At 45.3% G+C, this 72,089-nt stretch overlaps 1 protein-coding gene, 1 non-coding gene and 1 pseudogene across 2 annotated transcripts; all 3 read left to right on the top strand.

Annotated features, from left to right (window-relative positions):
- The first annotated feature begins 20,228 nt into the window (after positions 1-20,228).
- Positions 20,229-32,544, top strand: Crhbp (corticotropin releasing hormone binding protein). The gene is given in 7 exon segments (NM_139183.2): positions 20,229-20,427; positions 20,765-20,858; positions 21,138-21,295; positions 22,701-22,911; positions 24,784-24,932; positions 28,377-28,494; positions 31,835-32,544. Coding segments are annotated over 7 exon segments (969 nt in total). The 5' UTR covers positions 20,229-20,346; the 3' UTR covers positions 31,993-32,544.
- Positions 32,545-39,912: 7,368 nt separating this feature from the next.
- Positions 39,913-39,978, top strand: Snord78 (small nucleolar RNA, C/D box 78). Its single transcript, XR_015679554.1, has one exon. It is a non-coding gene; the product is annotated as a small nucleolar RNA SNORD78 (small nucleolar RNA).
- Positions 39,979-41,990: 2,012 nt separating this feature from the next.
- Positions 41,991-42,535, top strand: LOC147995995 (large ribosomal subunit protein eL29 pseudogene; annotated as a pseudogene).
- The last annotated feature ends 29,554 nt before the right edge of the window (positions 42,536-72,089 follow it).

Below are 72,089 nucleotides of genomic sequence, written 5' to 3'. Positions count from 1 at the left end.
TCAGCAAGACTCCCTTTAGATGAGGTTAGCCAGAATGACCCATCCTGCTGGAGACTTCTCATCTACTAATAATACCCCATTCTTCTGCACTCAAGGACCCCATTTTCCCGTGGGCTATCCTGGGCTATATAGACCTCTGTTGTTCTTGGCTGTGTTCAGAGACGAGCTTAGACTTGAGGTCTCCTTACTCCAACACACTGTTCTCACCGAGTAAAGTCTCCTTCAACTGCTTTAGTAAGACTCATGGATAATAATCTTTTGATGAACAAGCCCAAAACTCTTTATAACACATTTGGTCTCATTTACATGGAAAGAAACATGAACCTCATTATGTGAGTTTAGGGGCCACGGCACCTTAGGGTCAGCTGCTGGGGAAGATGCTCGTGGGACCAATCTGTCCTGTTAAAACAGGCTGTGACTGGAAGTTCTTTATAAGCCTTGTGCCAGGTTGAGACACCAGTGTCCAAGTCTGAAATCCCTATTAGTTGGTCACCTGGGGCTATTTCACCTTTAGCTCATGGTTCTGTTTAATGCCACGGAGCCTTTTCTATTGATCTCTGGCTATGACTCAGTGCTGGTGTTTTGGAGAAACAGACCATCATGTCTGAAGTGTAGAATAAAGAAGAGTTCAGGGTGTTGATTATCCTGTGACTTCCTCTCCTATCACCCATCTGGGAGACGGTTTGAGAACCCAGTGGAGGAAGCATTTTTAAAATACAGCCCATCTGACTTTTTGGGGGAAATTGACAAGAAATCAGCTGGAGAGTATCCCAGGAGAGTTAGAACTGCTCATTCTCTGAGGAAGACCAGAGGCAGAAGGGTTGGGGACGTGTCTGTATACTTACAGAACTGCCGAAAAATAAGGAAACCTGGTGGCCAGCTTAAGGGGACTCATCTGGGACTCTCAAGTGATCCTTTTCCATCTATTACAGAGAAACAGCCATAGAGCCAATCCTGTTAATGTGTTTTCTGATTACCATATTCATTTAAGGGGGAGGCACTCATTCATTGTTTTAAAAATAAACACACTTTAAAAAATTATTCTAAATAGAGTCACGATAGAGTGGGTAATTAAACTGCTGTTGGTTTTGTTTTTGCAGTCTTATTTTTTTGACACACAGACCTATCTTTGCACGTACGATCAGGTGTTGCTAACGATGGGATATTCTGAGAAATGTGTTATGAGAGGACGTCCACCCTCGTGTGAACATCACACGATCTGCTTGCACGAACAGACCTTGCACTCCGAGGCATCTGTGTAGGCTTGTGGGAACTCCACTGCTCAGACCTCAGCTTGGTCCATTTGTAACGGGGCTCACAGCTCTGTTTTTTTGCATAGATATGCATTTGTGGCTTGGGGATAAGGTAAGGGGGTATTTTGAAGTCTGGGTTTTATTTTGCTTGCAAATTCTAGGGATCGAATCTAAGTCTTTGCGCTTGCTAGGTAAATACTCTAGCCACTGAGCTAAACCTTTCACTTCAGAATATTGAACCTTTTGGATTTGAAGCCTGTGGTCTGAGTAGCAGCATGAACAGAAACAGGACGACCACCAGCCCCCAGTGTTACTTCTCGCAGAGACAATGATAGTGTGGAGCAGCGGTGAGGGATGTCAGAAAACCTTCCAAACCACACGGATGGCCCTAACTCAGACGAAGCCCTTCGTTCCCTGTTTTGAATAGATGTGTGCTCTTTGGCAATTTGATTATGTCTTACAGGGAAGGCAGGCTTAAGTTAATTTACATTGGTCCTGTCTCTATAGACAGAGACTGGGCTAGTGTCTGTATAATTCTGTTTTATACTTAGTAGATAGTCTCTCACTTAACCGTCGCAACAGCTAAAAAAAAAAAGAAAAGAAAAGAAAAGAAAAAAGGAAGTAAATGTTACTCTCATCTTGTAAAGTATCCCCCAGTACATGTTGTTATGTGACCTTACCCTGACGGAACAACATCAGTAAAAGGGGTCTTAGTCAACCATTACCTCCTGTACTGGAAGGCTGTAGCTAGATTTCTGAGGCAACAGACCAGGAGCAGAGCTGCTATTTCTCCCAGCTCTCGAGGTGTGCAAGACCAAGATGAAGGTGCCTTCTCATTTAATTACTGGTGTGGGCTCTGTTCCTGACCTGTAGACAGAAGCCTTTACTCTCTCTCTCTCTCTCTCTCTCTCTCTCTCTCTCTCTCTCACTGTGTGTGTGTGTGTGTGTGTGTGTGTGTGTGTGTGTGTGTGAGAGAGAGAGAGAGAGAGAGAGAGAGAAAGAGAGAGAGAAGTGGGGTGGTGAAGCACACACACACACACACACACACACACACAGACTGAGAGGGGGCACAAAGACAGAGGGAGACAGAAAGACACAGACACATACACCACACATGCACAGAAAGAAACTGCAAAGCAGACGAGGCTGCTCTGGTCTCTTTCTCTTCTTATAGAGCATGCCATGGTTGAAATCTGGGGGAGATGCAGTGCTATAGAAAGAACCAGATAGGTAAGGAATCCGAGGACAACGGAGTTAAGGCGTTCTGGAGGATGATGGAAGCTAGAACATCCAGAGAAAGGTCTTAAGAACAAGGTGGGTGCACCTCTGTGGGTGTGGCCGAGTGTGTTCAGCCTGCTTGTGGCCAGGAGGGGAATTCTCAGAATAGCAGACCAAGCAAGACAAGATGATAAGATGAAGTCATCTTATGGGAAGGGGCATTTTTCTCCCGCTATCCTTCCTCACTTCCTCCCTCCCTCTCTCCCTTCCTCCCTTCCTTCCTCCCAGCCTGCCTTCTTTCTTTCTTCCTTCCTTTCTTCCTTCCTTTCTTTCTTTCTTTCTTTCTTTCTTTCTTTCTTTCTTTCTTTCTTTCTTTCGTTCTTTCGTTCTTTCTATCTTGATCCTCAATGTACAGCCCACCCTGGCCTCGAACTCAGTATCCTATTGCCTCTTCTTCCTGAGTGCTGAAATGTTACTCCCTGCACCTCTTGCCTGTTAGCTAAGCCAGAGAATATTAACTGTGACACATTGTACATCCAGACACAGACACGGATGAAAAGAGATACAGTTTGTCAAGGAGTCAGTCACTTGTAATTGTCAATCATGTTGTGTCTCCATTTTCAAGGCAATAAACTGTAAATTCGAACATTTACTGTTAACTCCCCTTGTTTGGCTCTCCACGAAAACAATCTGAGGTTCACCACTGATTTCTACACAGAAGCGAGGTTAGTAAATCCTTCCAAGGACACAGTCTAAGATGAGGTGGTTAATTTGAAAGGTAAGTACGTTACCAAGCTTCCCCTGGCACTGAAACACGTGGTGGTTTTTATGCTCTTATAGCAACAAGGCAGAAGAAAGAATAGCTGCTAGTTGTGGTGGTTCACACCTCAAATTCCAACACTGGGGAGCCTGGGGCAGGATGATTACCCTAAGTTCAAGTCCAGCCTGGGCAACAGCCTAAGACCAGTGTAAAATAGCCAACCAAAAGAAGCAGAAAATCCTATGGAACTCCAGCAAAGGAACTGCTGTCCAGGGCTCTTCCCCAGCCACGGGTGGAAGGGTCCACCATCCCCCTTCCCAAGGAAAAGCTATCTGTGCGATCATCCGATCATCCGCCATTCAAAAAATACAAACAAATGAAACCAGACTTACAGGGGCTTTTTTTTTTTTTCCTGCTTGACTTTGGGGAGGAAGATTAAAGACAGGAAACCAAGAGGAGAAAAGCTTCTACTAAGCCCTTGTAACATTTAAAACTAAACAAAGGAGCTCAGCACCGGTGGGAGCCGAAAGTAATTAGAAACTAAAATAAGGCTGACTTTATCAATTCAGAAATAAATCCCATGGAAAACAGAGGACGACTTTTGTAATTAAATTTAATTGAGTGGAATAATGTTTGACCTTGCTTTTTTGCAACTGTGGCTTCCTTCCTTCCTTCCTTCCTTCCTTCCTTCCTTCCTTCCTTCCTCTTTTTTAAAATAAAGGTTGTTTAAGGATATACTTGCATAAAAGTAGGTACCATGCTAAGCTCTGTGTACAGTTGCAATGACTCAGAGAAGCGGGTGACAGGACTATTGCAGGGCTGCCGAGAAGCCCTGCCTGGCTGCATCCCCAGGGTGAGGCTGCCCACTCCTGTTCGTTATTACAATGTTGCTAGGTGAAATTCAGCCTGGGGCATTCTCTTGAGTGGGGTCTCCAGTGATGTGAGGAGCTGTAGAGCACTGGAGAAACCTAAAAAATAAGACAGGTTTGCTTGTTTGTCGTTGTCATTGTTTTGTTTTTTTTTTTAATAAAAGCAGTTGTAGAATTGGGTAGGATGGGTGGGGAGCAGAGGGTAAATGCTCCTTTCTGAAGTCTCTAGCTGGGTATGGTGGCTCATGGCTTTAGTCCCAGCACTCTGGAGTGGGAGGCAGACAGATGTCTATGAGTTTGAGGCTCACTTAGTCTACCTAATGAGTTCCAGGACAGCCAGGGCTATAGATAGATAGATAGATAGATAGATAGATAGATAGATAGATAGATAGATAGATAGATAGATAGATAGATAGATAGAGATAGACAGACAGACAGATGATAGGTGGGTGGGTGGGTGGATGGATGGATGGACAGACGGATGGAGATCCTGTCTCAAAATACAAAAAAAAAAAAAAAAAAAAAAAAAAGCAAAAGAAAAAGTCTTACTCTGGTCACAGTCTGGCCTGGTCAGGCTGATAGTCACCCATTTTCTAAGATTGCCTGGGAAAAGGTCTTCCTTGGGAAGATTGTCACAGTTCTCGGGTGGGAGCTAATGGCCACTGAATGTTTAATCCTTACAGGCTAAGCCCAGCCTTTTAAATTTGTCTTATTTTTTATTTCTATCTTTTAGTTAGCATATAGTGACAAAATCGGTTTCATTGTGACATTTTTAAACACAGGCTCAATGCACTTCAGTCAGGTTCAACACATGGCCAGTCACTTTCACTCTCGCTCATTCCCTTCTCTTCTCAGTACTCATGTCTCTTTCTCCCTCCCCCTCCCTCCTCCCCCTCCTCCTCATGATCCAGGAAGTTTCATTAAGGGCTGCTACGAGATCATAGAGTAAGGGGTTGTTTTCAGGATACCATGCCAGTGGCTAGACTACGGAAGGAAATGTCTCTCCTTCCCCCATCAACCTTTTACTGCAGATGAATCCTCAGGGAAGGGTGAGGCCTCACAAAGCACCCTCCCTTGCATGACAGGGTGTCGACATATCCCGTCTTGTGCAGATCGTGTGCAGACAGCCACCGCTTTTGTGCTTTCAGAAGTCTGACAGCCTTGTCATGCCTGAAAATCATCATTCCATACTGAATCGCTCCTCTCACTCCCTTCAGCTCTCGCGGTCTTCCTGCTGGTGCTTCTGTGATGTTTGCTGAGCTGTGGAAAGGGAGATATAGGCGTCCCAGCTATGCCTGGACACCCAGCAGTCAGAGACATTCATTCTTAGTGCTCTGAGCAGGTATAAGTCTGCAGTCACCACGGATCACGTGAAAATAGATGTTTTTGAACAAGGCGGACAGTAGCACTGTCTATAGACACAAACATTGGTATCTAGAAGGGAAGTTGATGGGCACACCATATACGTTATTAGCAGATAAGCCCAGTGGCTTTCCCAGTAGAACCTATGTCCTTCCCACCCATGGGTCTCTGGCCAGGTTTATAGCACCAGATGTGAGTTCCTTCGTGTGAAATAGGCATCAAATTCAAGCAGAAAGCAGTTGGTTACCGCTATAACAGATTTGCCATTATTGCATTAGTGGACACATCTTGCTTGGTCTCAAGGCCCTATTTTACTTTCCAGGTTATCTTGTTCAATGTCTACCAGAACCTTAGGAACAGAAATATTAAGTGTATTAAAAACGAGATTTATTCTCAGTTTTATGCCTATATCTTTCTCTTTATTCTGGTAAAATAAACACAACTCTATTTGCTGAGTGTACAACTTAGTGGTAGTAAATGTATGCACAGCGTTGTGCAGCCCCCACTGCTCATTTCCAGGACCTTTTCATCATTAAAACCTCCATTAAACCCAGGGAGCCACTGTCCAGCCATCCTATTCTAGGTTCCAAAGGAACTCAGGGGTTTGTCAGCAAAATGTTTTCAAGGTTCATTTATGCTGTGGGATTTCCATTTTATGGAAATAAATAAACTTCAGAAAGCTGGGCTTACAGTAAACAACATGCTTGGAGCCCTAAGTAGTGGAATCCAAGGTCCTGCTGTTAGGCAATTCTTCCCCAAGCACTTCTCCTAATATAGACCATAGATCACTGGTTAAAAATGTCTAGAATGTCTGGGAAATGCAGGTTTCTGGGTCCTACTCCAGTCCTGGTATGTGTCAACCTTTTCACCTTTAACAAATTCCCCAGACGATTGATTCTATCTATATTTATTTAAAAATATAATTTTTTTGATATATTTTTTGAGTCACGGTCTTACCGTGTGTCCTTTGCCATCTTGGAACTTGTTGTGTAAGTCAGGCTGGCCTTGAACTCACAGAGATCTGCCTGCCTCTGCCTCCCACCCTAGTGTTTGGATTAAAGACACGTGCCGCCATGCCTGGCCCAGTTGAATGATTCTTAAGTTCAAGCTTAAGAATCATTTCATTATTCTATTGGAAATACAGCTAAGGAAAGGTTAAAGAGCAGTGTGCTGGATAGTTTTATGTTAATGTGACATAAACTAAACTCATCTGAGAGGAGGAAGCCTCAGTCGAGAGGATGCCTCCACAAGATCTGGGTCTAGGCAGCCCTGTGCAGGCATTTTCTTAATTATTGACTGAGTTAAGTTGAGGAAATCTTAATTAGAGATGTGGAGAGGGTGTAGCCCATTGTGGGTGGTGTCATCCCCTGGGCTGGTTGTCCTGGGTTCTATCAGAAAGCAGGCTGAGCAAGTCATGATGAGCAAGCCAGTAAGCAGCACCCCTCCATGGACTCTGAATCAGTTCCTGCCTCTAGGTTCCTGCCCTCTTTTTTTTTTTTTTTTTTTTGGTTCTTTTTTTCAGAGCTGGGGACCGAACCCAGGGCCTTGCGCTTCCTAGGCAAGCGCTCTACCACTGAGCTAAATCCCCAACCCCGTTTCCTGCCCTCTTGAGGTTCTGTCCTGACTTCCTTCTGTGGTGGACTACAATGTGGAAGCCTAAGTTCAACAACAGTCCCCACACACCAACTTACATGCTTTCGTCCCAGTGATAGCTATCCTAACTAGAACAGGAGACGATAAAGTCATCATAGCAGCCTAAAGGTTCTCCCAAAGATCTCACTAAAGTAAAATATAATACGTACTATGGTTTAAATGAAGACGTCTTCTTCAAGATTTGCCTAGAAACTTCGTCCCAATGCAAGAATATGAAGAGACGGGTCCTCGGAAGTGAGTAAGTCATGAAGGCTACATCCCCAGGAAGAAGACCATTCATGAGGGCTTGCCTTCCTTTCCTTCTATCATATGGCATCATAGCATTTGTCTTTTAACAAGATACAGCATCAAGGTATTGTATTGGGAGCAGAGGGTAGCCCTAAGCAGACAGAAACCCACTGGCCCCTTGATCTTCAGCTTCCCAGTTTCCAGAATTCCGAGGAGAAGCAAACTTCTTGTTTATAAATCATCCAGCCTGTGGTGTCTTGTAATAGCAGCTCAAATGGACTAAGACATAACTCTGGGCATTACCAAAGCTTAAGCATCCTACTTAGGCCTCCTAGAATGATTTCTGATGGGCCTACTTTACTTGTCCTTTGTAGCTGTGTGAGTCAGCCGTTTAAGAAAGGAAAAGATATATCTCTCGTGGTTAGTCCATAGTTTCCATTCCCGTTTTTATAGTTCATGTCAATAGGTATTATGAATGAAAAACAAGCTAGCTTATTGTACAGTGAACCAACGTGTAGCCTTCCAATGGGGGCGGGGCATAAGAGAAGGACAGAAAGGGTGAGTGAGATGCTGGCAGATCACTGTACTAGGCCATGTCACATTTCGTGTGGAACTGAAGCTCACCTTCAGTAAGACCTTCACCGTCAGGGCTTGTAACATGTGGAACAGATGTTTTAATTAACCAAGAATCATTTGCATAATCAATCCTACACTTGGCGTATCAAACCTGCCAAAGAGCAGGTGACAATGTGGAATTGATATGATTACTAATTTGACACATCATTGAGGTTAATTTGACTTTTCTCATCTCATCACACCTAGAGGTCTGTACATGTGGGAGCAGTGTGCTATGAAATGCCATATGCGGCCATCTAGACCCCTCTCAGCATCCTAAATGAAGCAGCCACCTTCCTCAGTCTGACCTCAGGGTTCAGCTCCTTCCTTTTCAAAGTCTAAATTGAAAGGAAGGCATTGGGTCGAGGAAGGCACTGGGTGTATATTGGGGTTGTGCATCTGACTCAGTGTCCATGACTTTATGAAAGGTCACTGGCCTGCACCCCCTTCTATCCTATGTACGTGAATGCATGTTGTCCTTCTGGCCGCTCGATTTTCCTATGACCCAGTCACAAGGAGAGACCACAGTTAAGAATCAGGCTAAGTGTTTACTTTCAACTCTAGAGAATTAAATTAAGAATTTTTTTTTTTCGGAGCTGGGTACCGAACCCAGGGCCTTGCGCTTGCTAGGCAAGCACTCTACCACTGAGCTAAATCCCCAACCCCTAAAATAAAGAATTTAATTATAGGGCTGGAGAGATGGCTCAGCAGTTAAGAGCACTGGCTGCTCTTCCAGAGGTCCTGAGTTCAATTCCCAGTGACCACATGGTGGCTCACAACCATCTGTAATGGGATTTGATGCCCCTCTTCTGGTGTGTCTGAAGACAGCTACAATGTATCCTATACCTGAAATAAATAAATAATTCTTTTAAAAAAGAATTTAATTATATAACTTGGACAGCAAAAGTAAATTATTTGAAACAGTGGATGTGTTCTTCCATAGAAGGTTGGTTAAATGAGGTGTTTTGTGCTGATGAAATGCTATGCAGTCATTTGGATAATGTAAAGTACTTACACAGATGTTTTTGTGACTTGAAATGAAAGAGCTACTTTGTAAACATGTGAACTCATTCCTGTAAAGAAAATCTCACATGTATAGTCTCTAGAAAAGAAAAATGCCACATTAACTGTGGTTATATAAGCAAGATAGGATTAAAGGGGCTTTACAAGTTTTTCTTTTATCTATATTTTAAGGTTTTTTTTTAAAAAAATACTTCAGCCATGAGCATGTTTTTGTTGTTGTTATGGTGGTTTTTATGATACAAAAAACCAGTATGTCTCTAAAATCCTGGCAAGGCATTGAACTCAATACCACTTTTACTCTCCGCAAACACCATTCACATTTCTACTAACAGATTTCTCTCTTTTAGCCAGGAGGCAACACCAAGAGTAACTTGTGGGTTTCTCTCCTCCTATTGTATACACAGGTTGTAGGGACTGAACTCAGGTCTTCAAGCTTGGTGGCAAGCTCCTTAACCCGCTGAGCCATCTTGGTAGTCCAAGAGACAATTTACAAAATCCTATTTTTAGATGTAGTCTTTGATAATCTCATACACGTACACAGTGGATTTTGATCACAGTCTTCTCTCCCTCCAATACCTCCAGATCCCTTACTCACGTGTTCCTGTCACTTCCATGTCTTTAAAAAGAATCCATTGAGTTCAGTTAGTGCGGTAGTGAATGCACGAGTATGGGCCATGCGCCGTAGTATGGTCAACCTACGGGGGGGGGGGGGGGCGCACATCACTGACGAAAACCAGCTCTCTGGCAGCCATCAACTTCCAACAGCTCCTTGAATGGGGGTATGGGGCCTCATGAGCCCTCCCCGCTTCCTGTTGGAGTGCTGACTGGCTTTATCTAGTCCAGGTCTTATATAGGTGACCACAGCTGCTGTAAGTTCATCAGTATCTGTCCCTGTCAAGTCCAGAGGACGCGGCTTCGCAGAAGTCCTTCCCATGCTCTGAATCGTACAATCTGTCCTATCATAAGATCAAACATTCTGCGATGTTCCCTGAACCTTGAGAGGAGGACATGTTCTACGGTGGTCCTAGTTATGACTGAACAGCGTACAGACGATCATTCTATGCACCATGACCAGTTTTGAGTTGCCGGAACCCTTCCCAAGAATGGGTCACGCGAGGAGAATTCCGAGTGCTTGCGAGAGAACGCCAAGAAAACAAAACAAGAGTCTTGTGGCAGTTTTCTTTTCCAAAGCACAGGCTTGTTTTTTAGAATGTGTATTTATGCTCCTCCCGGGTGTGGTGGGTAGGAGTGAGCTTACTTTAGCTTACTATTGCTTGCTGATGCTACTCAATTCAATAGTATCCTTCATGTGCCTCTAGGAAGAGCGCTTTGGCCGCGTGTGGCTTGTCCCTACAATTGTGTATCACTTGAACTCGTGACTTTTTTTTTTTTTTTCCGGAGCTGGGGACCGAACCCAGGGCCTTGCGCTTCCTAGGTAAGCGCTCTACCACTGAGCTAAATCCCCAGCCCCTCGTGACTTCTTTTAAACACTCAGAGTCTAAAGTGTCTGACGCTCTGAATAAAGTTGGCTACTGCGTGAGACTTTAGTCCGCTTCATTGATCCGCTCTGTTCCCCCTCCCAGGTCCCAGAAGCTCTCTATTAGCCATCGTCCACTTTGCATAAAGAAGCTTCTTTGACGAGGACCGAGAGCTGGGACAAACCATGGGCATACAGAGAAGCATTTAGAAGGTAGTTTTGTATCATGTCCAGTTAGCGAACTAATCACAGCAAGTTCTCCCTTAGGGACTAGGAACTCCCCAGCCATGGGTCCTGGGCCAGATTTACACTGCCAGGCATGGGAGTTGGTCTTACATCTAACCAGAAATGTATTAGTTACTCCCATAACACTTACACCACCTTGCACTCATGGGAATATGGGACCATCTCACCAGGCTGGTCATCCTGTGGCTAGTGGGGTTTACCACGGTGTAAGACCCTTGATGACTTCCCCCTCCAGCAACCTGCATAGCACCCTTCTCTCAATATGAACGTTAGCTGGCAGGGAGGAAACCTCCAGGTAAGAGCTACCTTGATTTCTTCATGTCTTGAGATCAAATAGGGACTTACTGTTGTTTTAGAAAACAAAATTGCAAATGTTTGATTTTACCAATGATGCTCAGGAGCCAGATGCTGGGGTGAAAACCTGCTCAGAGAGGCAGAGAAAGCACCCAGCTGACCTTCCTATTCCACTGACCTCCCAGAAGAAAAGGGTCCTTCTTCTCCACACTGTCTTAAATATCAAAGACCCCCCCCTTTCTTTTTTTTTTTTTTTTTGGTTCTTTTTTTCAGAGCTGGGGACTGAACCCAGGGCCTTGCGCTTCCTAGGTAAGCGCTCTACCACTGAGCTAAATCCCCAGCCCGAGACCCCCCCCCCCTTTCTCTTTCCTGGGTCTCCTTTCGCTCACTCTCTGTCAACTGATTGCCTGTTCCACCCCTTGACCTATCCTTGACTTTATTTAGCTCTTGTTTACAGAAAGCTCTTGGGTTAAAGGTGTGTGCTAGGGCTGAGCTACACCATAACAAGAAAAGGGCTTTCCAGTTCACAATCTCAAGTTTCACAACGTAGTCAAACATCTTACCATCATGGCACCTTCTCTCAGTATGAACGTTAGCAGGCAGGGAGGAAACCTCCAGGTGAGAGCTACCTTGCTTTCTTCATGTCTTGAGATCAAAGTGTGCAGTGTCCTCAGCAATAGATGCTTACCGTAGTTTTAAAAAACAAAGGTGGGAAAGCAAGAGCAATGGCGTCAGCCTGTATTGATTTAGCGGTGGGTCTCTGGTGCTCCCTCACACAAGCAACTCAAAGGAAGGAATCCTACATTCAGCACTGGGCTTTTTTTTTTTTTTTTTTTTTTTTTTTTGGACAAACAATGGTGTTGGGTGACTTCACTTAAACTCTTTGTGATAAAATATGGATAGATTTTGGAAGCTTTTAAAATAATAGGTTTATATAGTTTCTCCTCCTAATACCCTTAGTATGAATTATCCCTCCCCAACTTCACATCTATCCTCCTCTCCCCACTTATAGCTCCCCCCATTATTCTCCTTTTTTGTTTATACCACTTGTGTCGTATTAAACCCCTCCGTCAAATCGTTCTCCCACTCCTTAGTGGCCTCTTTCCAGCTTCCTGGCTTCGTTAACTCCAAGTTAAATACACACAGTCTAAACTCCGAAGCAAGGGTCCGTATATAAGAGAAAACATGAAACATTTGTCTTTACAGGTCCCCTACAGTACAGGCTATAGGACCAATAATTGACAAATGGGGCCCCACCAAACTAAAAAGCTTCTGTATAGCAGAACAGACAAACCCCACCCAACTCATTTCAGCTTCCACTCTGGTTTCTTTAGCTTTTCCTGATGCTCTTTTTTCTGTTCCAGGGTCCCATCTAGGGTCTGCTTTTATGCTTGTGTCTTCTTAGGCTGCTTCTGGATGTGACAGCTTCTCAGATTCTTTGTGAGGTCGGCAGTTTTGAGGAGCCCTGCTTAGGTATAGTTCAGAATGCCTTGTTGGGCTCTATTGGACCCCATCTCATGCTTTAATCATGATTAGACTGAGTTATGAGGCTTTGGAAGAGGACGATTTCAGAGGTAAAACGTGCCTTTTTTGTCATGTTATATCAAGGGTTATATCTCAGTGCGATTTCTGATTACTGATACTAACTGCGATCCAGGTGAGACAGTGGTTTGTTTTGGGGGGGGGGGGTTCTTACTGTTAATGTTACCCTTAGCTAACCCTTTCTGCACTTTTGAGAAGGAAATCACTAATTTAATACCCATAATTGAAGAATACCAACACGAATGCTTTTGGGATTATTGCATGTGAGAGACTTGGGATTATTCTGTGTCTTGTCTCTCCACTTAAAATTTATTCAACCATTCATCAACACTAGTAAGCCATGTGGAAGTTTATTCTACACACCAGGTTAAAGTCTAACATTACCTTATTTTGTTGTTCAAATTGGTCCAGTTTTAGACATTTTAGAGCCTTTCCATTGGATCTCGGTGTTTACTTTTTAACTGTAAAGTTCGCTAACATTCTAGTCTGTTTTGAAACCATGAGATACAAAAAGACCTACCTACCTATCTGTCTGTCTGTCTGTCTACAATATATACTATATGTAGTATCTGTAGATATACTGTATCTCTTTACATATACATATTAATATGTATACATATCTGTCTGTATATATGTGAATGAATATATCAGTATAGCCATTCTATTGTCTAAATTCTGATTCCACAACATGAGATAGCCTTTCTTCCCCAGGTGTCCTAGAGGAAATGGGCACAGCAGTGACAACCGGAAGCAAAAGTATCAGTGTAGAAAAGGGCAAAGGGCTTTGTGATGCCTTGGGGGTTCTAGCATCAGCTGCTAAGGGCCTGCTGGCCACAGTGCTGAGGTCTAGAGGCTACTGGCATCTATCCTTTAGCCACATTCTCTTTCCCCACAAGTCCAGCTAGGCACAGGGCATATTGTTTTTACAGATGTTGACTCAGCCTGGAAGTAGATGTCTTGGAAGAAGGCCATGCATGGATACAGGTGGTGGCTGAGTCAAGGGCTTTACAGACAAAAGCTGTCATATAGCTGGCAAACTTAGAGATTCCTCAAGGGAAAGCCAGGGAATGTGGATTAGAAGTGGAAGGGCCTGGATTAGCTCCTCTTTGAGTGACAGGTCTCTTCAAGCCTTAGTGACTCAAAAGGACAATAGTTGTTGTTTCTCTGGCTCCCAAGGTTGAGTGCAGGAAACATTCAGTATGGAGGTTCTGGTGTAGGGCTTTCTTGATGTCTGGAACTAGGGTCACCTCAGCCTAAAATTCTTGATGACACAGCATTGCGTTGAGCCACTCTGGACGCTGAGGCAATCGATATTGATGATGGTGTCTTATTTGTCTCTCTCTCTCTCTCTCTCTCTCTCTCTCTCTCTCTCTCTCTCTCTCTTTCTCACACACACACACATACACACACACACACACACACACACACACACACACACACACACACACACAATCCATTGGCGGAACAAGGAGATTCCACAGATAGTTAAGTGTTGCCTAGGGTGCGTCTTTTTCTGTTCTTGTCCTTTTCAAAAGCTCCCGTAAACCTCTGTCCTTTAGATCTATTCTAAGTTGTGCAGAAGAAGCACAAGTCTTTGAATATTATTTCTCTTCTGTCAGGGAAGAGGCAGATTCTGCAGGTGATGTCAAATCCCAGTGCGTGTCATCACTCAGTGACACACGCTGCTGCGTCTGAAGCTCCCTGTACCTCTCCCTGTGATGCAGGGAGCGAGGCGTATGAGATGGCATTTCATTGTAATCTCTGGACTGGGTGTTAGTCATGGAATATTTTAGAGGGAGCCTGAAGTGAGCTGAGACAATAATGTCACTCCAAAGTCAAGGGGACCTGCGCAAACATGAGCAATGTGCAGCCTCCTTGACAGCGACTAATCTGCCGCTTCTGGCACGAGGCTGTGCCATCTCACTTTTTTGTCGCTTGTCTAGTTATTTTTAAAGTCCCAAATTATTATTGATCTGACTCATTTCCCCCATGTCTTTGGAGAAGAATTCATCATCTCGCTGGATGCAGAGGCTTCTTTGGTGTGGGCTTGGCTTTCTGCTCACGGTGAGAATCCGTTTCCGGTCTTACCCTCTTTCCTTTCTTCCTCCCATCAGTGCCCATTCTTGCTAACCACACTCCCTTGGTCCTGACCATCTCTGTTTTGACACATGATCTCCCTCAGTGATGCTCGACCTGGGTCAAACGGCTTCCTCCTCAGCAGCTCCTGATTCGTTCCTCTTTCTGCTTTATAACATTCCTCCCATCCCTCCATCTTCTCGATTCTATTCCACTCTGAATCTCATCGTTCCTGTGAGGAGATCGGCTCCTCTCTGCTATGCACATCATCTTTAAGGGGGATGCATTCCTGGCTCATCTTATAAAAACGCAGTTCTGCAATTACACTCTAATCTAGACCTCTAATTTTCTAGCCGTGGCTTTTAAAGTCAGTTAATGTTTTAATATGAAGTCTTTCATTCTAATTCAATGATGATATGAAGCCATGTCCCATGTGTGCCTCTTACAAAACTATTATCATTAGTTCTGGTGATGAAGACATGGAATAGAACTGGTAATTTAACCTCAACCATTATTTACATCTATTCTGTCTGCATTACTTACACTATTTGGTACCAACAGTAATTTTTAGCATATACTCTACCATTTATAGATGGGGGAGTTTATGATCAAAGATCTCTTTGAACCCATGCGGGTTTTGTCTTGTTTTGCTTTTGTGTGGTTACTGAAATGTTATCACACAGCCCATTATCTAGAGATAGCAAAATACCCTAGAATATAAGACAAACACATGGTTCTTATGGCTCAACTCCTGCTGTAACTCCTGCAAGTTACCTATGGCTTTCATGGAAACTGCCTTCCCCGCTCTTCTCAAGGGAATGTTGTTATACCAGTATTTGGCCCTGTCCTTTGACCTCCACCTGCAGGTTTGTGGGTGAAGATTTTAAGAATGTAAGTTTGAGGTTGTTTTCAACTGTCTGATAGTGACGTGGAGATGTTGTTGACCTACGTGAAACCCCAGGATCTGCAGATCAGGAATGGCAACCCACAAACAGAGAGACCAGGAAGTGGCCATCCCGTACCTGCTTTCATTTTTCCTTTTCTTTCCCATGAATCCTGAAGACATCTTCTGTTGCAGGATCTGACCACATTGTGAGCCACGAGATTGTGTGAACTGGGGTTTTGTTTTGGTGTGGCTTAGCCCTGTCACACACCTTTAACCCAAAGAGCTTTCTGTAAACAGAAGCTAAATATAGTCAATGACATGTCAAGACGTGGAGCAAGCTACCATTTAACAGGGAGGGAACATGAGGAAGAAAGGAGGGTCTTTGAGTTGAAGGCTATTTAAGACAGTGTGGAGAAGGATGTTCCCTCTGGGACATCGGTGGAAGAGGAAGGTTATACTTATGTACTGGTTATACATCAGCCTGTTGTCATTTGTACTCCCTACCCCCCAAAGTTGTAGCTTCTCTTGACTGGAGATCTCCATGTGGGTTAAAAGTAGGGGACACGTGAGGGTGTCATCCAAAGTCTGATTCGCACCAGTTGCCCAAATCAGATTCACTTAGCTCCCTCTGATTTCGAATACCCCTGAAAAATAATCTTAATGATTGTAAATAGATATAAATAAAATGGTAAAATCTATTTTTGACAAAAATACAAAACAATTCTAAAATTAATATGGAACCTCAAACAAAACAAAACAAAACAAAAAAGACCCTGAGGGGGGAAACAAAAGCCAAAACAGGAGGCATGAGACTGCATTGAGTTCAAAATTCAGACCTGGAGGTGTCAACTGGAGTCCTGGCGTAAGGAGAGATACAGCTCCGTTAAGAAGAAACAGCAAGTCCAGAAATACATCCATGTGTTCAGGCAAACTGGACTTGAACAAGGACGCCAAGAATATACAACAAGGAAAGGACACATACGTTGAAGCTTGCTCCCTAGCATAGCTGTGGCCATTTTGTTCCCTGCCTGCCATCTATTTCACAATGTTGCAATATGCCTGTCAGTCATTGACAGAAAAATGACTTTACTCAGGGCAGGCCACGCTGATCACATGTCCTGCTATGTTCTGTATGTTATGAGGTTTCTTCATCTTAAGAAATTCCACAACTGCAAGCTTCCTGTAGACCCCATCAGATTAGAGGTCAGTATGAACTGTTATGTCTGAAATGGCTTGAGTCGGGGCTGACCATCAGGTAGTACTTCTGGTATCTGCGTATGAGCTCATTGTAATTTTTGCAGTTTTAGCCTTTATAAGCTGTCCCTGAGAGATGTCCAGTGAACAGCTTTGAGCCGTTGCCCTGGTTGATCAGTCTCTTGGTGTGTGTTCAGTACCATCCCTATTTAATTGAGATTCGTGCTTGTGTGGTTTGTGGTTGACTCTATGGCTCCCACACGAGGTACTCGTGATCCATGATACCAGGAAGACTAGATGTCCACATGCACAAGAATGAACATGAGGTCTTACGTTAGTTACGTCATTCACAAACGTAAACTCAAAAATGGATTAATGGCTTAAACAGAAGATAACTGTAAAACTACCAGAAAATGGGGAAAGACTTACGATATCGATCTTTACAATGATTTTATTGCCATGACAACAAAACCACAGGCAACCAAAGCAAAAATAAGCCATGGGTGCCCAATGCAAGTTAAAAGTTTCTGCACAGCAAGGGACTCAGTTAATGCTGGGAAATGGTAAACCATTGGATGCTACAAAATGCACAACTGTTCTTCTGGTAATGCATTAGTTATCACAATATATGAGGAATTCTACAAGGCAGAACAACCCAAAACCCTAGTAACTTTACTTAGGCTTGGGATTTTGTTGTGGTTATTTTTTGGGACAGGGTTTCCCTGTATGTTCCTTGCTGTCCTGAAACTTACCCCATGGATTAGGCTGGCCTTGAACCCAGAGATCGACTGCTTCATGCCTCCTGAGTTGTGGGATTAGAGGTATGCACATCCAGCTCAGATTTGGGATTTAAAGAGACATTTTCCCAAAGATTGGTATATCAATGACCGATAATTATAGGAAGAGATGATTGATTGATTATCACTGGAAGAGTAAGGAAAAGCAAATAAAAGACCCAGTGACCCTTGACTTCACACCTGTTGAGTGCCAAGATGGCTGTTCTGAGAGAGAGGGAAGGAAACCCCTTCACGTTCTAAATCTAGATATACCTCAATTGAAAGAAGTCGGTCATAGATGACACACACTGCAGGATTTCTGGTGGGTTCTTTGTTAATTTTGCTTTTGAGACAGGATCTCTCTACATAACTCTTGCTGTCCTGAAACTCACTCACTATGTAGACCAGGCTGGCCTCAGATTCACAGAGATCCCGTGTCTTCCTCTCAAGTGCTGGGATTAAAGGTACGTGCCACCACTGTCTGACTCCGTTCTTGCTGTGTATCCAAAACTGGTTGGAAACCCTTACGATCCCAACCTTCTTGAGGACTGAGGATTCTACTTATCTGAAGTATCTAAAATAGCCACCTTTTAGCAGCAGAAGGTAGAGGAATGGTTGCCAGAGGTTGAGTGGTGGGTGGAATTGTTCATCTACACCGGTATGTCAGGCCCATAAGCTCTAGAAACCATCTGGACAGCATCATCCCTACGATCTATATAGAGTCCTGTGCTGAAATGCCTGACAAGAGGTAGAACTCATGTCATTTTCTCACCACAAGAAATTAACTGCCAACTCAGGCAACAAGACTCAAAAAGCAAGTGGCAACAGTTTTATTGATTTTGACTAACTATGGTAAGTTTTATTCCATGGTCTTTCTCTTTCTCTTCTTCCTTCCTTCCCTCTTTCCTTCCTTCCTTTTCCCTTCCTTCCAACTTCCTTCCTTCCTTCCTTCCTTCCTTCCTTTTCCCTTCCTTCCAACTACCTTCCCATTTTTTGAGATAAGGTCTTGCTATGCAACCAGACTGGCCTAGAACTCACAATCCTCTCTCTCCCTCCTCAGTGCTGGGATCACAGTTGCCTGTCTCTATGGTTAACTTCATCTTTGTTCCTTTAAAAACTCTTTAAGATACCTATTTGTTTGTTTGCATGCAGAGAACACTGTCCGCTTGATGGGGGCGTGGCGGGGGCAGGGTGGGTAGGTATGTATATGAAGGGGTGGGTCAGAGGACAAGAATGTCTTGATAATGTTAATGAGTAGCTTGGAGCTGAGATGACACAGGTGCCAAACCCTCAAAGTGGGAAAGACAGTGTTGGGCTGGATGTAAGTGTTGGGGTGAGCCCTAGGTTGGCCAAAGCCTAGTCTGTGCTGGTGAGGGAGGAGGGTAGGTCATGGTATGCTGGGTGATTGTGCCTGAGGATCTCCCTAGTTGCAGATGGGATGGGAGAGGGCCCTAAAGAGGGCTGGGTGCCTTTATGACAGGCAGGCAATATTAAGTTATCAGGTTTTCTTTTCTTTCATTCCCCTCAGTATTCTGAATCTCTCTGAAATTTGGATACCCACTGTGGAGGATGCAGAGAAGGACATGGTGACAGTGCTTATAAACATCATGTGTTCTTTCTGCTCTGGGGTCCGGTCTAAGGGCTGTTTGCAGCATTAGACCGGGATAGGAAGACCTCCTGACACCAACCCTAAGACAACCTCTGCAGGGCTGTCTCAGATATGAAAAACTGCAAATTCTGATGTCCTGAGGAGATCCCAGTCACTCTAAAGTGCTTTAATCACAAATGTAATGATTTTCTTTCATTAAAACCTTACATCGTGGTCTTGAGTTCGATTTCTCTAGTAGTATTTACTGCCTATTTTAAAGGGGTAGGGAAAACTAGAGAGGACTGCCTCTACCACTGTCCCCAGCTCTGGACAGAAAGCAGAAGCCATGGTTCTGCCAATCTGCAAAATTAAACTCGCACACAAATCCTGTCTGGATCCCCCCCCACCCCATTCCACTGGACCTGTATATCAGTTACAGAAGCTCAGCGCGTCCCCCCCCCCCCGGGGAATCAAAGCAACCCGGGTGTTTGGAGGCACAGAGCAGGGTGACTTTCTCTCAGGGGTTCAGTGAGGCTGGAGTCCTGGCTACAGAGCACTGTCCAGGATCCAGTGCACGGGGAAACATGCAGATCAGGAACAACACTGCTAACATCCAGGAGTCCGTGGACACTTGCCCTTTATTAAGGGAATGCCCAGAAGAATGAGGATCAGAATAAGCAAGGGACAGGAAGCCTGGATTTCATTTCTGCAATATTCTATAAAATCAGGCTCTGTCAAAGTTGTGAAACTGAATCCACCTCGTATTTCTTATGGAGGAGCATGATAGCTACTCTCTGGCCATTCCCAGCAGGGTCCCATCCACAGTTATTTGACTAGGCCCCATGATGATGTCATATGTGTCTGACATTTGCTTTTACAAAACCAAAAATTTCCCCTGATATGCATACTAAATGTAATGTAATGTTTTACAGGCCAAACAGAATGCTTTCCCTGCTCTGCCTCATCCTTTCTCCTATAAGTTCAGGTCACTAGGTTCTATGACTGAAGCCACCCTTGATGAATAATGCGGGGCCAAGCTGAAATATTTGTGGCTGAGAGCTGGACCCTCGTCATCGCCACGCATTTTGTCACCGAGGCAGGGTAACCCATGGTAACTAAGCTCGGATCAGTTAAGGGGCAGACAGCCTCCCCTCTCCACTGCTCTATAAAAGAGACCCAGGAAAGGGACCCTAGCAGCTTCGAGTTCTCAGTGTGGGCGAAGGCGAGGGAAGAAACGCCTAAGATCTCCGCAGCCGAGCTCACCAGCTGCAGACACAAGGCCAGCCATGTCACCGAACTTCAAACTCCAATGCCACTTCACTCTGATCCTCCTGACAGCTCTAAGGGGAGAGAGCCGCTACCTAGAGGTGAGCCATCCTTTCTCGATTCTTTAACACCTTTCCCTTGAGTGTACAGCCAGGAACCGCAGACCAACTTTTGATCCTTTCTCTGCTGCATCCGTTCTCCCTGGTTCACCTAGACGTGCTTTCTCCTTGCCCGTGAGCGTCCAAACTGCCTGCCTTTCTCGGCCCTGGGTACCCTAACCTGATGGAAATAGTCTAAGACTCATGCATAGACCCTGGACTCAGAAGACCCTCCCCGCCCCCATTTACTTCTCTGAGCTGCAAGGAGGGTGCCCTGCTCCTGCTTCACTTTCTTTCCCTCCCCCTGAACTTTTGCGGACCGATCCACTTTCCTTGCTAGGTGCAAGAAGCCGCAGTCTACGACCCTTTCCTGCTTTTCAGCGCCAATTTGAAGCGGAACCTGGCAGAGGAGCAGCCCTACCGACGGGCTCTGCGTGAGTTGGGGCTGTCCTGCTCCAGTGTGTGGGTGCCCGGGAGGCGGGAGGCTAAGGCACTGCACCTAGGACACAGGCTTGCAGGATATCTGGCCGGGGACTGGCTGGGACCTCTCCGTTGCAGCATCAACGAGGCTCCTTCTTAGCCAGAGCGAGGAAACCAGTGCAACCTAAGCTGGGAGCGCCAGGTTGGGGCGCGCTGTGGAGCTGGGGAATGGGGCGTGCTGGGAGCAATCTCCCGAGGCAGCTGGGGACCCCGGGTTCCATGCTCTCTCCCAGGCTGCCTGGACATGCTGAGCCTCCCTGGCCAGTTCACCTTCACCGCTGACCAGCCGCAGCTGCACTGCGCCGCCTTCTTCATCGGCGAGCCGGAGGAGTTCATCACCATCCACTTTGACCTGGTCTCCATCGACTGCCAGGGTGGGGATTTCCTGAAGGTGAGGGGGTACCACTACTCGCGGCCCCAGTCCACATGCCCCTAAGCACGGCCATGTGGGGGACAACTGAACCTATGTGTGCTCGAGTCGCAGAAGCTCCCTAGGAGAGCCCAGGAGGCTGGATTCCCTAGAAGGGTCTATCGCCAAACGCGGCAGGTCTAGCGCCCCCGGACGCTGGTGGTTTAATTTCCCTTCTGTGCTCTCCCCAACTCCTGGGAACTCCTAGCACTTGAACTTGCAGTGTAAGACGCTATGATGCAATCAAGGGCACACAAAACGGCAAAAATAACTAGCGAGAGCTCTCGAGGAGGGTTCTCTTGCGATCTGAGATCTGAACCCATCTCGCCCTTCCAGAAGCCCGGGCTGTGATGGGAGTTTTGGAGTAGTGGGGCACTGACTGGGAGAGGGATGCTGAGAGGAGGTAGAGCTTGGGAGAAGCAAGAGGGGAAGGAGAATTCACCCTCCTCCACAGCACCCCACTTCAGTCCCCAGATTCACACAGGTCAGCAGCCGAGGGAGGGTGGATAGAGTTCTACTGCCCCAAGAAAACAATCACACTTTAGGCTTCCAAAACCATTTGGGAACCTGTCGAGCTTGCTAGAAATAATTTGCAATCGGGCTGTTGGTAATTGTGCTATGATGGACTCATTAAAATGGAGACCCGCGGTGATTTTTGAGAACAGGGTCAACTGACCTTAACCCTTTGTCCCAGGAAGCACAGAAACAGTCTTACATGGCTTACAAGCCAGCACTGCCTGACCGCAGCATTTAAAAATATTTTAAAAGCTAACTTGAGGTGATGATTCACACACACACACACACACACACACACACACACACACACACACACACTGCCCCTCACCCCATCACTTGGACACAATCACACTTTGTATCCCAAATTGGCTGCAAACTCACGATCACCCCCTCCCCCGCCCCCCAGCTTGGCTGTTGTTTCTTATTCTTTGAGATCTGTTGCTGTTGCCCACTTTTAACTGATTGGAGAAACGCAATAACCCAAGTGAAGTGGAATCTAGGCATCGCTCCTGTGGAGTTGACCTGAATGTGCAAAAGACAGAATAAAAACCAATGCTGTCTATAAGGAATTTCCTTTTACCAGACTAGTTGGTAAGGTCTAAAAGGGTGTGCTAACTTAGCAGCTTGAAGGCTTAAGCAGAAAAGTTGGTGCTTGCCACCGAACCACACAGTCTAAATAAGTAAGAATGAAAAGCAAGCCGGCTGTGAGTAGTGGCTGTGGGTTCCTCACTTACAATGGAAGGACTCATTGCTTGGTAACTTTCCCTCTTTACAACAGATTCTGATTTTAGAAGCTGGTAAAAGTGAAAATGTATATCTGTACTATTGTTGTTGTTGTTGTTGTTATTATTATTATTATTATCATTCGAAGGTATTTGATGGTTGGATCCTTAAGGGGGAGAAGTTCCCAAGTTCTCAGGATCACCCTCTGCCCACCAGGGAGAGGTACACAGATTTCTGTGAGAGCGGTCTCACCAGAAGGAGTGTTACATCTTCCCAGAATGTGGCCATGGTCTTCTTCCGGGTCCATGAACCAGGAAATGGATTCACGATAACCATAAAGACAGACCCCAACCTCTTCCGTAAGTAAGCACATGAGCAGGCAGGACTCAGGTGGGGAGGTGGTCACTGCTGCTTTGTAAAGACTGCATTACCGCACAGGCTTAAACCAAGGAATGGTATGGGCTCTTTATTCCTTGCTATGAAAACTAAGCCGCAGATTTGTTGTTTCCCAGGCTAGGTAGTGTCTAACATATGGTGCATCCTCCTCTATCTTTCCTGCAAAGCCCTGCCCTCCCAAGGCATTACAATGGGTTCAGCGACCAACTTTAATCTCCCAGGCCATCCTGCAGATGCGGGATAAGCTTGAAGGATCATTTGATGCCAGAGCTTTGTAAACAAAGCCTGAAAGGCTGTGCTTCTGAGACTGGTGGGCAGATGTCGACCCCTAAGGAGGGGAGTGAACCATGTCTCTGTGTCACCTCCTCCCATGCTATCTTCGACTACACAGCGACCATCCTCCCTCCGTTCATTTCTGTTAGAGACATACACAGATTAGGCTGTCCAACTGTACAGCCAACCGGAAAGACTGTGGTGTTGAGCAAAATGAGTTCATACATTGGCTTATTTCCTCATTAAGGGGAAAAAAAACCGCTGATACCTAGGGATATAGTTAAGTAATAAACTGTTTGTTTAAGGACCCTTGAAGTAAAACTTGGGTTCAAATTCTAACACTAGGAAGGGAAGAAGGGACGGAGAAGAGAGAGAGACAGGAAGGAGAGGGAGGAGGGAGGAAGAAAGGGAAGGGGAAAGGGGAGGGGGAGGGGAGGGGGAGGGGAGGGGGAGGGGAGGGGGAGGGGAGGGGGAGGGGAGGGGGAGGGGAACGAAGAGGTAGAGAAATACTGCCCTGAAAAGCTGAGGCTATCTGAGAAGCAGAATGTTGAGGGTTTGTTTCTCCTGGTGCTTTCTTGGTTAAAAAAAAAAAAAAAAATCAGAAGATGTCTTTTAAAATTGTCAGGGAACTTCACTTATTTCTGAAATTAAGAGTGATTAAAAATATAAAGATAGGTCAGCAGAAAGATAAATCCCATGCCTCTGTTTCATCAACAGAGGAAGAACTCAGTTGTAAGTTTAGACTTGAAATAAAAGGAAACAATTTCAGAAAATCTTAAGACTATCACGATTTAAAAATTAAAGCTGGGCATGGTGGACCACACGTCTAATCCTAGCACTTGTGGGCAAAGGCAGGCAGATCTCTGAGTTTGAGGCCAACCTGGTCTATAGAGCACGTTTCAGGACAGCCAAGGCTACAGAGAAATCCTGTCTCAAAGCAACAGCAACGACAATAAATATAAAATATAAGAACAGACCACTTAGTCAACTTTACATTATTTACCCAGTAAATATGTATTAGGTATAAAACTGTTGTCTGTTTTGTTCTTGCCTTCTTCTGTCAGAATCATGAAATCTTTAGAATAAAATTAGACATGGTTTTATTGTTTAACCATGGCTCCAGATTCTATGGGCGAGGTTCTGACTTCACGGTTGAGCCTTGCTCTCCCAGCTCAGCTCTAGAATCACTCAACAGAGGTGCTGCTGGTAACCCCAGACTAAGGTGAGAAGCCCCCTGTGGCTGGTGCTTCCCGACCGACAATAGTCACATGTCATTGAGCTCTATTCTCCTGCTCCTTCCTCTCCCCAGATTGTCTGGGTGATATATGTCCTCTTCTTGGGCACAACACCTAGCTAGAGAGGCCCGGCCCTTGGATGTTGGTAATCTACAAATATATTTAGCACCATTCAAAGCTATCCTGGGGCACGTGTGACCAGGGAGCCCTAGATTGGACATGCTTACTAGACCATGAACTGAAATCTAGAACAAAAATGTAATGAATTTGTATGAAACCGGGCACTCTAAATAATGTATTTGTATCTGTTTTTCCCCCCTCCTAAAGCTTGCAATATCATCTCTCAGACTCCGAGTGGAAGATTTACTTTGGTGGTTCCATACCAGCACCAAAACTGCAGCTTTTCCATCATTTATCCGGTGACCATCAAAATCTCTGACCTCGCCCTGGGACACCTGCATGGCCTTCAGTTGAAGGTCAGTGGCTTGCCTTCTCCTTGGCCATTCGGGAAGGCCGCTGGTTTGTTGTTGTTTGCTTTTTGGTCTTTTCGGTTTTGGTTTGTCTGTTAGTTGGTTGGTTAGTTTTCATCAGCAACAAAGCACTCCTCCTGTCAGGAAGTTGGCTTCCTGTGGCCCCTGGCTTTTAAGTGGTCTGCTGTGCTACCTTGGCTTCCTCAGCGTCTATTTCAGTCACACCGCAGGCAAACACTCAGGTGCCTTTTGACTACTCCAGGATTTTTCCTGTGACATAGGAAATGTTTCAGTTGGCGAAGCTGCAGCGTGTAATTACAATCGAACACTCTTGTGCTTTCCTCTTTTGCAAAAATCCTCTCCGAGCCGAGGCTCCTCTGAGTCATCGACGCAGCTGCTTTCCTGATTATTGGAATTTTCTTTTGATACGGAGGAAGTCACTCTCATTGACAGCGCTCGGCTGTGAGAGACTGCTGACGGTGGCGTAAAATACGAAATTGGATTTTTATAGTGCAAAAAGGAGTAAAGTTTTGAACAGCATGTTATATGACATCTTGCCTAATATATATGTACATACATATATGTACAGACATATATTTATATATGTGTGTATATATGTATATTAGCATATATATGTATATTAGCACACATATATAAATATGTATATAAGCACACATATATAAATATGTATATATATATATATTAGCTGTGAAATTCCTACCAACTTGCGTTCATATCTGCTTCTGTGTGTGCCTTACAATGAATGCTGGCTTCACTGCATCCCTTTGCAAAGACAGTGGCTGCTCCGTGAGACCCTCATTTCCTTTTCCTCGTTCACAGGCCTAAGCTAAGATAACACATGCATTTGGTGGTGTCAGAGGCAGCCGGTGTTCCCAAACATACAGACCTTTGTCAAAACTAATTAAGGGACAGGACTGAGGAAAAGAATGGATACCTAACTTCCTCCCGCCCCGACACCTACCTCTTCCTTGTTGTTCTTGGACTTTGAGGAGTGATCCTTTGATAAGAATGTTTGAATACTTTGGATCCAACCTGGTAGTGTTTGTAAGTCATGCCATTCTTGACGAATGATCTAGAATCTAGTGGGAGATGTGGTAACACATTAGGAGATCTGCGTTCTCTGTATTGAAGCTTTAAGAATAACTTTAGTATTCTTCTTAACATTTTTGTGCCTACTGTGTTCTAGGCATCTATTCCTTTAAAAACCTCCTTTTTGAGGCCTGGGGTATTGAAAGCTGGGTATGGTGGTTTATACTTGAAATCCCAGCACTGAGAGACTGAGATAGGAGAACTTCTGTGACAGGCAAGCAGTATGATCTTTTCTTTACTAGTAAATAATAATAATAATAATAATAATAATAATAATAATAATAATAATTTCCTTTGTGCAGGGACTATTCTACAGTTTATAAATAGTAATGAACAAGGCAGATCCTGCTCACAGGGGTCTATTTTGTAGTGGAATGACACAGGCAAAATTGTTACAGATTTCAAATCATGATAAGTCTATACAGAAAACGCAGCAGAGTGGTTTGATAGACAGGAGTTGGAAAGTGGGTAGACTCAACTGTCTGAGACAATGTGGTCAGGAAAGGGAACTAAATCAGCAGGAGCGGCAGCCATAGGAGGCAGGAGGAACAGATGGAATAGTGCTACCCAGGCAGAAATAGGCTTACTGGATCCTCGACACAGAAAGAAGCAAGCTCAAGAGGGAGATGGGCGGAACCACGTGTGCTGTCTGCCTGGAGAAAGTTGTGTGCAGCAGGAGTAATGGGAAGGCTGTTGGGGTCAGGTGGGAAAGGACCTGATGGGCGCTGCCCTGAAGGTCACTTTGGCTTCCACTGATGAAATGGGGTGGGGGACGTAATAGGACTTGGCTTCCAGTTCAACAAGCCTTTGGCACAGGGTTGTGATCTAGCCAGAGAGGGCAGGTACTTAAGGCTTCAACAAAGACATGTGGGAACGACTGCTGAGGCCCCGAACCCCAGATGGGTCCCTGTGCAGCTCACTTTCTGCCACTGTTTATAAGAACACCTGAGGGGATTCCAAAGAGGAGAGAGCTGTCATCACTCACCAAGTGGAAACTTCCGTCTATCTACTCATGGGAAAGGCAATTACGTTCTTTCGTTCCTAAATAGCTTGTTTGAATGTCTATTCACAAACTTGTGCACAGTGGGCCTAATTAAATCTTTATTTCATCATGTAATGAAATTATGTTTGACGTGCCTAAGCATATAGCCATGCTCATAGTAGGTTCTTTAGACACAAGCAGCCCCTGCTGTCTCCATTCCTTAGCCATATGGTTTCCGTTATACAATGCCTCCATTTTAGTTCCCATCACATTCGCGTGTTCTTCTCAATGTCTGACAGGTGTACACTTGCTGGGATGGGTATTTAAAGTCCTCAGTTTCCAATTTTGACTCCCTATGTGTCAGGGTTTGCTTGGTTAATGTCAGGCGACTGACCACATACCACTAGATCTCTTAAATGAGTACACATCAGTGAATAAGAGGGTTCCAGGCAAGTCTAGCTCCTGGGATGACAGGAGACCAGAGAGAATGAAAGTGTGGAAAATGCTTAAGAACTTCAACAAGGATTTAACACACATGTGCAGTTCATTCCTATAACCCTAGCCCTTGGGGGAACTGACATGAAATCACGGCTAACCTGGGCATGTGAAGCAAGAGTCGTGTACGACACTTGAGACTGCAGATGTATACTTTCTCTGTGTTGAGTAAGACACAGAGATCACTGTGGCTGAGAACTGTGGGAGGATGCAGGGAAGCAGGAAATGATGATTTCAGAGGCTCAGAACCAATTCTTTGGAGTGCCATGAAAAGAATTTGTTTTCGTTGAAAGGAAAGAGTAAATGGTAAGTTTGGCTAACTTGAGCCTCAAATTATAGCTCTATTCTTTTATTACTGTACCCATGAGTAATCTAAATCCTTATTTGTGGAATACATGTTCCAAGAACAGAAATATCCCTTTTATTGTCAAGAGGAAAAGATCTAAGCTGAGGGAGAACACAGAACTTTAATAAACAAATTATAATGTAATTATAAAATGCAGGTGCCTGGGTTTTCTTTCCTCTGACTGCATGCATTAAGAGATCCAGTCACTTAGCATGTGTCCAAGGTCTCTCAGGTTCTATGTCTATACATCTTACAGAGCTTACAAATTCCTGTTTCATTTTTCCATTCATTGGATTACATTTTGCACGTATACACACATTAAACAATGACATATCATCTGACATAGAAAGCTGATTCTTGAGAAGGCTGACAGAGTATGTTCTCCCCACCTTTAGCAATTTCTGGAGTCTCTGATGTTCGAGTCAAGGCATAGTTACAGGCTGAAGGCTGACAGAGTGTGTTCATTGATAGATCCTGCCTGGCTCAGATAAACATCTTGTTCTTTTTGCTGCTGTAGAAACCTGCGGCTGGCTGTGGTGGAACTGGAGACTTTGTGGAGCTGCTGGGAGGAACTGGACTGGACACCTCCAAGATGATGCTCTTAGTGGACCTGTGTTACCCCTTTCATGGCCCTGGTGAGACAGGTCTTCAGTTGTTAATTATGTGACTGTCAGGGTCCTTTCCCTAAACATAACACATTAACTTCTCATAGGCGAGAAGATACCTTCTACCAAAACATTTGTTTTATATGTTGAGCCCATGTGAGTGTTTTACTTTAGAACCTATGTGTACTATCAGAGCCTGTTACCTAAGGGTCAGGCATCAAGAGAGAAACCCATGGGTCAGCTAGAGTGAGTAATTAAGTGTAACTGTGAAAAAGACAATGTTTCGGGGTTGGGGATTTGGCTCAGTGGTAGAGCGCTTGCCTAGCAAGCGCAAGGCCCTGGGTTCGATCCTCAGCTCCGGAAAAAAAAAAAAGAATAGAAAAAGACAATGTTTCTCCACTGTTTCTCCACTGTCTGCTTTTTATACTCTGGAAACTTACTTGTTTGTTGACTGACAGTTCAAATGGTAAAAGTATCAGTGATTGGTAACAGTACAATAATGAAACAATGATTAACTAACTTTACTATCTGTATATGATACATACATAATGTATACAGGATGCAGATGCCAAGTGGACCTAGCTCTGCGTTGCCAGGGACCAGAGAGGGTGCTCATGTGCTCAAGCTAAGGTGTATGAGGGCGGCGTCCAGACTGCTGACCTCATGACCGAACTAATAATTGCTATGTGTGGTGGGGGAAGTTTACATAGAACACCTCCTTGCTGGAAAGAGGCAAATTCAAAGCAAAGATCAAGAACACCAATGCTAAACTGCACAGACCATTCCCCCCCAGAGCCTTCCTCTCTCTCCCCGAGTAGCTAACGAAGACATTTTGATCAGTTGTATCCTGATGTTAAAATAAGCTCACCTCACCAGTGTTCCCTCCCTGTCTGAACTACTGCTGAGCCCTCAGTAAACGAAACGGCTCTGAAGGAGAATCCATACACACAGGTAGGAGGGGAAGACCCGCTGTGACCTGCCCTCTGCTCAGAAATGTCTCCATGAGACTGGACTATTCCACTGAGCTATCTCACTGAGGCAAAGATTGCTTTCTACAGATGTCTAAACACTGATGAAGCTGAGGAGTTTGTTTGTTTGCTTGCTTGCTTGTTTGTTTGTGTTGAGACAGGGTCTAACCACACAGCCCAGGCTGGCCTTGAATTCTTTATCTTCCTGCCTCAGTCCCTGGGGTGCTGGGATCACAGGTGCTGGGACATGCCCAGAAGGGGCTGCCGTGCTCAGTGGTCTTTGCTCTTGACATAGGCAGTCACTGCATGCGGCCATACTGGTTTTCTGCAGTCACTGTGTGAGGTGCTGGGTGGTTCCAGTGCTGTCGAGGGAAACAGCCTTTAGGGAACACATTTGAGTGCAGTAAAGGAAATGATTGAATAATGCTTGTGACTTCAAATTAGGTTGTCGAGGATGTCTTATTTCTGCTTGAATTGTAGGACTTAGGTCAGATGAAACGATGCTGGGAACCCAGGCCAAAAGAACCCTGCTCCCCCCAAAAAATACCCCAAAACCAAACCAAAACCAAAACTAAAACAAAACAAAACAAACCCTGCTTCGACTAAATTACCAGCATAATTGAAACCAATGTTGAGCGGTTTAAAGCTTGGGTTATATAACTTTTGGATTGTTTCAGTTTCTTTCTTGCTTTAATTTTTTTTCTTAATGATTAATTTGTGTGGTGCTAGCCCCCATACCCAGGGCCTTACACATATGCTAAGTGTTTATGCTGGGTTACATAGCTGACATACGTAGATTTTCTCCTTTTTCTTCCTCCCTGAGTTCATGTACTTTAAGTTCAGTCCAAAACCATAGGCCTTTTAGAGACCCTGCCCTTTAAGTTGTGTTTTGTTAGAAATGATGTCAAAACATGATGTGCACATTCACTAAAGGAAATAGGATATATTATGTAAAGTTCAGAGTAAAACAACCTTCCAAATTATCCAAAGAGAGATAAACTTGGCTCTCCAGGCAGAAATTAATCTAGGTTCTCTCATGTTTGTATTTAAAAAAAAATATCAAGGAAGAAATGTTATCATTCTTTCAAATAGACTTTCACCTTAATGACATTACTGTGCTGCTGTGCTTCGTGTGCACCCAGGGACATGTCTGCAGGACACCTGTGACACAGGGACAGTGGTGGCCTGTCTCAGAGAAATACCCTGTTGATATAAAATGCAAGGCAGGAGACTGAGAAAATTAAAATAGCAGAGAGAATATTGTAGGAGAGATAAAACGCATGTCAGGAATCAACTGTAGCTAGAGAAATACGTGGGAAGTAATTTTTAATAAAAACCATGTGGCTTTCAATGTCAGCTCCGGCACACCTGCCAGGAGAAGCGAGAAACAAGAGTAAGACACCAGACGACAATGTAACAAGAGTAAGATTCCAGACGACAATGTAACAAGTGTAAGATCCCCTGTACAGATGACAGTATCGGATGTCAGCCAAGTGACAATGTTCCAAACTATCCCATACCAGGACAATTTTGAAAGGGTTGGTACGTAATAGAACAGTGGTTCTCAGTCTGTGGGTTGAAATGGTTAAAGGGTTGAATGACCCTTTCACAAGGGTTGTATCTATCAGATATTTACGTTACAACTTACACCATTAGCAAAATTACAGTTATGAAGTAGCAACAAAGTAATTTTATGGGTGGGGCCAGCAGAGCATTTGAAGCTGTATTAAAGGGCTGCAGCATGAGGAAGGCTGAGAACCCCTGCTCTAAAAAAAAAAAAAAAAAAGTGTGTACTCCATGTGTACCTGCTCTGTCCAAATGCTTTCAGTTATATAAAATGTAGTCATTATCTAGACTAAGGATATAGTGAATGGGATGATCTGGTCCACACAAACACCCAACAGTATATACCCTCCTCTCAGAACTAACCGCACCTTCTTCTGTCCCCACCCCAAACTGTCCCTCCAACTCTAACCTCTCTTGTACAAGTCAGTGTTATGTCCTAGAAGGGCCAGCATGGAGCAGAGTTCACTGGTCACCACCGTTGTCTCTTTGGCTACCTGAGCACAGCAGGCAGGAGAACAGGACAAATGCCAAAGAGACATTGTTCCTCTTTCTAACCGTCTTTCTTTATCATGGTGTCCTGTATGTGCAGAGAAAGGCTGGGTCCAGTTCATGATTCTACAACTAATTATATAGTTTAAAAAATGTTGTTTTTACTGAAAGGATTTGACTATGGCAAGATCACACACACACACACACACACACACACACACACACACTCACTCACACCCCGTCTCCCACTTTCTGTGTTTTAACTTAGGTAGTGAGAGCACTGGTTTGACTGATCGTTCTCTAACCTGCTGGAAAATGTTTATTTCCCTCCCCCACCCCAATTACAGCCCAGATGAAAATTAGCTGCGACAATGCTGTGGTGAGGATGGTCTCCAGTGGAAAACACATGAACCGTGTGACTTTTGAGTATCGTCAGCTGGAACCACTCGAGCTGGAAACCTCGACCAGAAACAGCATCCCGGAGTACTGCTTGTCTAGTCTTTGAATGACCAGCTTCAGTGACTGGCATGCCGTTAGCCCAGTGAGTTCTCCACAGTTATTTTGGACGGAGTGAAAAGCCTTCCAGTCAGTATTCCAGGCTTTGAAAACCTGCACACATGACTTCCAATTTCGCTTCCTTTTGTTATAATGTATCAACGAGCAGAAGGCAGATAACAGGTGCCTGTTGGAAATGCTTGGCCATTTTGGTGTGCTGCAGACAAGAACTGGTGAAACAAGGGTCCAGCAAGTGAGGAAGAGAGCTGTGTGGCAAGGGCAGGTGCTCCAAAGAGAAAGAAATGGCAGCACTCACCGTTTCATGGCATAATAATAATAATAATAATAATAATAATAATAATAATAATAATAAAAGTCTTGAGTATACCAAAGGAATTGTATCTGTTATTTTTACTTCATACTTCTGTTTACAAATTGTAGCTATCCGTTATTAATTGGTAGTACTTGTTTTTTAAACAACACTTTGTAGCATGGGAACAAAACCTCCTTTCTATTCATAAATCCAAATGCAAATAAATGTATGCAGAATGTTGGCATCTTGACTGTCTGATGTATTGGCTTTCCTGAGTGGTCCCTGCCTTCATTACCTCCCCCAAAACAGTGCTCCCATGTGGGACAGACCAAAGCTATGGACTAAACTGTTTTGGATTTCTTGGATTCCTTTGCTAGAACTCTGGAGCGTCTGCAGTAGTTGACTGGTTTATGCAGAGCAGAGAGGGACTTCAGGGTGAATACTGACTGTCCCTGGCCAGGAAATGGGGAGCAGACATGTGTTTCCACAAGCCTCCGAGGAAACTCAGAGTACATGTCTTCACCACAGAGGGCCTTTCCAGCAGCTGTCATAGACACACTTTGCAGAAGTCAGAGGCTTTAGAGCCTACCATGTAGAGGGGTGGGAGTGGGGGCTGGTGAGATGGCTCAGATTCACAAAGTAATTTACCACCAAGTCTGACGCATGAGTTTGATCCCTCACATTGTGGAACCAACTCCCTGAGGTTGCCCTCTGACCTACACACACACACACACACAGAGAGAGAGAGAGAGAGAGAGAGAGAGAGAGAGAGAGAGAGAGAGAGACAGAGACAGAGACAGAGAGAGAGAGGGAGGGAGAGAGGGAGAGGGAGAGGGAGAAGGGAGAGGGAGAGGGAAGGAGAGGAGGAGGAAGAGATGGGGGCTACCATACTTGACCACGTTTCTACTTCTTATAAGCCTGCCTCTCCTGTATGTCATCTGAGGACTACTTTGTCCATGAAAATGATTTGGGTTTTCTCTGTTTCTAAAGCAGCTTGTTTTCTGCAACCCCAGACACTCTGATGTTGTGGCTTCGTGGAAGCAGGTAGGGTAAGAGTAATGTGCTCTTCTACCTCCTGAGTATAAAGACTACGTTTCCCAACCTCTCTTCCTAGAGCATTGGTCGTCTGACTGAATCCTGACGAAAGGAATGTAGTGACATCTATTCTTACACGATCCTCTATCTATTGTTTAAATGTGGGAATTCTGATGGAGGACACTCCGAGGTCACCGGAAGGCAGAGCCATAGGATGCAAGGTGTGATGTGTACCTCACAGAGGGATGCTCACTGACTAGGAGTGCCCACACTGGACTTTATGTCACCTGCTTTTGTTTTAGCCACTGAGTCACTGCCTTCTCTGTATCGGGGAATTGTCTAAACCCAGGGCTCAGCCATCCTTCAATTTTCCTCTCCAATTCGGCTGTTAACTATCCGGATAGGCCTGCCTTGACTCTTTCAAAGAAAAATACTTCAAATGTGCATCTTTGATCTCATGAACAAAGTTTCAGACTGTTATAGTCCTATCCAACTTGTCTATTTCCCTGAGAGGATTGCCTTGAGGGGGTAATTCTTAGACTCCTTGACAACCTACGGCTCATGGGCCAGGAAAGATATCCCATATAGTTATAAACACCTCCCAGCTAACCATGGAAGTTTACTTGCCTTTCGGGAGTTTTTCTTCCTCTGTTGTCTAGTTCTTCCCAGAGAAGGAAGTCCATTTGGCTCTGAATAAATTTCACAAAGATTTCTTTTCCAGGTCTGTCTCAACTGTGAAATCTCTTTTTCTGGCCATTTTAACAGGGAGACAATGTTTGTCTGCAAAATAGAACCTTCATGAAAGAGGAAGAAGGGTTTGATGGATGGGATATACTTCTAGGCAGTTTGTTTGTATGCCCACGATACCCAGGAGAAGCTGGGAAAGAATCTCCAATCAAAGGGTAATCATGGGAAATTATATCTGAATATACTCTCTGTAGCAGAAAAGGCACCTTTGTAAGAGTGAATAAACAAGCGGGAGGCTTCTTTCTAATGGCTCATCTGTAATGATTACGTCCATTTTCCTCTCCACATCTAAAATTCTTTCCTTTGTGTGTGGAGACAAATGGCAGAGAGTGAAGAATCAGAGGTGGGAGAGAGAGGGGGGGGGGGGGGCTGGGACATAATGAAGTCAAAGTCTGTGCCTGGACTATGGGCTCTGCCCAGGTGAGTGTGTGTTCGACCCTCGGCAGCTAAAGTGACCTGTGCTTTATGTAGCGCAAAGACTCAGTGTGAACCCTTATATCAAAGGTCAGATGAACAGGATGAAGCCATGACTATTGGCCTTTCTGCTTGGATGGGAGGGGGGCCCAGGACTCCAGCTCTGAGGTAGGACAGTGTCCTAAGGGAAACACATCCTGGGGACATTCCTGAGAGAGGAGCTCAGGAAGCACAAGGCTCTGAGGAAGCCTCCTCAGCAGAGGCATTGCTGTTCCCAGGGGAGGGATTCCAGCTGAACTGCGGAGCTCGGGAGCGGCAGCCCCTCTCCTCTTCACTCCTTCCCATCTTCTCTTCGTTACCTCTGACAACAGGCACCAAATCTCACTCATGAGACTTATTCGAGGGTCCAGGGTGTGATGGACAAATCCTTTGCTACCAGGAAGGAGCAGATGGCGGCAGCAGCAGCAAATCAGACAAAGTGCAGTGCATATATAGGGGTTCTTGGGGTTCACTTGAGTGGTGTGAATATCTAACAATGACCCTCATCCTTAGAAGGATGGGACAGACACTGGAGCTCCCTAGTAAAATGGTGGGTGCTACCCACTGGACCTCCCTCCTTCTCTAGGATTCTGAGTATTAAAGAATGAAGCCTGCATTGATTCAGATAGAATCAGGTCCACGAGTCCACAGGGAAAGTGGGTGGCTCCCTCTGTAGGACTTGAAGGACAGCAAAGGCCCACTTGACTGCACCGTTGCCCTTCTCTGACATCATAGTCATACTTATTCTCTCCATCTTTAAAAATACACTGTAGGTGGGCTGGAGAGATGGCTCAGTGGTTAAGAGCACTGGCTGCTCTTCCAGAGGTCCTGAGTTCAATTCCCAGCAACCACATGGTGGCTCACAACCATCTGTAATGGGATCTGGTGCCCTCTTCTGGTGTATCTGAAGACAGGTACTGTGTAGTCATACATAAAAAAATACACTGTAGGGAGCAGTAACACACTTGCTCCTTCCTTGCTTTGGGTGCCTTGTCCCACTCAATGCTGACTCAAACAATGAAGGGGAAGAAGGATATGCTCTGACTCATGGCTCCACCAGAATGGCTTCTAAGCCATAGTGAGGCCTATCATCATGGTGGTGGAATCATATTGAGTAAGATACTGTTCACCACATGGTAGACAGGAAGCAGAGAGAGAAAGAGGAAGCAACTAGGGATTAAGTATCCCTTTGAAAGCATGTCCCTAGTGACTCACTTTCTCCAGAGAGGCCACGTCTCCTAAGGTACTCATATCTTCCAAGGTAGCAGCAGCATCCAGGGACAAGCATTCTACCCGTGAGCTTCTGGGGGGCCATTTAATGTTTAAACATGTAGTAGTTTGAATAGGATTGGGCCTGTAGAACTCATGTGCTTGAATGCCCACAGGGAGTGACACCATTAGGAGGTGTGGCCTTGTTGGAATAGGCACGGTCTTGGTGGTGGAAGTGTGTCACTGTGGGGTCCTATGCTTGAGATCCACTCAGGGACACCCCTCCTCGATGCCTTCAGATCAAGTCGTAGAATTCTCACCTCCTTCTCCAGCACCACGTCTGCCTGCACACTGCCATGCTCCCAGCCATGACGATACTGGACTAAACCTCTAAAAAACGATAAGCCAACCCCAATTAAATGCTCTTCTTCATAAGAGTTGCTGTGGTCATGGTGTCTCTTCACAGCAATAAAACCCAAACTAAGACAGACCGTAACAGTTCCCTGATTTTCTCAAAGACTCAAGAACACAGAGTCAGCTAGTTAATGCACTAATTCATATCGTAAGTTAACTTGGCCATATAACCCATTGACCATAGTTTTGAATGAGAGACAGTGATAGTAAAAATACCTTTGTGAAGGTGGGAATGGCAGCAGGGTGTGCACATGGTGATAGCGTAACAAATGAGTCCCAGTCCCACAGGGCCAAAGGCACTGTCACATTTTATTTCTCCATTGTGGAAGACCCAGTACTCAGACATTTGGTTAAATACTTGTTGAGCTTTTACAATGAAGCTATTTTCTGGAAGAGTTTAATATATACATATATATATATATATATATATATATATATATATATATATATATATCTTCCCACCAGAGTAGATTGTGCACCATGATTTGGGTGGGCCCTGTTTAATATGCTGACGGCCACAGGCATCCTGAGGAAGATAGAACATCCTGTGCTCTGTTTCCTGGAGAGCCCTGACTAGATGCCTGTGGTTGCTTGAGGATGTATCCTTCTCTGTCCCCAGCCATAGTGCTTGGTAACCAGAGATACCCAGTTTGGATTTATCTTGTTCACAGTCCCTCACTGATGGACATCAGGGCAGGAGCTCAGGGAAGGAACCTGAAAGCAGGAACTGAAGCAGAAACCACAGAGAGACGCTATTTACTGGCTTGCTCCTCGTGGCTTTCTCAGGCTGCTTATATATTATACCACCCAGGACCACCAGCCCAGGGTGGCACCGCCCACAGTAGGCTAGGCTCTCTCATATCAATCAATAAAATGAAATACCACAGGCTCGCCCACAGGCCAAGCTGATGGAGGTGCTTCCTCAACCGGGTTCACTCTTCCCAGATGACCCTAGCTTGTGTCAAGCGGACAAAAAAAGTTGTGAGCACACAGACCTATTTGCTGCATTTCTGCTGAGAGTCTGAGGCAAGTACACCCCTGTCACCGTCTTAGCGTGGAGCCCCAGCCAGGACACATTAACAGACACTGCCAGGTTCCTCAGCATCTTTTCGGGGTCCCCTTCAGTCCACTCCCCTGAGTCTCTTCTCCAAGAGAGCAAGATCCAAAATGAAACTCACTTCTCAGGCAAATGAAACATTTCTGAAAGATTTCAAAAGCCCCATCCCATTCAGCAAGAGCTGCAAAAGGGACCTGCTGCCTTTACACAGAAACTTCAGTTCGTGCCTGCGTCAATCCCGGAAGCGGGCTATAAATACCCGGTGCTAATTAAATGTTATCACTTAGCATTTCCCTGTTAACAAAGGTTTTTCTTGCTACCATCAAATTCACAGGAGAAAAAAAAAAGCGTTCAATTTCCTCAATTCTTCTCAATGAAACGAATTTAGAGTTCTCTCTCAGACGCAGTGTATAATCAGCCCTCCCTCCCACATGAATGAACACTGCATCACCTCAGGCCATTGATTAAGACACGCTGAGAATGAGCGAGACTCCACAGTGTGCTCTCAGTATCCATCGTGGTGGAAACATCTGGAATGTACTTCTAGAATAGCAACAGAACACTGCGAGGAGAAATTGCAGATCAATCTTTCAGTGTGACGAACATAAGGAAGGAAGGCAGGGTTGTCTGGCTAATGAGAAAATCAATTCTGAGAGAGAAGCCGGTCTTGAGGGGGACAGAACGAAATGTACCTTAATGTACTTGGGTGGGCCACTGGTCTGAAACACTTACACTCAAGTTCCCAGGAAAAAACAAACCACGGCTGTTATCAATGACGTTGCAAGGATGATTGATTGTGGGAACTTTGTGACTGTGGAGAGTCGGAATGTTGCCGATCTGGAGTAGAGATTATTTGCAGCTATCGTCAGCCGCCTTAATCCTTAGTCACTGCTTGCTGCCATAACTCACATCTTTGACTGATAAAACCTTAATGATGTATTAGTTCAGCAGCCGCTAGCAGTTGCTGGCTTCCATCAACTCAGGGGAGCGTCTGCAAAGGACAGCCACAGATCGCCCCACTTTTCTGTAACCCCTTTCCTGTGAGTCACACCATGCTACATGACAAATGTCTTGATTTAGGGCTTTCTTTTTGTTCTGTGAACATACAAAGTCCAAGTAACTGTCTTCAGGCTATAACGTCATTCCGGGTGCTCTGAGTCCATGTCCATGGACTGTGGTCACTTATATTTGACCCAGAATAAACTACCTCAGATTTCCTGTGATCTGTGGTTTGAGTCAGTACACGTTACACATTCGTTTCGTCTCATTACAGAGGGTGGATGTTCCTGTGCGCTTTGCTGATTTTTAAAGTATTTTTCCTGGGGCTGGAGAGATGGCTTGGAAGTTAAGAACTCAACCTTGAAGACTGAAGCTTCATTTCTTGTCATAAGACTCACCGGTGTCCAGAACTTCAGCTAGAAGGGGGCACCGCAGGCACATGAACGCAAACGCTTACACAGATAGGCACACACAGAGATAACATCTTAAAAATAAACCATCTGGGGTTGGGGATGTAGCTCAGTGGTAGAGCGCTTGCCTAGGAAGCGCAAGGCCCTGGGTTCGGTCCCCATCTCCGGAAAAAAGAACCAAAAAAAAATTAAATAAATAAATAAACCATCTGCCTTGAAAGTTTACTAGCATGAGGAGTTAGTCACGTTCCTAAGTTGGATGAATATGGATAAACTTAGCAATGAAAAGTAAGCTCTCCTAGTGAGAGGCTTGGCAGCCGCAGGACAAGGGACATCCGCATGTCACCGGGTCCACAAGTTTTAAAGAAGTCGACGTCAGTGGTATTCCTACTATTAAGGAAAACACACTAAGGAATTTCCAAATACACCAGTTTTCAAAAGATTCAAGAAGCATGTTCTCAAAGAGTGGGGATTAGTAGAAATATTGCCAGTGGCTTTTCTGGTTGTCACCGTTGTTCTCAACGTTTGGTGTCCTTGACGATGAGACAAACCTATTCCTTGGAAATGTTTGTACACATCTAAGGTGAGGAGCTTGAGCTCAAGAGATCGCTTCCTGAAGCTCATGGAGTGACTAAAACCATCTGACGGGATCCTCTCTGCTGAGGCCCAATGCAGTTTTCGATTTTGTGTCTTTTCCAGTCTGCAGAACCACGTGGGCTTGGCTCGATGTTTCTTTAGCTTTTCCTGCCCTGGGAGCTCACTGCAGAAGGGCTCTGTAGGCAACTCTGAATTTTAGCTATTGTTTAAAAAAAAACTCTCTTGCAGCGCTGTGTAATCCCTTTGGCAGAGATGGCTGCTAAGGGTTTTGTTCATTTTAACAGAATTCCTAGTTATTGTTTTATAAGAAGATAATTGATGTTTTCCATTGGGGACAGATCTCAGGCTTAGGAGATGAAAAGGCAGCATATTTGGGAAAGAAAGCCAAAAACTTCAATTAATTTAACTTGACACTGTATATGTATCTCTGCCTGTCTCTGTCTCTGTCTTCTGTCTGTCTGTCTGTCTGTCTGTCTCTCTCTCTCTCTCTCTGTGTGTGTGTGTGTGTGTGTGTGTGTGTGTGTGTGTGTGTGTGTGTGTTGCCCACTTGCCTGTGGGTGTGGAGGCCAGAGTTCAATGCTAGGTGTCTTCTTTAATTGCTATTCACTGAGCCTGGGGTCACCAATTTTATTGAGCCCGCCTGGCAAGCAAGCTCTTGGAGTCTTCCTCTCCCCAGTAGTGTTAGGATTACATGTGATGCGATGATGTTGATCAAATGTCTGAGCTGAAAGTAACTTGTAGACAACTTTTAACACTAAGGAACCCTGTGGCAGACATCTAAAAACGGATCACATGTGCACACAACCACACAGGGGTTTTCTTTAAATGTAGGTTCTATGGTTTCAGACCCAGGTCTTCATGCTTGCGTAGCAAGAACTTTATCAATTAAGCCACCCATCCATTCCCACCTCTCTATTTCAATATAATTTTCCCAATCTCTCATTAATTTATTAATACATTAGAAATTTCATGATTTTTCTTATATGGCTTTTACATTGCTTATTTATTTTATCTTTTTTTTTAAGGCAAGATCTTATGCAGCCCTGGCTGGCCTGGAACTCAGTGTGTAGAACATATTCACCTCAAACTAACAGAAATCTGCTGGCCGCTGGCTCCTGAATGCTGGAATTCAAGGTGTGTTTGTCCATAGATACTTTCAAATTCCAATTGAGGTAGCCTTTCCATCTATGATCTTTAGTTCCCTTGCCTAAGGCTTCCAGTTTAACATCTGCCCCCAGATTATGAATATAAAATATTTTGAATATTTACAAATACTAGCAAGTTGGGTTACCATAGTTATCAAATATAGAACCAGCTGGAGTACCAAAAGGCGTTCTTTTTTCTTTTCCAAATATTTCTTCCTCACTTGAATTTGTTTCTCATTGTGCTATTGTTTCCTTTACTGGGAATTGCAAAGCTTTAAGCTGGCTGAAGGGAATTGTACTTCATATCTGTCTTATGTACTTCTCATAGGAAGAGCACTCCTAGGTCTTGCCCCCAAGGTGACTCTTTTCCACCATCCCTCAGGTGAATAGCACTCCTTGGTCTTGCCCCCAAGGTGACTCCATCCCACTGTCCCTCAGGTGAATCTGGTGAACAGTAACATTCATGGAATCATGAGAAGGCTGAGACATAGGTGTTTGCTTACCACATGTGTCTTCCCAGATGAGCCAATACAGTTCCTTCTAACCCAGGAAAAAGCTCTGTGTCCTTGGGCTCCCCAGTGAGGGTGCGACTCACCCTGGAAAGGTTTCTCTGATACCACTAATCTGATGGGTTGGTGGAAGGAAATGCCTTTTATCTTTGGTGGGTCTGTCACCATTTACTCATAGAATTAATAAACTAAAGTTGCAATAAGCAGAAAAAAGAAGACAGAAAAAAAAATGGAGAGTGAGATATTAGAGGAACGGAGTGGGAAAGGACCAAAGGCAAGTAAACAGTATGCTGAAACAAATAAGAGGATGGCCACCAACTACCTCAGAATCAAACAACAGACCATTGGCCAAACAAAAGGGGCAGTCTGGGCTCTGAAAGAACTCCACAACATTTATCCAAGGAGGTAATAGAAACAGAGAAACACAGAAGCTGTGCTGGTGCCTGGCACCAATCCTATTGGCTCTTGTGGAAATAAGAGCTGGGGGGTTGGGTGGGGGGAGGTAGGTCTCATATTGGCGCCAATATGCCTGTGTAAAACACAGCTCTTGCTTAAAAGGAATAAGATGTAGTTCATTATGAGCCAAATATGAGTGACTGTGGTCCAAGAACACAAGATTGTTGTCTTGAATGGCATACTTCACTGTGAAAACTGTTACATGAATTTTTGACAGAGTAACAAAAAAAAAGCATAAATTAAGACCTTTTCCAATACCTTGATGGGGAATACAGGTAGATGGGTTATAGAAAAAAAATGGGGGTAAGTCTCCTCTGCTGCATGTTTCAGATGTTATATGATGACATTCTTTAGCTTTTGGGTTGGTGGAAGCTAGTCGTCTTCTAAGAGTATGCAATAAAAGTTTTCCTGATAATCCAGAGGCTAGAAAGAGGGCTCAGTGGTTGAGAGCATGTATTGCTACTACAGAGTTTATGACTTCAGATCCCAGCACCCACATCGGGGGTTCACAGCCACTGTAGTTCCAGAGGATCTAATTCCTCCAGCCTCCCCAGGCACCTCTAACCGTGTGCTCAGAGCCCTCATGCAGAGATGCATAATTAAAAATAAAATGAATCGCTCTTTCTCTTCCACTCCCAGGCGCAATGGGAGCTACTGTGCAGACATGACCGAGTCCAAGAACCATACCACATACAACCAGTCCCACAGTGACACAGAAATTAAGAAATCTCAGGCACGAATATATGAATCTCTTAAGGGGGATGACCATGTCCCTGAGGAACATGCGCTTTGCCAAGAAGCACAAGAAAGGCCTGAAGAAGATGCAGGCCAACAATGCAAAGGCAGTGAGAGCGCAAGCAGATGCCATCAAGGCCTTTGTGAAGCCTCAGGCCATCAAGCCCAAGATGCCAAAGGGCTCCAGCCGCAAAATCAGCCATCTGACTTTCATCGCTCACCCCAATCTTGGGAAGAAGACTAAGCTACATGGCCAAGGGTTGTAGGCTCTGCCAACCAAAGCCCAAGGTTCAAACCAAGGCGGAGGCCAAAACTCCAGCTAAGGCCCAGGTTTCAGCTCCAGCCCAGGCCCCTGGGAAGGCCCCATAGAAAAGGCTCCTGCCAGTGTGAAGACGGCTGTGACACACCTACCTACACACTATATGCAGATGACCAGTGTCCTGTGCCGTTTTTACAAATAAACTTGAGGCAAGACTTGCTAGAAAGAAAACAAAATGAATTCTACCTGATAATAAAAAGGCTTTTTAGGTCAGATATGGAGGTGAGCAATGAGAGATTATTAAAGAGACCAAAGGCAGCATAAGATAATTTCGGCTGCTTATCTGCAACATTCCAACTCTCAACAATGGAAGTCCCAGTCAGATAAACAACCTTGTAGAATCTTTAATATAGGTAAGTTTCTTTGGTTTGGTTTGGGAGTTTGTCAGTTCATGAAGTACAAGGACTAGCCCAAGGTCATCCAGGTCGCCCCCCAGAATCACGTGTGTTTGTGAAGATTAATTCACTGAAAATGCAGTTCCTCTCCAGATATTACACTGAGAGAGAAACCTTAGACTACTCAGTCCTAAATGAGCCGTCTCCATCACCCGCCAGGGCTCAGGGAACCCCGTGGAAGACGAGGCAGGAAGATGTATGAGCTAGAGGGGATCCAAGAAAACAAGGTACTCCAAATCCCCATGAGCGAGGCTCACGTGACCTCACGGAGACCGAAGCAGCATGCCTCGGTTTGCACCGGGCTGCATGGGTCCTCAGTGCTCGTACTACGGCCTCCCGAAGCAGCATGCCTCGGTTTGCACCGGGCTGCACGGGTCCTCAGTGCTCGTACTACGGCCTCCAGTTCAGTGATCTTACAGGACTCCTGAGTGTGTGAACGAGAGGGTCTCTGATGCTTGAGCCTCCTCTCAGGCCCTTTTCCTGCCGTTGGTTTGTCTTGTCCAACGTCGATGGGATAGTTTTTGTTTCATCTTATTGCATCTTATTTTGTTGCATTTTTTTAAAATGAGTGAGCGAAAACCCAGCCACCAGGATAAAGGTTTACAACAGAACTGTCCTTTACACAGTTGTCTCCGGTGGAGTGACACTGGGCATACCAACCATTCCAAGACAGGCCTCACGTTCGGGAGTAGCTGGGCCAGCACGGAAGGGAGTACACACACACACACACACACACACACACACACACACACACACTTTTACTCGGCTAGTTTGGTGTTTTGGTTTGGTTTTTCATCTTGGGTGTGCTTTACTTTATTACCTTGGCTTCTTTTGCGCTAAAGAGGGGCAGAGCTGCTTGTGTGTGAGAGTTTCTAGGTATTTCACAAGTGGCTTCTTCTGATACTCTGGAAGATGGCACTGGGTGGGCAGTATGACCACACCTTCTCTGGATAAACAGTGACTGTCTTGTAGTTCCTGTTGAAATCTTTTTTTTTTTAAAGCTTTATTTATTTTATTTATATGAGTGCACAGCAGCTGCCTTCAGACACACCAGAAGAGGGCATCGGATCTCTTTACAGATGGTTGTGAGCCACCATGTGGTTGCTGGGAATTGAACTCAGGACCTCTGGAAGAGCAGCCACTGCTCTTAACCACTGAGTCATCTCTCTAGTCCTCCTGTTGAAATCTTAACCATACGGCTAATGGGGGGAAAAGGGTGTTTCCAATGAGGAAACCCCTGTAGGCAGCCATTGACCAAAGGCTCCAAGGGAAGTCTATATTGGGCAGTACTTCTGGAGTTTCAATATGACTGCAGATCCCCTCGGTATCCTGCTGACAGTCAGATTTAATATTGGGTGGGCTATGAGAGTCTGAATTTCCCACAAGCTCTGGAAATGCTCTACCAAGATGGCAAGAAACCCCAGAACATACAGAACCGTGAAGGAGGAAGCTTGCTGCCGGTAGATTGTTTTTGCTCTTCTTGGAGTGTTCTGCAAGATAAACACCACCTCATGCTATTTCCCCTTCATCACCTGGGAGCAGCCTTGGAAGGAGCAAGCTGTAACTTGTGAACAGGAGACACATTAATAAAACAAAGCTCTAGAGAGAGTCCAAGGCCAGCCTGTTGCCATGACGCCGGATTAATGACACCGAGCTGGAAGAACCATTCTCCCGAGAGTAGTTATCAACTGACACTATCTTAATTACACATTGAAACAAGCGCCTGCTCCCAGCAAACAATTATTTCCTGATCGATACCTCTGTCTTGTTAAGCATACTCTCTGGCCATTTATAATAAAAACTTTGATTGCCTGTCCTGAGAAAGAGACTCACCCCCACAGCTATCTCTGCTTATTGGCATTCCAACCAGGCTTCACCCAAAGCATCCCTCTTAGCTGTTCTGAGTGGCACAAAGCCTGTTATTTGTTACATTGGGGACTTTTGGTTGTCCATGGGGACGTACAATTTACCTTCTAGCAATGTTTTATGCCCATGTTAGACCCCTACTTGAGGGTAAGGGGGAGGTTGTCCCAAGAGCTCTTTGAGTATTTTGACTTTGGATTTCTGTCATTAGAGATGCCACCCTCACTTCCCCTTGTGGTCCTCTTCCCTGTCCCCCACGACATCACCGCAACAGCTTGGAAATGTCACTGACACACAGACTGTGACTGTGCGGAGAAAGAATCCTCGTAGATGTGGTGCTGGGTTAGGTTACAAATCCAATTCCTGATGTCCTGACAGAAGGAAAAGGAGACCGTGGGAACCACTATGGGAGGGCGATGAGCAGGGGAACTCTTGGGTTACCCCAACTCACTGCATGTGCAGGAGCTCCAGCTCATGATGGCCCCTAGTTTCTCCCCCAACCTCCGGCTTCTCCCCTGTCCCCTAGCTTCTCCTTGCCCCCAGCTGCTCCCGAACCCTCCTGCTCCTAAGAGCTCTTCAGTCCTTCAGGTTAACGCACGGACTTCCGGCTCTCTCTGCTCACAAGCAGCTTCTCCTAAAAACCCCTGCTTGTGTTCTCCACGCAAGTGACTAAATCTTGGTTCTGTTGCTTCTATGCAAAATACTCGTTTTCAGGAACCGAAAATAACACGCAGAAATGGAGGAGACATGGGACATGGGGAAGGTGTGTGACAACCAGGCAGAGATCGGCAGGACGTAGGGGCAAGTCCAGAAATGACGAGGGAAAGACAGGGGCTCTCTCCTGGAAGCCCTCAAATGGAGCACTAACTTTTGAGTTTGGGTTTCTGGCTTTCAGAGCCACGGGAGAATGGACTTCCGTGCTACCCAGCCACCCACCAGGCGCTGTCTTAAGACAGCCCAAGGAAACAAATGCAAGGAAGGTGTTAAAAGAGCTGAGTCTTGTGAAGTGCCGAATTCAAACTGTGAGGAATGGCTACTCCCCCAGCCCCGCCCCTAAAGAAAAAAGTCCCTACAAATTAAGCCCTCAGAGAGCAACCCCAATTTCCTCCTTAAGACTCAAGTCGGAGCTTTAAAAGGCCACGGTTTTAATCTCTCCCCAGCTCCCTTCCCCCCCCCCCCCCCATCAGAGTTAAGCCTGCATTCTTCTGGTTGACACTCAGAATAATCTCTAATCACACCATCAGTTTCTCAGAGGATGTCCGCAGGGCTGTAAAACTCAGCGTCTAGGACAGTGAGTGCTAGCACGTTAGAAGTGAGGTGGGTAAGAGGGGCTTGGTTGAGGAGGGCACAGTTACCTTCTGTAAATAAGTCCTCACTAGGCTGTTCTATGCCCATCCATAGAAACTGTGTTCACAAAGAAATCATTTTTCTTGTTTAAACCTGTTTCTTAGTCATCCTTCCCTCCTTCAGAACCCTCTGTAAGAACCCTCTTACATTTGAGATGCCACCAAATATTTAATTGAATAACTGAAATCACCCAAACTTCATGCTTGCCTTCTCTATTTGAGCACCGCCCAACCCCTAAAATCATTGTTGCAAACAGGAACTAAATGAATCTGTATTCTTAAGACTACCTTTCAATAGGTTAAAATTGGGGTGATCATTAACATGTAAATTGAACTCCTGGGAACTCTGCTCTTAGAGGGAATCCCTCCTACACATGTCCTAGTGTGACCCCCTACAGCACCTCCTAGAGAGAACCCCATCTCTGCTTCCCTTAGAGTGGACACTGGGTGGATGATATTGCTCAGTAAAAATACTATAAATGGCTTCCACGAGTCTTTCTCCCGGGAGCCTTACCCTTTCCTCTGCCTGATCAAAGTCTGATCGTAAGTTTGGATAGATTTGGTAGATCTGACATCATAAAAGTGGCTGGGATTTGGGATTTATTCTAAACATAAATGGCAAAGGTTAGCAGAGCTTTAACTGGAGAGGAAAAGCGAGCAGTGGTTTCCATCCATCGAAACCTTGCTTGAAGGCAGACTGTCCTGAGGACCTCAGCCCATTGGAGCACTTCTCATCTGGAGATGGGGAAACTAAGCCACAGGCTATAGCCAGGCTGTACTGGGACTTGCAGCTGGGTGCCCCTCCACGTGCTTGTTAGACTTTTCTTTTCCTTATGTAACTTCTCTCCTTGCCTACTTCTGCTTGGAGTTAATTTGCCCTCCACCCCATCTTTATGAATAACTTATTCATAAGGCCCAGGCCTGGTGATGCACACCTTTAATCCTAGCAATTGAAAGACAGAAGCAGGTAGATCTCTGTGTGAGTTCAAGACAAGCTTGGTCTACACAGTGAATTCCAGGCTGCCAGGGTTGCACAGTGAAACCCTGTCTCAAAACAAAACAGACAATAACAATAAAACCAAACAAACAAACAAATAAAACCCAACCAACCACCACCAACAACAAAAATCCAACTTACTCAAAACCTTCATGTAAAGATGTATTTATTATATTTATATGAATGCACTGTATCTATTTTCAGACACCAGAAGAGGGCATCAGATCTCATTATAGATGGTTGTGAGCCACCATGTGGTTGCTGGAAATTGAACTCAGACCTCCGGAAGAGCAGTCAGTGTTCTTAACTGCAGAGCCATCTCTCCGACCCACTCAAAACCTTTCTTTAACTCTGATATGAACATGAGGACCTAAAGTTTAACTAGAAGAACTTGCCTAGCCTGGGTTTGAGTCTCAACACTGCTTAACATGTTTTAGAAATTAGAATAATAAAACAAGCAAAGGTTTTAATTATTATGGGATTCAATTTCAACAAGACAGACACACAATCTTTAAATTCTTCCACTGATTACTGTCAAACTAAGATTTCTGAGATGCATTCCAGGGATAATTAGTGCTCTCAAATGGCATATTTTGTCATCCATCTGGGACTCAGGAAAGCAAAGAAGGGACGCTAAGGTCATCCGGGTAGTGGCTGTCCTGGCTTCTGACTCTAGGTGCTCAAGCAGAGCCCCCTTCCTGAAACCTCAATGTCTCTGTCTTCAGAACAGGGTCACTGAGCCACAGAATGGCTGAGCTTCCTTCTGTGCTGTTCCACTCATCCTTCTGAGGTATGGAGATAAGCACTGACTCACGGAGATTCTGGAAGGTTCTTGAATTGAGTGTGAAGGACAAACATACCAATCAAAGGGGGTGCTCTTATGTAGTGACACAGCAAAAATCAACTGAGAAAATTTAAAGGGAGGATTTCTCAATAGCCATAAAACAATACATGTACACGTTACCATTCAGCATGAACTAAATCTTCAGTTTAATGCATGAGAATTTTAAAAGTTAAAGTGGGGTTAAGGAGCAGTTTGATGTCATTGAGAAAGCACTTTCCAATGGAAGGGACTCTAGATATGCTCTCCAGCCTGAAAATGGTTTCCTCACTGAGGACTTGAATTCAATCCCTAGAATCCATGTAAAAATTCCAGACATGATAGAATGCATTTTGGACCCCAGAAAGAGAACTCTAGAGACAAACGGATCTCTGGGCTCCGTGGTCATTCAGTAACACAAGGTAAATAGCACTTAGGGAGGAAAACAAGCAAGATGAACTCTGACTTCCATACACATGTATATCTACTGTCTTCGAGCTTCTATTGCTGCTATCAAACCCCATGGCCAAAGCAACTTGAGGAAGAACGTGTTTCTTTGGCTTATATTTCCACATCACTGTTTATCACTGGGGGAGGTCAGGACAGGAACTCAAGCAGGGCAGGAACCTGGAGGCAGGAGCTGATGCAGAGGCCAGGGAGAGGTGCTGCTTACTGGCTTGCTTCCCATGGCTTGCTCAGCCTGCTTTTTTATAGAACCCAGAACTACCAGTCCAAGGATGGCAGCACTCACAATGGACTGGGCCATCCTCCATTAATAATTAAGAAAATGCTCAACAGGCTTGCCTGCAGCCCAATCTTATGGAAGCATGTTCATAATTACAGTTCTCTCTTCTCAGGTGACTTTAGCTTCTGTTAAGTTGACAGAAAACTATCCAGTACACTGACCATGTGTACCCTGTAAGAATATGCACGCGCGCGCACACACACACACACACACACACACACACAAATACACACAAAAATGTAAAAAGTAAATAAATAAAAACCAGGCTGGATATGTAAGCCCAATGGTATAGCACTTGCCTACAATGGGGACAGCCCTGGGGGGTTTGATACCCAGCATGGCAAACCATAACAAATACATAACCAAGTGATTTCCCTTTGATAAGTCATCACTGAATCACTGATGAAATTATAGGGCAATTTAGTGAGAAAACAATCCAATTTTCATACAACCTTCTCCAAGAATTCACTACTGCACCAAGAATGTTTTATTGTTTGCACATCATAGGGGCAGGTTAAACGCTCATGGAAATGGATGAGCTGTCAACGAGACACTTTCTTATCAGCTTGCAGAAGGAATCGGGCTGCTGGATAAGTAGAGTGGACAGGTTTATTGTTAGTGCTTGGAAAGTGCAACGGATTCTGAGGGGGTCTTCTGCTCACAAAACTTACCATTCCTTTGTTCATGCTCTCTCTCTCTCTGTCTCTCCCTCTCTCCTCTCTCTGTGTGCCTATGTCTATGTCCTACTATCCATCAATTAATCTATGTCTCTTCCCTTTCTCCCTCCCATTCCCCCTCCCCCTCCCCCTTCTCCTCCCCCACCCCTCACCCCCCTGTGTGTGTGTGGTGGGTGTGTGTGTGTGTTTGTGAGATTGAGGTCAGGTGTCTTTCTCTGTTACTCTCTCTCTCTGCTTTTGTTTTGTTTTGTTTTTAAAACATTGTCTTTCACTGAGCCCAGAGCCCAGAGCTCACAGAGCAGCTGGGAAGGCTGGCCAGCAGGCTTCTGGGACCTATCCATCTGGCTCTGCCCCACCAGCGCTGGGGTTACACTGTGCAATATCACGGCAATCTCCGGGCCCCCAAACACGTTATCAGCTGGGCCATCTCCTCAGCTCTCTGTTCTTGCTTTTGTTGGATTTAATTTCACTCCATGAACAGGGAAATTAAGTTCTTGACAAGCCGTGACAGTCCTTCTCGTACTGCACACACCGGGGAGAGGAGCCCAGTCCTGGTGTGTTGTTGCAGAATGAATACGACTTAGCCTTGCAACAATGAGTGCCCCTTGTTCTTCAAGGAGAGCAACAATGAGAGCATGGGCTGGGGCAGAGCTCACAGTATTTGAAGCTCTGTTAATACCGTTGGCATTCTGACCCACTCATCAGCTAATCCCTGTAAGCCCTCATGCCTGGGAGTGCGTCCATCATCGGTATCCCCAGACTATTAATCGGGCTGTGATTATTGTGTCTTTCTTTGGCTATGTGATGGAGCTCAGTGGTAGGGAAAACAGGGCCTGAAACTGAGCAGAAAATGTTCATCTCCTGAAAATGTGTGGGTAAACAGGAGAGAGAGAGAGAGAGAGAGAGCAGAGTATCTTACTAAGAAGCAGTTGGCCCCTGCTGGATGACTGGATGGCTCAGTAGTGAGAGCCTCATCTCATCAAATCACGGCCACTGTCACATTTACTCCTTCTTTCTCTTCGTCCGCTGGGTACCTGAACATCTCCCAGGCAGAGTCCTTAGAAAGAAAATGTTCATTTCCCTGCTTCCCCCAGTTGGAGGCCAAGGCACATGGCTCTTACGTTAGTCTCTGACACATCCTCGCCCCTGTCCGTTGGCTACTTCCAGTGCGTACTGAGCGGATTGCTGGATGTACTGACTTAAGCAACAGTAAAACATGTGCCATTAAATGGCACACGACAACCTCCACTTCATCTGGTAAATACAATGGGTGCTGGCGACCACACGGTACCAGCAAGTGGGTGGCCTGCTTCAGTTCCTTTGCCTCTGAAGTTGACTTAAGTGGAAGATAGAACTCACTTATGACTTTGTAGACCCCACTCCCCCACCAGCTTGGCTTGAGTGTGGTGCTGAAGTCCCTGTCCAAAGGATCTGGTCCCCTTACGTGGTTGTGTTAGACACTATCTGTCACGGTGATAAGATGCCAGAGAAAATTTAAAAGGAGACGAAGATGTTGTTTACCTCACAGTTTCCAGATGCGACAGCATGGTCATCTTGTTCCATTGCTCTGCGCCCGAGGAGAGGCACAGTACCACGGCAGTGGGAAGAGCAGACAGAGCTGGGGAAGAGGTCTGTGCTCCCTGGGAGCTGGTGACCTCCCAAAATTTCCACCAGCAGGGACTTAAGGGAGGAGTTTCACACCCAGAATATAACAGTGGGCGGACAGGGCCACTTCCGTTCTGTCATCTCCTGTCAGCTGCCATCAGTACATCAGTGCTACTTTGACTGTGTCACCTCTTCTTCTGCTTCATTCTGACTGAAGCCTCCTGGTTCTCTTTACCTGTGAGCTTCAGTTCCTATTGAGATTAAGCTCCTTGACAACCAAGACCTTGTTACGCATATACCGAAGCCCCCCCGCAGGATATACAACTATCCGTGCACAGAGCAGAGAGGCCGTACGCATTTGCCCAGTGTTCCTGAGGACATCGTGAGTTAATGGCTACTGTTGAGATCCCTCTTCCAGGATCTTCTCTGCCTTCATTTCATTCTTTAAAAGTTTGTTATGGGAGTAATACAACCTTATTTTAAAATCTGTGAGTTTTGCCTAAGTAAAATTAAAGAGAAAGCTATCCACACATAACACTAATTTATATCATGAGGGTTCTTTCTCTATGCTTTTTATAAATACATGTAGAAATGGAATCGGGCCAAGCTTTTGTGACCTGATTTTTAAAAATTAAACTATGTAGCCAGATGCAACTAAATATAAACAATATGTCTTTGCATTGCTGTTCGATGGCTGCAGAACCGTTTGTTATAGAGATGAACCTGTTTTTCTACTTCATATTATTTGTCAATTTTTGGATTCATGAACCCAGTTAAGATCTCTTCCCTCACCCCTCCCTTCTGTCTCTCACTCCAGGATTTCATGTAGCCCAGGCTAGTCTCTAGCTCATTTTAAAGCAGGGGATGATGGTGAGCCTCAATTTTCCTATCTCAGTCTCTAAAACCCTGGGACTCCAGGTGTGGGTAAAATTGGGAACAGCAGGAAACATGCAAAACAGCAACACCTGTCCGTAACTTATATTTAATGAATCAAATGCTATCAGAGCATAACAGATAAAAGAAAAAGCAGCAGGCCTCTGACTGTCCTCTGCTTCTGGTGTTGCACAGACCTTGACGTCAGATGTGAGCATTCAGTGGGTCAGCGCTAAGCACCGCTGTTGAGATGGAGACAGAATAAACTGAAAACCCTTCCGGCAGGTATGCCCCAGAAAGGGCTGTGATTCGCCTACTCACAGGGAGGTTAAGTTCTAGAAACACGCTGCTCATTTCTTTGCCATTACAGAGACTGGAGTATACTACACAAGTGCTCTGCCTGCTGTTTACGACTCCATTCTAAGATTTTTCTCTTGGAATGCTGAATAAAACCTGTATGGAACGATTAATCTGACATCTGGTGTTTTGTAATACTGGAAACAAAAGTGTTGGCGTTTCCCCATTTGTGGCTGAAAGATGCCTGTAAGATACAATGTTGCCATCTCATTGTTCCTTGCCACAGATCCAGGACACTTCCTGGACTCTGTTCAGGTGCCGTCTGTCTCCCGTCACCACAGCCCATATTAGCCAGCATAATCTGCAGATGAAAGTGACTCCCCCTACTCATGGAATATTACAGGTTTTAAAATGATCTAAAATAGATGAATAATTTCATTTGTAGCCCCTAGGGCATATTCTGATGGGCGCCGTTAGAACTGCTGGTGTCTTGTGATTCCAGGGGCATTTACTCAACAGACTCATGATTGGAATCACAATTTAGAAAGAAAAGCCTTCTTAATAAATATATTCACTCATTAATTCTTTCTTCCTTCCTCTTTTCCCTTCTCTTCCTCCCCCTTCCTCTCCTCCTCCTGTTTTGTTTTGGTTCAGATGAGGTCTTTCTATTATGGAGCCCTTATCTGACTTGGAACTTGCTATGTAGACCAGGGTGGCCTCGAACTCACGGAGATCCACCTGCCTCCAGCTTGCTGGAATTAAAGGCCTGTGCCTAGCCCCACTCATGCATTCTTTCAAGGAGTATTGATAACACAGGGACAAGTACTGTTGATACAAAAGTGACTCACACAGATGTGATCCTTGCCTCCAGGGGTTTACCTTCAAACTCAGGGCAGGCACGAGCTGCCACTCGGAAGCTTCAGAGGATGAGTTTGCCGCAGGTCCTCTCCCCACAAGCAATCCTGCCTAGCTCAGTTTGTCTTCCACAGACGGCAGGCGTGTCTGAGGAGAACTTGCTCGCGCTGTACAAACTCAAAAAACGTATCTAATGAAGCATCGAAGAGCATCACCCGTAGTGTGTGGAAGGCTGACTGAGCACTGCGCAGTCTCAGAAGATGCTATTTTATCACCGACACGTTCAACATTAGAGGACATTGCCACTCCTCCTGCTTGGCTGTTCTTGATTCCTTTCCCTTAGGACTGTCCGGGATGTTTACACTTCATTTGCTGACTCGACGCTGGGAGAAGGCTGTAGCAGCTGTGTCTATGTGTCCCTGTTACTTGTGAGGCTGAGACAGGAGGACGCTTGAGCCAGAGGCATGGGCCCTCCTGGAGCAGCACAGCTTGATTCTCTAGAATTTTAAAAATAAAACAGCAGGCTAGACTAAAACAGCTATTATAAAATTCATCCACTGAGCAAGTTCATGTAATTTTAAGTTTCTTCTTTTCCATTTTTCTTTTCTCTGTGCTCGGAGAACCACGGACAATGGAGAGCCAGGTTCTGGTCATGCACTGGGGTTTCAGGAGGCTTAGTCGGTGAGGTGTGGGCAGCCTCTCTTATCTTCAGGATGAACTCCAGGTCCTGTCCTTCCTGATGCTCATCTTTCCAAGGCTGCCAACGACCTCTTCCAACCCTCCCCAAGATGGGTTCTTCAAACTGGGACCCCTCTCAGTTTGATAATCCCTGATAATTAACCATTCTAACAGGAGTTAAGATGAGGCAGGGCCTTTCTTGCTAGACAGAGACATTCCAGGTTCCTTCCTGCTTTAGAGACTTTGACAAATTCATTCCTACATTCACTTTAGTGGAGAACAAAGTATCCAAGTAGACACATTATTAACCTAGACACTGAGGAGAACAGTTCTGTTTGTGAAAACGAACTTTTTTTTTACAGCCTCAAATTTGTCACTAGAAAATACAGAAACCTTTTTTATAGCCTCAAATTTGTCATTAGAAAACACATTAATTCTAGATAGTGCTTTGACACGTCCAAAGGAGATTGCAAAATGAAGCCAAGTCTGTCTCTTCTCTGTTTTTCTATCCATGTACCCTCTCTCCCGACCCACTCCCTAAAAATGCAAACTCCATGGGGACCAAGAGAGAAGTATTCGTTCAAACCCTCAACCACAATAACAATAAACCTCCCTATCCCCAAATCTAGGGGAGGAGAACCCTGTTACAAGCCCTGTCTTCTTAGCACTGTCCTCTGTGCAGTAAGATCAGATACTGCCACATCTTAGGCCAGACTCACAAAACCACATCTCACAGTTTTTTTATGATTTGTCTAAAGACAGGCTTGCTTACCTTGTTTCAGGGGACAAGAAAATAAAAAGCCAGGTAAAGCAGGGTAAGTTAAGGACTGCATCTGTGTGAATGTGTTTTCAGATGCTTCAGGAGAACAAAAAGGGAGCTCTCAAAAGAGGTTATTAGGTATAGGTAAAAAGAGGTATTAGGGGCCAGTGAGAGGGCTCAGTGGGTAAAGGCATCTGCAGCCAATGCTAATTCCTGGAGCCCACATGGTAGGTAAAAAGAAAGATCCTAAAAATTGACCTGTGCTCTCTATGCATGCTACACACACACACACACACACACACACACACACACACACACGCACGCACGCACGCACGCACACACACGTAAAAAAGAATTTGATTTTAATTCATCATACTATTTTTCATAAATACGTACAAATATTTTGAGTAAAAAAAAACTCTAATAAAAAACCATGTTGAACACTCAGCAGCACTCCAGCCATCGCTTGCAAATGAGGTCTCGAAGTTGGTTCAGTGGTAGAGCTCTTGCCTGTCCTATCTGAGACCCCCGGGTCCCATCCCGAGCCCCACACTGAGGTGTTTGCTGCAACAGGGAAGAAGCCAGAGCTGTCATACTGTAATCACTACCAGAGAGTTTCTTCTTTCTTTGATCATCTAGCAATGTCCCCAGAACAAAGGGGACCACTGTTAGTTGTTCCCTGGAACAACTATGTTTAATCTTTCTTGCGTTCCTGCTGATACGCGAGCATGTGACCTTCCGGCAGCTATGCTCAGACTTTTAGTAAGTGAAAGGTAAGTTCTGTGTGTGCAGAAATGAAACATTGCAGTGATTTTCCACAGCTGAGCTATTAAACACAGATCACAATAGACAAGAAAAGCAAGCAATTGTGTGCAATTCTGGATACGTTAGTAATGTAGTAATAATCCCATGTCTTTGTCCTCCCTCTCAGGAAAGCTTCATATATTTATGTGACTGAGAGTTTTTTTGTTTTGTTTTGGTTTTTGGTTTTTTTTGGAGGTTTTGCCTTAGACGTGCTCCAGTGCATTTTTCCTCTCTTACAGAAAGCAGAGTCTTTTCTCATACAATGTGTCTTGATTACAGTTTCCTCTCCAACAATTCCTGCCCTCCTTGTCTCACCTCCCATGCGGATTCACTTCCTTCCACAGAACATAACAAAATATCGTAAGATAAAACAAAAAACATCACCTCGAAGTTATACAAGGCAAGCCAACAGAAGAAAAAGAGCCCCAAGAGAGGGTACAAGAATCAGAGACGTACTCGTTCACACTTTCAGGAGAGTCCCCTAACACACTGAAGTCAAAGCTCTATGGAGAAGAGCTGGGACAGACCTGTTTAGGTTCTGGGCTTGCTGCTTCTGTCTCTGTGAGTTCACATGAGCTTTGCTCAGTTGAATTAGAGGACCTTCTTTTTCTGGGGTACCCATCCCCTATGACTCTTACACTCTCTGTCTCCTCTCTTCCATAAGGTTGTCTGAGCTCCGAGGAGAGGGAATTGATGGAGACATCCTAAACCATGTATTCTAAGGCCCCACCCTCATGTCTGACTGTGGGTCTCTGTATTTATTCCTATCTCCTGCAGGAGGATGCCTCTCTTATGATGCCTGAATAGGGCATTAATGTCTATGTAAGCAGAATACCATTAGCCATTTTATCACTACTTTCTCCTCCTCCTCCTCCTCCTCCTCCTCCTCCTCCTCCTTCTCCTCCTCCTCCTCCTTCTCCTCTTCCTCCTCCTTGTCCTCCTCTTCCTTGTCCTCCTCCTACTTCCTCCTCCTCCTCTTCCTCCTCTTCCTCCTCTTCCTCCTCCTCCTCTTCCTCCTCCTCCTCTTCCTCCTCCTCCTCCTTCTCCTCTTCCTCCTCCTTGTCCTCCTCTTCCTCGTCCTCCTCCTACTTCCTCTTCCTCCTTCTCCTCCTCCTCCTCCTTGTCCTCCTCTTCCTCATCCTCCTCCTACTTCCTCTTCCTCCTTCTCCTCCTCCTCCTTGTCCTCCTCTTCCTCGTCCTCCTCCTACTTCCTCTTCCTCCTCCGACTTCCTCTTCCTCCTCCTCCTCCTCCTCCTCCTCCTCCTCTTCTTCTTCTTCTTCTTCTTCTTCTTCTTCTTCTTCTTCTTCTTCTCCTTCTCCTTCTCCTTCTCCTTCTCCCTCTTCCCCTTCCCCTTCCTCCTCCTCCCTCTTCCTCCTCCTTCTCAAGACCAGTACTATTTGGTTTTACTAGATCTCTAGGCTCTCCAGTCCCTGGTACTTGGTCACACAAGTAGTGTTGGGTGTGGGCTCCATCTCCCGGCATGAACTAAAGCAGACCCTGGTTGGTTGCTCCCACAAGCTTCAGGCCACTATTGCCCTGGAATATCTTGCAAGGACAGCACTGTAGATCCAAGGTTTTGTGGCTGGGTTGATCTTTACCTTTCTCTCTTGGTGGCCTGAAGAGTACGCTCCCACACCAAAGTCACCAGAACCTGAGTTTCTAGCTCTACCTACATAGAAGGTTCTAAGTAGGCATCAGCTCACCCTCTCCATGTTCAATGAGCTGTGTTTTCCACACCAAACTATTAAACACAGTTCATAACAGGCAGTCAAGGCAAACAGTCGTGTGTAATTCTGGACACACTAGTGATAATTCAACGTCTTTTTCCTCCCACTCAAGAAAATGTTAGATATTTATATGACTGAGAGTTATTCTATTTAGGGGATTTGTCTTAAATGTATTCAAATGCATTTGCCAAGGTTAATTGCCTAGATCCTGTGAGGTATACGTTGCTGTGAGAAGTCCTTCAGATAGCTGGCAGCCACAGCATGATTTAGACCTAAGTCACTGGTTAACAACAGGGAGAGAAAAAGGAAGAAAGGCCATTTGTATTGGAAACAAAGATGGAGAAGAAAATTGTTGAAAATGACAGATGCTTGAAAGGAGATATGGGGTATAGAGTGCCAGCTCCTTTTCCCAAGTTGTCAGTTGTGGTTTAGAAATAAGGAGGGTAGCTTAACCTTGTCCTTTATGCTAGGGAGCCACAAGGTTCGGGTACAGGGTGAAGAAGATGGCCTGTCCAGGAGTCAGCATATACATATGAAAAGTCAAAAGGGAAGAGATTCACTTTACAAAGTCTGCATCGCTGAACTATCTTCCCAAACTCACAAAACAAAAACAACAACAACAAAACAAGACAAGAACATCTTTCGAAGCAATCTATCTAATAGGAAAGGTGATGTCAGAATTTTTAGCCAGAACACAACCAAATCTTGTAGTTATATTATTATAGCACAAGTGCCAAGACACCAAAAAGGAAGTGGACAGTCAAAAGGGTAGCTACTGGATGTTTAGTAAGAGACCACTTATGGAACTGAGAGCAGAGTCAGGGGAAAGACCAAGGCATAGTGGGTTGTGTGAGAGTGGCCCCCATTGTCTCAAACACTGGAACACTCAGTTCCAAGCTGATGAAGCAGTTTGGGAAGGATTAGGGGGTGTGGTCTTGTTGGAGGAGGTATGTCACTGGGGGTCAGGCTTTGAGGTTTCAAAGTTCTCACATGATTCCCATTGTTCTCTCTCTCTCTCTCCCCTCTCCCCTCTCCCCTCTCCCCTCTCCCCTCTCTCCCCTCTCCTCTCTCTCTCCTTCCTCTCCTCTCTCTTTTCTCCTCTCTCCTCTCTCCCCTCTCCCCTCTCCCCTCTCCCCTCTCCCCTCTCTCCTCTCTCCTCTCTCCTCTCTCCTCTCTCCTCTCTCCTCTCTCCGCTCTCTGCTCTCTCCTCTCTCCTCTCTCCCCTCTCCTCTCTCCTCTCCCCTCTCTCCTCTCTCCTCTCTCTCTGCTCTCTCCTCTCTCTCTGCTCTCTCCTCTCTCTCTGCTCTCTCCTCTCTCCTCTCTCCTCTCTCCTCTCTCCTCTCTCCTCTCTCCTCTCTCCTCTCTCCTCTCTCCTCTCTCCTCTCTCCTCTCTGCTCTCTCCTCTCTCTGCTCTCTCCTCTCTCTCCTCTCTCCTCTCTCCTCTCTCTGCTCTCTCATCTCTCATCTCTCATCTCTCCTCTCTCCTTCCTGTTTGCAGACCCAAATGTGAGCTCTCAGCTGTTCCTGCACCATCTTTTGCTTTGCCATCAAGGACTTGAACCCTCTGAAACTGTAAGCCAAATTAAACACTTTCTTTTATAAGTTGCTTTGGTCATGATGCTCGGTCACGGCAATAGAAAAGTAACCAAGACTGAAGTTGGTACCCAGGAGTGGGCCACTGCTGTGACAGACCTAGACCACATGATTTTCTTGGAGGAGTAGGAGAGGCTTTGGAACTTTAGACTAAGAAAGAGGCTGAATGTGTAGGGAGAGCTTAAGGAGCCTTCCTGCTAGGAGCTTGGAAGAAAGTAGGGCTGAGGCTATTCAGACTGTGGAGACCCAGCTGAAGAAGTTTCAGAGAGAAAGAATGTTAGCACTGTGCTAGAGACCAAATTTTTGGTGATATTTTGGTAAAGAATGTGGCTGCTTTCTGTCCTCATTCTAAGAACCTGCCTGATGCTACACAGAAAAGAAATGGTTTAATTATTTGGCAGAAGAGATTTTAAGACAGTCTAATAATCAACTCTGTCACATGGTCATTAGTAATCACTCTTATGCAGGTCTATAATAGACAAGAACACGTGAGAGAAAGGGAAAGACAAAACATAAAGTTTGGAGACAAACAGAACATCAGGAAATGTAATGTGAGCATCATTGTTGACCTGAAGGAGGCGGGGAGATTAAGGAGAAGGTTACTCTGAATTGGAATAAGGGTAGGAGAGCCTTCAGGGGCTAAACTGTCAACACATAAGGAAAAGGAGGCTTAAAGTATGTGCTGCTCCTAAAACAACAAAGTAAAACATTTGCAGATTTGATTCAAGGGTTCTAGGTTTCATCCCAAGGGGATGGCTAAACTTAGTGAGGTCGTCCAGGTGATGCTGGCTTTAGAGTCATGATGGATAGACTGGTAAAGAAGTTGTGAAATTTCTCTCTATGGTTAGGGAAAGAGACACTGATGTCTTGGCTGGGCAGTCCCTGTATGAAGGCCCAGAGAGAACAAGCTCTGAGAGGCCATTGTGTGGAACTGGGTAGGTGAAGCCTGAATCACATTGGAGGACTCCAAGATGTTTCACAAGCCAGAGTAGTGAGATATCTGCTACAGGGCCATTTGAAACTGTACTAAGCGCATCTTGCACAATGATATGACCATGAGCCTATGGGGGACAAGGAGAGGAATGGACCCCAAAGGTTTTTATGTTTAAATACTTGGTTCCCGGCTAGTGGAACAGTTTGAGAAGGACTAGGAGGCATGGCCTTGTTAGAGGGTGTGTCACTGGGGGCAGGCTTTGAGGATTCAAAGGACTCCCACAAGTGTCAGTGGGCTCTCTCTTCCTGTCATCTACTTGAGCACCCATATGTGAGCTCTTAGCTTCTCCTGCCTCCCTACTCCATTATGGTCTCTGGCCTTCTGGAACCAGAAGCCAATTAAGCCCTTCCTTTTATTAGGTGCCACAGTCATTGTGTCTGTCAAGTAACTAAGAGATGCCAAAGGACCTGGTGTTGTGTGAGCTTTCCCTGAGCACATGAGCAAATGTCTTCACCTAGACTGCCAGACCAAGAAACAATTCCCTCCGAGTCCAGGTTAGTGAACCAATGGGTTTAATCACAATACCTTATAGGAGCACAGGCAACTTGCAGGGAGCTATACCACCAAGAAAATGTCTCCTCTCCCCGGCACCACTAACTACTTCTATATCCTCCAGGAGAGGCAGGGCCACCTGTGTCTCCTACACTGTCCTCTGAGCCCTCCTTCCATGACAGAACATTAGTAGGCCTTAACTTCTGTCAAGTAATCAGGCTTCTGAGAGTCCAACAGGGCAATGCTGATGTCTTGACCAGAGAGATACAGCTCCATAACATCAGGCAGCCCTGATGTTCCTGAGGAATCCAGGGAGGCGAGCTGAGCCATGCTCTAACAAAGATGCAGAGCTCAGGACACTGAGGCAGGGGCTTGGTCTGAGGGCAGAAAAACACAGCCCATCCACAAACAGGGCAGAAATCGTGTGACAACAGCTTGTAGGTGCTTCCCATGAGCTCCTCCTAGTCATGAGCCAGAGGAAAATGGAAGTAGTCAAGAGATTCTTAGAGGCCATCCCCTAAGCTGTCTTTCACCAACTCCAGTTGAACTTGTATTTGGCCATCTGACGTTTCCCTGTGGTCTACTCATGCTCTCTGCATTTTCACAAAATTATTTGCTTTTCTCTCTGTATTATATTTTGGGAGTTTTCTATCTATCTATCTATCTATCTATCATCTATCTCTCTTTTATCTATCTATCATCTATCTTCTATCATCTACCTATTATTGATTTATCTATCATCTACCATTTATCTATCATCTACTTATCTATTTATCTATCTATCATCCATCTTCTATCTATCTATCTATCTATCTATCATCTATCTCTCTTTTATCTATCATCTATCTTCTATCATCTACCTATTATTGATTTATCTATCATCTATCATTTATCTATCATCTATTTATCTATTTATCTTTTATCTATCATCCATCTTCTATCTATCTATCTATCTATCTATCTATCTATCTATCTATCTATTTGTCTATCTGTCTGTCTATCTATGAACTTTTGATTCAGCAAATCCTGTCTGTACAGACCTCACCTAGTGAGTTTCAGGTCTAGACCATGCTCTGTGATTAAGGGGACTCTTGCAAAGGTTGAGTTTGGTACCCACTCTCAGGACATGTGGCTCACGGCAGCCTGAAACTCTAGCTCCAAGGAGATCTGGCACCTTTAACCTCCTCAGGCACCTGAACTCACATGCACATTGCTACAAACAGGCAAACATACACATGTTTAAAATTTTTTTCGAATAAATATAAATAAATAATACATATTTAGAATCCATTTAGGACCTTTCAAAAGTACCGTCTTTCTGCTACTTAAAAATTGAGACAAATAAAACGAGACATAAATACGTTAATATGCTCTGATAATTCTAGATGAACTCTCAGGCTTCTTGGTTTGGTCAGGCCTCCTCCTCTTTTTTAAAATATTTATTTGTTTGTTTGTTTATTTATTCATTTATTTATTTTTCTGTATATGAGTGCTTTGTCTTCACACACATCAGAGGGAATCAAATCCCATTGCAGTGGTTGCTGGGGATTGAACCCAGGACCTCAGGAAGAGCAGCCAGTGCTCTTAACTCATTAGCTGCTCTCACCTTGTTTTTAAGCACTCTTGGTGCGCGTGTCCTGTAGTGATTACTTTACTCAGAGTTGTTGGTGAGTTTAATTACCATTTACAGTACTGAATTCATTTCCAGGAAGATCTTTCCAATGCCACACCAGTTTATTCCTCACGGACAGTTCATAAAGAAATATGAGCAAATGACCACCTGTCTTCAGTCGTCAGAATGACTAGCTGCTCTGTTAGTAGCCCCTAGAAGTAATTGCTAACCCTCTTTTGTGAAATATATTTACATGATCTTTGTGAATTCACAGCTATTAATGTGGTTGGTGTGCCTTGCTATACATGATATTGCCTATATTTTATTACAAGCTGCTTACTCTATGGCCAATGGAAGCCTCTTTGGACTAGAGTTTATGCCTGTTCTAATCCATAATGAGCTTAGAATGTTAACTTTCCTAGGAGTGAAGACTCGCATCACTCCTTAGTAGAAACTAGGTTATTAATAACTGTCACTTGAAGACTTAGGCGTGTCTGGGTAGGCATGGGAACCTTCCATTGAATATAGGGAGTATCCAGGAATCAGAAGCTCCACTGTGCTACTTGAGGTCAGAGCCACAAGCTGTGAGCCCAGTGTGGCTTATACCACCTGTGCCTTCACTGAACTGTGTTTTCAGTGGGCTGGCCGAGGTCCTTTTTTTTTTTTCTTTCCAGATGGAAGCAGTGTGCAGGCTGGTGAGCCTCCTTGAGCTCTGGTCTGTGGGAGCCTGTTTATCTCTGGGGCATTTGACTGCTGCAAACCACAGCCCAGGCGTCCCAGAGCGGTAGCAGGTGGCGCCCTCTAGTGCAGGATTCAGGAATGAGACTGTCTGCTCTGCTCTTGCCAGCCTAGGAAGTGGGGATTGCCCAGGCCCTGGCAGCTGTTGTGTGATAGTTCCCATGCCTACGGCACGCTTGGCCCTGAAGACTTGACACTTCTCGGGAGCTCCTCTAGCATCTGGGGCCTGTGGTTTCACCTCTCTGGCTCCTTACAGCCCGCTGTCTTTCCTCACCATCACCTTCCCCTCTCACACATCCTCACTACCTATATACTTTGCTTTGTTCTGCCAGAGCGTCCATCTCGACCGCTTAGCTGCTTCTTATCGCTGTGGTTTCTCTCACGGTTGCTTCAGCTCAAGAAGCAGCTACTACCTGTTTGCTGCTGCCGCTCATAAGACAGTTTCCGGAAAAACATCACATGACACAACCGAGTCTCCAAAGGAACCAGAAACTTCCATTTCATCTTTCATAGATTTTCTGTTGGTCCCCAAGAACTCTCTCCTGAAAGAAAGTGCCAAGAGCCCAGGAGGCATACCTTGATCACGTGACAGCTTTGAGAGCCACGAGATTCTGAGCCTTTTGGTTGCCTGTAATGAGCGAATCCCTCCGTGATTTGCTTTGATGCAAGCGATGTCTTACAATGTTCTTAGAGATTATGTGTACCTTAAACCATCCTTGTAAGTACATGATGAAGGCCAAAGGATGTTGTGGTAACCAGAAAGTGATGTCTCTGATTTGTGTTCCCTCTAATTTTCTGGTTGGTTGTAGTTTTCTGTGGCTTTTAGAGAAAATCATTACTGATATTTCTTATGAGAACAACAGCTTCGCAATGACAGTCTGATGCAGTGTTTTCCCAGAAAGCTTCCGTTGCCTAAGCTGAGTTACAGGTTAGTGACCCCCTGGCACAGAAGCCTTTAAGTGAGATCACTGGGAAGAAAATTAATCTAAGACCTTATAGAATGAGGGCCAGGACGGTGTAGCCGATTGAGAGGGGGTGCTCAACCTCTGGGTCGAGACCCCCTTGGCAATCTTCCATCTCCAAAACCATTTACATGACAATTCACAACAGTCGCAGTTACACTTATGACATACCCACGAGAACATTTTATGGTTGGGGTCCCTGTGTTAAAGGGTCACCGCAGCATTAGGAAGGTGAGAACTGCGACTCTAGAGTGTAGTAGCCGTGGGAATGACTCGGTCAGCTCCTCTACTAGCATTTGTGGATCTCTGTTAAATGCTGCCTTACAACTGGGGTTTTACCGGCGACAAGATGGTGTGAACTGGCTGTTGGGACTGCTGGCCTGGCTCAGTTGGTCGAGTCTTTCTACCATGTTCTATCTAACTAAGGCCGCCAGGGTTAGCAGTGGCACCTTTACCAGGAGAAGCAGCCTTCTTTATATTCACTATTTTGTGGGGTGCATTTCAGAACAGGCCCCTTCTGAGCATTCTCTGGCTTTCCCCACATCTCCACCGTTGATACCAAAGACGGAAACCCCCGGCGTTCCTTCGCTTGCTTCACTGGTTTGCAGCTAAGTGGAACTGGCAGGTGATAAGATGTGGTCACACAGTCAAGAATTTCCTCGGACCCTAAAGGCATTTTTCACCCTCTTCTTTCTTACATTCCCTAAAGGTAAGACTCGATTTCTGAAAGAAAACTGACTGTGGTACTGAGGGTTGCCCATCAGGCTCCCGGAAGCGCTTGTGTTTGAGAAGCCTGCCACCTGCTGGACAAGTGAGGATGTTGCATGGCGGAGTACAAAGTCCCCAAACTATATCCTTATTGAAAATCTTAACAGCAACGATGATGCCTCAACTGTCCAGCACCGGGGAGCAAAATGAATAAGTTAAGACTTTGTGAAAGGAATCCTTGACAGTCTCACATCGTTATAATACAGAAAGACTTTGTTAACTTAAAAATGTGTGTGTGGGGGGGCGTCTCGAGGTGTCGCTCAGTTATTCAGAGTGTTTGCCTAGCCCTGGGTTTGAACCCCACCATAAACCTGCATGGTGGAACAGACCTACAATTTCAGTACCCGTGAGGTCGAGGCATGAAGAGTAGAAGTTCAAGTGAAGTAGAAGCAGGAGGATCGGAAGTTCAAAGGCGCTCTTGGATCCTTGCTTACGTAAGGTCTGAGGCCAACCTGGGACTTGGGAGGCCCACACTCAAAACGGAACAAAAAACTTTAAGGACCCAAAGAGACACCGGCAAAAGCAACACCAATGATAAATACAGTGTGCAGTGTCGTGCTGTGTGCAGAGCTCTAGAGTTCTGATTTTTGCAGCACCCAGTACTACCGCAGGCAGACAGTTTGTGCCTCCTAAACCTCATGCTACAGAGGGCACCAAAGGAGGGAGGGTAGCGGAGCCCTCCCCTCACCCCCCAATCACCCTCAACTGGGGAGCACAGAGGCGGCTAATGGATACCTTTACCCCCCCATCAATTGCCATGTAGTAGCCACGTAGTGGTATCTGGAGTGGATTAATTCTGGGGATTTTGAAATGGACCCGAAAGACATGGATACAGGCTATTGACTTGACTGGAGGTCATTTGGGTCAGGAGACCTGGTGGAGCTTTGGCTAAGAGCAAAAACAACTCAAATCTTGCTTAAAGCCAGAAACTTACAGTCCCGGGATGTGTGAAGCAAATACCATAACCATGTTTGACACACGTGATTCACCTGAAATTAGTTTCTGTCCTAATTAGCTAGACTCCTGGCACTGAACCAGGAGAGTCCATAGAAAGGACAAAAGCTTTCCTGGGGTCATTTGTGATGCATGATACGCTGACTGCATCTGGCACTGTGTCCGGCTCTGGAGAAACAATTACAAGAGTAGATCTCTGCTCTTCATGGTGTCTCCATAAGGAGTCAAACACTCACTGTTAATATGTGAGGTAACTGAGTCATGGAGAAAGAGTCGTGCCATCTGGGATCATTAGAGCGACTTCTAGACATTTCACGAAAGCAGAGTATGGTCTTAAATCCATACCAAGAGGAGTCAGGGCGAGAGGGGATGGGACGGGGAATACAGGAAAACCAGATGGCCCTCTTGGTTGCTGGAGATGGCCTCAGACCTACTCTCCCCAGGACTGTTCTCAAATGATGTCTGTTTGGACCATTTATCTCTATTCAACCCCCTAGCTACCCCATCTTCAAGTCGCACACATGTACGTTCTCACTGGAAGGAGAAACGGGAAAGGGTGTCAGGGCACAGAACTCCTGAGCTGCTAGAATGCATCTTCAGAGTTCGTCCACAGATGAGGTGGCTCTTTTTGTAAGAACGGGGAGACCGAGGGGACGAAGTGTGTCATAATGTCTTGCCTGTGACACAGATGGTGAGAAACAGAGCCAAGGGCAGGCTCATGCGTTCGATGGCAGCCATAATTAATTAACAAACCCAATAGCAGATTATTAACATACTGTGACATACAAGTAAGGCACACGCATAGGTCTGCATAACTATTTCTAGGTTAAATAAATTTTAACTATGTGACCTGTGTGGGAACTGAACTTTGACCTCCGAGGGAGCAGTATGCACTCTTAAATGCTGAGCGCTTTATTACTTTGGGTAAGTGTGACAGTTCCACAACACTTAACACAGTGGGACACATGGGCTGGGGATGCAGCTCATTCGGAAGAAGATTGTTAAACATGTGGCCGACCCTGAGTTCAGATCTCAGTACTGCAGAAGCCTGGCAGAGCTGGAATCCCAGGACTCAAGAGGTAGAGATAGGAGAGAATCAGAAAGCAGTTCCAAGTCGTCCTTGGCTACATCAGACTCTGCCTCCAAACAAAGCAGCAGCAGCAGCAGCAGCAGCAGCAACAGCAATAGAGCCCAGAGTGCGAAGTTGAAATACCCTTGTGGTGGTTTGAATAAGCTTGGCACACAGGGAGAGGCATTTAGGAGGAAATGTGTCACCATGGAGTGTGTACTGAAGCTCTGCCCAGTGAGGAAGAGTCATCTGCTCCTGGCTTCCTCTGGATGAAGATGTAAACTTTCAGTCCTGCAGTGCCACGCCTGCCTGGATGCTGCCGTGCTCCCACTTTGATGATAATGGACCTGTAAGCCAGTCCCAGCGAAATGTTGTCCTTTGTAAGAGTGGCCTCGGTCATGGCATCTCTTTACGGCAACGGAGGCCCTAACTAAGACAGCCCTTTTCCTAGGAGAGAAGGATACAGGATGTGGCAGCTTTAGAGACCTCGTTCAGGAGTGATGGATGGGTTCAAGGAACAGACACCACTCTGGTGGAAAACCTCTACTGGCCTCAAGGTGTTTTGGTTTGCTTTCAGTTTTCCTTAGTGTCATAGAAGTTAATTCCCTGTAGATAATGTCATGCCAGTAACAGAAGCCACTCTGAACTCCTTTGACAGCTGTTCATATAGATGAGAAGACACTGCAGAAAGCCTTTCCTGGTACCTTGGAAAGGGTAAAAGGAGGGTCAGAGGCCAAGGCAGCTCCTTAGGCTTCTCTGATGCCAATCCATAACCTTAGAGTCATTTCCTGAGCCACAGCCAGTTTACAGTGTGACCGCTACTTTGATTATTCCAATCATATGGCTTTCAACTCCTCCTGACACACAGAAAGTCTTCCTGCTCTGTTAACCAGCTCTGATTGGGGGTGTGTTTTATTCAGTGTGGGGTCCAGAGCTTGTACAAGGGATTGCCCACTGTCACTCAGGGTAGCAAATGACACTGTTAAACAAAGAACACATAAGACCATTGGTGTTTTTTGTTTGTTTGTTTGTTTGTTTTACTAAGCTACCACACTGGGCTCCAACACCTTTGGCTAAAAATTAAAATGGAGTTACCGGTGCCAAAATTCCACACCACTAACTCAGAACTAAGAAGCTTACCTGAATTTCCCAGGAATGAGCAAATCTGAGAGAAGAGCCAACTTGCCGAGTCAGGCTGGCGTTCATGGTCAGACAATGGTGTTATCTGGTTTTAACCTTTCTATCCTTTACTCTTGGTCAAAAAAATGTGAGCCAGATGGAGGGACGGAGGGCAGGTTGCTCCCTGCTGCTTCCGGTCAGACTGAATAGGAAGATCATGAGTCAGGCCCAACTAAAGCAGCAGAGACCCAATCTCAAAACAGAGGCTAGGACAACATTTATTTTCTATTGTTCTCTACGTCAGCCAATGTTTGCTCTTTTTCGAGTTCTTCAGCTCTTGTCTGTAAACCAGACATCCCTCGATACACCGTGAGAATTTCCTCTGCTTCTGGAAGGAAGCATTGCTTGATTGTGGAATTTTGAAGAAAGCCTGTCCATTAGGAGGTTAAACTAAATGACTGCTCTTCTGTACCTTGTACATCCTTTGAAGTTTTCACTCCTTACAGAGACGAGCACACAAACACACCCACTGACAATTACTAAGAAGGCTGAGGCTGCCTCCTCACCCATCCTCCTCTGGAAATACCCAATGCTCGATGTCTTGATGCAGGACAAAGTGGGGGAAATTATGAACACACGGGAGAGACAAGGGGCCTCCAGCTCTAGAGACTGGTTCAACTCTCTTGTTAGCTCTCCCTCAAGAATTCCAATACAATTAACAATATCTGTTGTTTGAAGGTTTCCAAAAACAGAGATGAAATTTCTTTTATATATATATATTTTTTCCAAATAAAACTGTTAAATCAGCAATAAACCAGCCTTAGGGCCTGAGTGTACATGACTTTGAGCGGTTCCTTACTCCTTTCCCAGATTGTCAAGGAAATCTTCAAAGGGAAACTACTGATTTTTGTTTAATGACATTGACCTAACTGTATATGTGTGTGTGATGTGTGTATGTGTGTGTATAACCCTGTTTTCTTAAGAATGTTAAAGAAGCCTTTTGAAAATCGTTTTTTAATGTGAATGAGTGCTTTGCCTGCACTCATTGTTACAGAGTTACAGCTGGGTAAAAAGGAAGGGGGTACTGGGAACTAAATCCTGGTCTGTAAGACCGACAAGGGCTCTTAACCACTGAGCCATCTCTTCGACACTAAAGACATCTTTTTCTTTTTCTTTCCTTCCTTCCTTCCTTCCTTCCTTCCTTCCTTCCTCCCTCCCTCCCTCCCTCCCTCCCTTCTTTCTTTCTTTCTTCCTTTTTCCTGAGACGGAGTTTCTCTGTATAGCCCTGGCTGTCCTAATATTCACTCTGTAGACCAGGCTGGCCTCAAAATCAGAGATCTGCCGGCTTCTGCCTCCTAGGTGCTGGGGTTAAGGGCGTGCACCACCAAGAGTGGTCAAAGGCATCCACTCTATTTCATTGTGGACTGTCCCGAAATCCTTTCCTGCTGCAAAGGCAAGGATTCAGGTTTACCTGAGCGCAGGTTCCTGGATTGGAAGGGAAGGAATCCCTCGGCCTGCTTCAGGGGCAACATGGCACTGTCTTCAGGGGCAACATGGTGCTGCCTCCTGCAGCTTCATTTCAGCTTCTGTTTGCTTGCCTTTTCTGCTCAATAATGCCAGAGGAAATTTGGGTTGGTCATGAGCTTTGTGAATTAATTTGTGAGTTAATTCCAGAGAAGTAGTTTCCTGTTATTCAAGAAATGCAGTTGAATTTCTTTCCTGTCCAACCGGCTGCAGTGCTCTTGGGGTCAGTCAAAGCTATTTCTGCGACAGAAAGCCTTTGGGAACTCTCGGGTTGACCATCAGAAGGTGAGATATCAATCTGATGTTCAGAGCAGGAAAACGAAAGCCACGTTTCTTGAAGTGAGTCTTGAAGTGAAGCCTTGGAGACGGATGGGTACTCGTGGTTCACGGGATACCACCAGTCATGCATTTGTGCGTTATGCTCTGTTTATGCTGGTGCACGCTCAGTGACGTAATTGCCATTTTCCTCAGGTGTACAGCCCTGTCGCCTGTCTTCCACCCAATGACTGTAACCATCCTTCAGTTCTCATCGATCTTTCCCCATGTGCTACCCGATCACCTACAGTATCCGCTCCCTCCCATAGCTCTCACAGAAGGAATCTTCCAGAATTGGAGCGGGCTTGGAGATGATCAGCTTTTCTCTGTTGCCTGGTGAGCTCTCATTGGCTCCCAGTAGAAAGGCTTTCTCTAATGGGCCCAAGTCTGTTTCCACTCCATACCTAAAACAAGTGAGACCCTCAAAGGAAATGGTCCCCTTCCAGCTCAGGAATGTATATTGGCCTCCTCTATGCCTTTGGGCCTCACATTTTAGTTCACCATTCGTGTGGGGTGGGATGCTGGCCTTGATGGATTTGTCACACAGGAGAGATCTTCACATTGATGACCGCACTGATTTCTCCCAAGGCTGCTTGAAACTTGTCAGATTTTTCTCCTCCCTAACTCCCTCAGTCTCTCCCTCTCTCCCTTTTTTCTCCTTCTCTCCCTCCCTTTCTCCCTCCCTTCTCTCCTTACTCCCTTTCTCCCTTTCTCCCTCCCTCTCTTCCTTCCTAACTCTCTCCCTCCCTTCCTCTCTCCCTCCCTTTGTCCTCCCTCCCTCCCTTTCTTTCTCCCTCTTTCCCTAACTCCCTTCCTCCCTCTTCCTTCTTGTGCATACATGATTTGTGTACATGAGTCACTGCACACATGTGGACCTGTGTGCACATGATTTGTGTATGTGAGTCACTGCACACAAGTGGAGATCAGAGTACAACACTGGATGTTGGTCCTCATTTTCCCCTTGTTTGAGACAGTATTTTTTCTAGGTTTTTTCCCCCCAAATTTGAGCTGAAAGGAGCACAACACAGAGAGGCTGAGTGTAGATGCGCTTACTGCTTCCCCTCTGTCTGTTCCCGTTAGATCAGACTGCTCCAGCTGACCTATCTGACTGGCTTCCGTATTTCACCAAAAGTAAGCCTAGAGACAGACCTCCCAGGGTCTGATGGCTTCTATGGATCATAGATTTTTATGTAAATGAATTTGTTTTCCTCTGTTTCCAAAGGCCAGACAGTATTCTCAGGCCAACTAAGTCGTATTCAGTGGTTGGGTCCTATCTTTACTTCCCATCTCTTCTAGGTTTTAAACCTGTGAAAATCGCCTTAGCTTACAGACTGTACAAAACAGCCCCAGACAGAAGCCCACACGTTTCCCAATACCTGTTCCAGGAACTATGAGCAGAAGGTCAGGAGTTGGAAGATAGTGTACTTTGGCTGAGGTTGTATAGATTTGGGGAGAGAGTGGGAACAGACTTGGAACAGTTGGTTAAGGCCTTTCTACTGAGCCCTGGGAACCAAGGAGAGCTCACCAGGCAACAGAGAGAAGCTGACCATCTCCAGCGGGGAAGATATGCCATCTTCCAGCTGCCCCCTTTCCATGGCACTAGATTCTTTCTCTCGTCACCCCTTAACCCCATTGTCACATCCTCTTCACACTGATCCAGGGGAGGATGGGAGGAACCATAGAAACAAGTGGGGACACACAGAGTATCATCACCCTTAGGCTGACCAGACCACTACTCAGGAAAGCCTCTCCCATTATCCAACCAGCAGACGGAATCCTGGGGCTGCGGAGGAGAAGGCTCGCTTCCTATTCGTTCATCCCAGCTAGCAGCTTGCCAGGCTGATGTTCATCTCGTGAGGGAAGACCAGGAGTCCAACACTCAGTTGTGTAGGGGATCCTGAGATGAAGTTTAGCTGGCATCAGACTCTGGGCTTAGTGACAGCCAGCAGAGGGCAGAACAGAGCAGACACCTGTTCTCTCTGTTGGTCTTAAGTTGAGAACCGCTGCTCTGGGGTCTAAAATGCACTCATTGTTGTCCACCTCGGGCAATCTCGCTTCTGAACAGACTGCACCGATGAAGGTACGGGCTCAGGTCACAGCCTCTGCTGCAAGGGTTCCATGTGCTCTTCACCAAGGTCCTGCCTGTCACTCACTTCTTTGACCCCTCTCCGTGGGCCGGGACTTCTGCAGTTGCAAGGACACATGCATAAACCCCATGGTACCGTGTGGGATGAACGCTGAGCTGAATACCAGTCTCTGAAACTCTGGGCATATTTATCTCAATTAATTAACTACTTTGTGAAAGGGAAGTCCCAAAGAATCATCTTTCTAATCCTCCATCCCCAGTGCAGGGGCCCAGAAAGCAAGTTTGTGTTCCCACCTACACTTCCAAACCCTTGGAGGAGGCCCTCCTATTACTCAGTTGTACAAACTCCCTGGCTTCTTCCCGTCCAGCACACATCCCAGTGAATGCCAAACTGTACCGCCTTGTTCTGTCTCGGACTGCCCGATGGTTTCCTACTCCTCCCAGGACTCGAACCTGTTTACCCTGCACCTCGGCTCCTAGCCACCTTGAGCTGTCATGAAATGTCATCTCCCCTGCTCTCTCAAACCCAAACTCCACGTTGATAACTATGAAATCATTTTGAATATGTATGGTTTCTTGTTTCAAAGTTCCTGGCACGAGGGGTCTCCTCCAACTTCACCTGAGAAACCTCTCTACCTAGGCACAGACTTTCTGCATGTGAAATGGAGGCTTCCAGTTGTTTGAATCACTAAATCTGGTTTCATAAGCGATTATTAAAGAGGTACTCAGAGTAGAATTCTATTCTTATTAGCTTGCTAGTAATATAATACAACATAAATAACATGCAGACAAAAGCAGGCAAGCAAACAAACCTGGCCCAGAAGAGTCTCCAAAAGGAAAGAATAGACGAGTCCAGATGCCACCGATGCCAGGGTTTCCAATCACCCACAGTGACTACACTGGCCAGCTTCATACCAGACCCATGGCTAGCCTGAAAAGCATTGAAAATGGTCAATGGGGTCCTAGAAGCGTGAGTGAGGTAGGAACAGAGGAATTAATGGAGAATGTTTCGGAGATTAATGTTTGTATGTGTAGCCCTT

The sequence above is a fragment of the Rattus norvegicus genome, chromosome 2 (genome assembly GCF_021556685.1).
Source record: "Rattus norvegicus strain SHRSP/BbbUtx chromosome 2, alternate assembly SHRSP_T2T, whole genome shotgun sequence".
In the NCBI taxonomy this organism is placed as follows: Eukaryota; Metazoa; Chordata; class Mammalia; order Rodentia; family Muridae; genus Rattus; species Rattus norvegicus.
The sequence above is the reverse complement of the archived record's forward strand: the minus strand, read 5'-3'. Positions and strand labels throughout refer to the sequence as shown.